Source organism: Lissotriton vulgaris, chromosome 2_1 (assembly GCF_964263255.1).
Source record: "Lissotriton vulgaris chromosome 2_1, aLisVul1.2, whole genome shotgun sequence".
Classification (NCBI taxonomy): Eukaryota; Metazoa; Chordata; class Amphibia; order Caudata; family Salamandridae; genus Lissotriton; species Lissotriton vulgaris.
The window spans coordinates 202,102,712-202,174,800 of record NC_141687.1 but is presented as its reverse complement, the minus strand read 5'-3'; positions in this window follow the sequence as shown (position 1 = coordinate 202,174,800).

The window sequence follows — 72,089 nt, the reverse complement described above, 5'->3', positions numbered from 1 at the left end:
TCCAGAGTTCAGTTGCCAGTTGCAACTATTATGTGACCCTGCTCTGAACCTCAGAATAGTTACACATATGCCACAAAGGTCCTGAATTACAGCTAAGGGAGACAAGCAGGAGCCAGGCTGGAAGTTAAAATCCATTAATCAGCCCCTAATTCATTATTGTCAGTTGGGGCAGGGCAGGTGTTGTAACTAATTTTGCAACAATGAAAGCACTTAGCAAGTGCAAAAGATCACTAATCAGGGCGCACTAAGGAAGCAGGTGCCAGCTAAAAAAATATTCTGTGACACATTAATCAGCCCCAAATTAATTCAGGTCACTTGAGGCAGGGAAGGTGTGCTTTGCTTTGCCGAAAATAATGTACACTGGACAACCAGAGGGTGTGGTGATGAAACAGAGGGTGGCATGGGTGGGCCAGAGGGTGGCATGAGTAGTCAGAGAGTGGCAGTGGTGACAGAGAGTGGCAGTGATGAAGAAGAGTGTCCCAAACAGGCTGGACACGTAGAAACAACAAGTTCGCAAAACTTGCGACCCGACAGGTAAGTTCGCAAATTGCGAAATTGTAAAAACCCTCGCGAACTGGCAGAAACACGGGCAAACACAAAAAAAAAAAATCCGCAAATTCGCGGGAATTCGCGGATTTTGCGGATTGCGAGTTCGCAAATCCGCAAAATTCGCGAACGCGAGATCCGCAAAATTCGCCCATGGCTGATCGGTGGAGCTGTGTGGTGGACGCCTCGGTGGAGCTCTGTGGTGGGTGCATCGGTGAAGCTGTGTGGTGGGTGCATCGGTGGAGCTTAGTGGGTGCATTGGTGGAGCTGTGTGGTGGGTGCATTGGTGGAGCTTAGTTGGAGCATCGGTGGAGCTGTGTCGTGGGTGCATCGGTGGAGCTGTGTGGTGGGTGTATCAGTGGAGCTGTGTGGTGGGTGCATCGGTGGAGCTGTGTGGTGGGTGCATCAGTGGCGCTGGGTGGTGGGTGCATTGGTGGAGCTGTGTGGTGGGTGCTTTGGTGGAGCTGTGTGGTGGGTGCATCGGTGGAGCTTAGTTGGTGCATCGATGGAGCTGTGTGGTGGGTGCATCCGTAGAGCTGTGTGGTGGGTGCATCGGTTGAGCTGTGTGGTGGTTGCCTCGGTTGAGCTGTCTGGTGGGTGCCTCTGTGGAGCTGTGTGGTGGGTGCATCTGTTGAGCTGTGTGGTGGGTGCCTCGGTGGAGCTGTGTGGTGGGTGCATAGGTGGAGCTGTGTGGTGGGTGCATAGGTGGAGCTGTGTGTTGGGTGCATAGGTGGAGCTGTGTGGTGGGTGCATCGGTGGAGCTGTGTGGTGGGTGCATCGGTGGAGCTGTGTGGTAGGTGCCTCGGAGCTGTGTGGTGGGTGCCTCGGTGGAGCTGTGTGGTGGGTGCATCGGTGGAGCTGTGTGGTGGGGGCATCTGTGGAGCTCTGTGGTGGGTGCATCGGTGGAGCTCTGTGGTGGGGGCACAGGTTTAAAAAAAAATGAAAACAAAGCTTTTAAAACCCTCTTTTAATGCAAGTAGCAAAGGAGGAACAGCAATAAAGAAAAGCCTTCAGGGAAAGGAGGCAAGGGGGTACCATGCAAACGTATTCCAGTTCCACTCCCATCGCTCACCTCGATGTAAGGTCCCAGAGCAGTCAGGCCTGCTGCACACATTTATCCTGTTCAGTCTGTCATTCTCCTGGTGAAGTCCCACTGTCTTGGTTAGAAAGATATGCCCTCTACTTGACAGGCACTTACCTAGACAATATGATTTTGTGAAATAAAAGGTGGCACACCATCTAACCTCAGCAGACGGTCTTGGTGGATTAACTGGCTAACTGTCCATTATAAAACTACGAAAAACAAGTTCTAGTCTCGGCTTCCCAACCAACCAAATTGTGCAATTTTAGCCAAGTCAACTCTACCTCCTTTATTAAATCTATTTAAATATACTGTTTGGATAATAACTGTAATCTTCAAGGACATGATGTGTCACATCCATGTTCTAAGTTTGCTTAAAAATATGATTACATGAGAGCCAAATGTGCATGCTTGGGAGGGGAGATGCTTGGATACAAAGAACAGAAGTTCACATGCTTTCATGCCTTTTCCGGAGGACTGCTTTCTATACCTTTACTCTTTCACAGGTGGTGGTTAGGGCGGTCGAAATTATTTTTGCAGCTCTACCTACACTAACATTTTGATGCATAAATTACTGCACCAACAATCTCTCAAGTAAGGGGCAAACTTTGCTGCTGCTAATGGTAACCTCAGGCCCAATGGTGCCTGTGTGGTTCCACATAAATCAACTAGAAAATCCTCTGTAGCAAAAGTGCTTGTTGAAATGGCATGGAGCAGCTTTTACATGTAAGTTTACTGGCTGTACCAATGAATAAAATACAGACACTGAACATCCATAACATACAAAATCTTCCTTTGGTGTACACGTGGTGCTGTGGTCAATTGTGACCTGCACCAGTGATATATTCAAGGGTGGCCTTACTATGAAAGTGGCAGCCACCTACTATCCATTGCCACTTGAAAAAGCCCTGGTGCTAGTCATGTGGCTCAACTTTGGACTGTTATGATGAATAACATTTCAATTAAGATGCATAAAAGACTGCATTCTGGGGGAAAATAGAGTAAACATAAAGTGCCTCCCTTCCCATAGAAGTCCCTTGATAGTTGTGTGTTCAGCTGGCTAGGGAGCACAAAGAGAAAAACACAATTGGTCAATGGTGTTTTGTGATGTACAATTTCATTTTTTTGCATTTAAGTTTGTGGTATCTTTTAACAATGTGCTGGAGGGGAAAATAAAATCCTGGTAGTCGTTGCCAGGTTTTTGATAGAGTTGTGGCACAGGAGGAATGGTACACAAAAAGTGTTTGGGGATAGAGAAAGGAGTTTAATGGAAAGAGTCAGCCATGAGACAATGGCGTGGTCTCCAGATATAAATGCCAGTAGAGACGACTAGATTAAGGTAGTGTATAAGTTAGATGGACACTTATTATTGGCAGCAGGGTTGAAAGCTTCAAGAGTTTAGCGGAAACCGGATTAAGGGTTAAAATACCATTTAGATTAGGGATGCTCTTCTGAGGACTCCTTGTGGTGATTCTAACCTCTGCAGTGATGCTATAAGCCTATATTCAGCATTTCTTCCACACGCTGAGGGGCTGTATTTCAAGAAGGCACACTAGTCCCCTCCCACGTATTTCCCACTGTCATCATTTTACACAACCAAGAGCTAGATTTCGAAACAAATACTCGGAATTCAATTAGTCCACTGACTACCATTAAAGTGGTTGATTTTGTAACAAAGAGAAACAAACGGGCTGATGAAAAGTATAAAGATGTTCCCTTCCTAAGCAATTTCTCCGTTTGCATATGTGGTGGCTTGTTTGTGAATGTCAGTGCACGCCTTTTCACATCTTATGTACGATGCGTGCAGCAGCATGTTTTTTACCTTCTGATTCCAGTAGGTGGCAGTATTTCAAAGCACCCTTTTCCTCATCTTCTCTTCTCACTTGCGGAAAAAAAAGACAGCTGCTCCCAAAACTTGCCAGCCACCCAACGCAGAGCCGGAGGCCTGGCATGGTACCATCCATGTGCTTGCACAACTGGAACCCAGGCAACGTCACCGGTGCAGCCTGCGCGAGCCCTGCCTCAGCAGCACCAGCTGAGTTTGACCCGGCCGTTCCCAGGCAGGCTGGAATTACCCTTTTAGTTTGCACAGTATGTACGTGCACGCGTTTATCTGTCAACGACACGTATTTAGTACGGCCGGTGAAAAAGACAGGAGCGGTGGTGTGAACTCGGACACTTTCAGAAGCAGCTGGTTGTGTGTTAAACATGGCTCCTCCTCATCCCTGGACAAAGTACGTTTAATACAACTTACAAGGTTTGTGATGCTCACAATTACAGCAGCGAGGGGAGGTGCTGCTCTCCGACCCACACACCAGGAGCTAATCATTCACATGAAAGGATTTAAAGCTGCAGGAACTTTCTCTTCACACGACGAACACCATTCTAATCAGGTCACGAGACAGAAACTAAGCAATAGTCCATCAACTAGGAGGTTAGTAACAAACTGGGCAAGCCATGATGTACATGGGCAAAAAAGTAGGAAATTGGGCAAAAAAGTAGGAAATTGGGCACCCCCTAGGCCAAGGGGCAAAACAGATAACAGCATGCACAATAACCAGTGGCAATAAAGGCAACAGTGAGCAAACTAGGAAATGCGGCACACAAAATGCCAACAGCAGTCTCGTGCAGCGACACTGTCATTTTCTTTCAAGGGGCACGTCTACCGGATAAGCATGACTGCAGCCTCCCAGGGCGTGATAAACCCAACATTCCTCTCCTTCAAGCTCAATACATTTACTAACAGAGTGCCCTCTAAAGGTAAACGAGTCTGGGAGAAGGCAGACAAGCCCTCGGCATTGCTGTGGTGGGGGGGTGGGGGGGAGGCGGGGAGAGGCAAGAAGGGAAGAATAGGGGAGAGTAAGGGCGACGAGACGCACGGGGAGCAGCAGCCTTTGATGTGCCAGCCGGCCGTGGGCAGTGAATAATTAGGGGAGGAGAAATTCCAGAGCGCACGCTGGGGGAAACCTTGTGGGAGGGAGGCTGGTGGCTTTGTGCACGCACTTTTTTCACGGGCACAGCACCAAATCGCCCATTTAGTTAAGCTCTGGATAAGCTCCAATATGTCTCGACATCTGCAATGCTTGCGAATTGGCAGAGGTCGAGCCCTAAAAAGAGGGAGGTGATGTAGTGTTCTTATTCTCCCTTGTCACGCACCCTTGTTACCATAGATATGTATTCCCCGTTGTGTTCTCTATTAGAATGCCCTTGGTTTAAAATGTTGTTACTTGAACTAGAAATCAGTTGAACATGTTTGCTGAAGGATGAGGTCTCTTGACAAGAAGCTACATTAAAGAACTTCAAGCAAGACCACAATTTACTGTGTTTACTTCTGTGTGTTCACCACTGCAGAGTGCAATTACTCAAGAGAAAAGAAAGCATGGCCATCAAATGGTCTATTGAAAGTCTTTGTTAATACTTGGAAAGGAGAGAATTCAATCTTTATATAGATCACACAACCCTTGAATGGATGGCAAGAAATAAGTGAAACAATTCAGAGTGTTGCGATGTTTCTTATCACTAGAGCCCTTTAGATTAATTATGTACCACTGTCAACAATAAATTGTATGTAGATTTCTGATCCTAGAATCCTCATGATGAGTTTCTCATGGAAGAAAGTGAGGGAGGAGAGATGTGGAAGGAAGGGCAACGCAGAACAGGACTTACACGGATACAAGGGGCGTCCTGCGATGCCAAGGCCATGGCACAAAGGAAAACTAAAAAGAGAAAAAGGAGAAAAGTTAAACAGAGGGCAGAGACAGGAGAAAACAGGAAAAGCATAGAAGGACTTCTTGTGGCAGGAAGGGGGAGATGTGGGAGACAGAAAATCCTGCAAGAAGGAAAATGTTGGTGAGAGGGAGTTGGAAGGACACCAAGGTGGGTTGAGAGAAAATAGGAGAAAGGAAGCGGTGAGGAGCAGGCTACTGGCAACCCGGGAAATGCAACTAAGCTGAGAGAGAGGGCAATTCCTGATGGCAGCAGACAGGGAACCAATGAAGATGTGAGGGGCGAGGGAAACACGTGTGAACTGAGGAGTGGTAAATGCCCCATATTGTCCCTGGACAGCCAGCTACAACCTACGATGATGCGGCTGCCCGAGTGAATCTGCCTGTAACTGTTTATTTTGTTTTGTTTCTTTTCTCCTTTCGTTTTGAACCCTACTGGGGATGAAAAACAACAGTGCTCTTCTGATTAATATTTTGCACTTTGGTGATGGCAGAGGAATGATAAAATATTAGCCTTAGGCATGTTTACATAGATTGGTTAAAGGAAGAAAAGAAGAAAATATGAGAGTGAGTGGCAACCATTGTATTTCATCATACTCAAAGCGTAGACAGTCAAGTGAGATGAATTTTTTTTATTTTTTTTTGCTGGTTTACTAAAAATTTCCTTTCTAATGTTGCGGTTAAATAACAATGAAGGGTTCTCATTACCACACACACTGACCCAGCAGCTCCCAGGGCAAGAAAGAACCAGTCAGGAAGTGAAAAGATGACAGCTGAAAAAGACCTTAAGGGGTTAGATTGATTACGTACCTGGGTATTGTGAGTAGTTGGCCTGGCAAATGCTGTCCACTATTCTAGTGGGCACCTTGCACCAGTCCAAACGACCCCTTATTGATGGTAGGTTAAAGACAACCTTATAGAAAACTATCCTAGTGGTAGCTGTGGAGAGCAGCCTACAGGCTAAGTCTTGAAGTAATGTAAAGCATCTTGTTTTACCAGTCTATAATCTCATGTAACTACCAAATGAAAGGAGAACCACACTAGGTATATATATAAAATATATATATTTATTCTAAACACATGCCTCTAGTCTCTTTATGAGGCTAGAGGCAAAAGTACATAACATAAACTTATTTAGCACACAGTATATTAGCACAATCTATGATTAGCCCTAGGAGCATCACAAACCATATACTAAGAAAGTGGTATAAGAACCACGACTGACATAGATACAAGGCCTAGAGCCTTTAGAACTGCTGGGGCCACCATGAACCACCCAAGGTAGTGACGCAGGGGACCCACGGGGGAAGCTTGCAGTGTCTAAACACAGCCGCAAATCACCATTAGCTTCTACTGGGAAAGTCGCAGTTGGAAAATTACAGATTAGGAACACTTAGGAGTGGACTAGGAACAAACCCCTTCAGTACTAGACAGTTCGAGAGTCAAGACCCACTGGAGCACTGGAGTACTCATGTTACCTCCCCCAGGGAAGCCGGGTGCACAAGTATCTTTTCGTGTCAGGTTTTGTAGTCGCTTCCTATGGCGAGCTGCGAAGAAGTGCTGCAGGCGACCAAGTGGAAAGTGGGTGGATCGAAGATCTGAAGAACCTGAAAGCAGAGGGGACAGAGTCTAGGTCACTAGCCAGTGACTAGGAAGGCGAAGAAAAGATGCCATTCAATTTTGGGTGATTTCAGGTGAAGAAGATGAATCTTGACTCTTCGGCCACGAGGAGCAGGAGGCGTTGATGACAACCAGGAGCAGGATTCGAGCTGTCCCACAAAGGATGTCGAGTGCTGTGGTATCCGGATTAGACTCAACAAGCCTTGGCAACAGCAACCCACACAGAAAGCAAAGATTGGCTTCGGTGCAGACCAGCGAGGTCTGAGGGACTAACCCTTTGGAGTGGCGTCAGGGCATGTCTGGAGCAACCAGAAAAGCTCAAGAAAAAGAAGAGTTACCTTTGTGCGGACCCACCAGTTGATGGACCAGGGAACGCAAAGAAACCTCAAGCGGGAATGCTGGAAGCGGGCCCACGGAACACTCATGGAGTATAAGCCCACAATATTTAGTGCAAAGGGTGCTCGGGCTTGTGCTACAAGTAGCTCAATGCACAACTTTGGGAAAGCTCAGGAGGTTAATGCACTAGCAAATGTGCACGGTGTCATGGGGTTCCGGTTTCACGTCTCTCGTGATGACTGCGGGTCTCAGCTTTGCTGAGATCTCCTGTCGGCCTCGGAGATGACTGGAAGTCTATGTCCTGTATCACAAATCCTTCAGGATCCAGAGGGAGCCTCGGAAATTCAGACCAGCAAGATGCTTCTTTGGTGCCTGTTTGAACATGGGAGTCACTCCTTGACCCTAAGGGAGATTCTTCCATCTTCTAGTCAAAATAGAATGTCAAAGGTCCAGGATATATGTTGCAGAGTGTCATCCAGGGTAATCTAAAGTCCTAGGGACTGGGTTCCTATACTTATACAAAGTTTAGGGGATGGACTAACTCTAAGGTCCCACCTATGGGAGGACCTGGGTTCCAGTTCCACGTCTCTTGTGATGGCTTCGGGTCTCAGCTTTGCTGTGATCTCATGTCGGCCTCGGAGATGTCTGGAAGTCTTGGTCCTCTGTCACAAATCCTTCGGATCCAGCGGGAGCCTCGGAGATGCAGACCAGCAAGATGCTTCTTTGGTGCCTTTATGAACAGGGGAGTCACTCCTTGACCCCAAGGGAGATTCTTCTGTCTTCCAGTCGTACTAGGATATATGTTGCAGAGTTTCGTCCAGGGTAATCTAAAGTCCTAGGTACTGGGTTCCTACACTTATACTAAGTTTAGGGGATGGACTAACTCTAAGGTCCCACCTATTGGAGGACCTAGGGAGGGGGTGGTTACACCCCTTCCCCGTGGCCCACTTTCACCCCAGAGCTGGGGATGAATGCTCCAGCAATTGGTTTGATTTGATGATTTGATTTTGGATTTATAGAGCGCGTAGCTACCCATGGGCATCCCAGTGCTATAGTATCAGCCTGACGTGTTCCTGGAGGGGAATTATTGGGGGAAGAGCCAGGTCTTCAGTAGCCTACGGAATGAGAGCAACTTGGTTTCTTTGCGGATGCTAAGGGGGAGGCTATTCCAGAGCTTAGGAGCATTGTAGGAAAAGCGGCGCCAACCCGTGCGCGCTCTTCTTATTCTGAGGATGCTGGCAAGGAAAGGGGAGTCTGATCTGAGCTGGTGGATTTATGAGGTTTGATGAGTGGTTTTAGTATTGGCAGGCCTTTGGCCTGTTAGATTTTATGAGATATGCATAGGGTTTTAAAGGCGATGCGCTCATGAATAGGGAGCCAGTGAAGAGCTTTAAGGGAGGGTTTAGCCGAGCATCTGGGTTTCATCCCCGTGAGGAGTCTTGCTGCGGCATTCTGAGGTTTGACCTGGGGTATGCACAGGGACACCTTGTGTGTCCCAGGCACTGTCTGAAAAGCATTCACTGAATGCACCCACCCTGCCCCTATACACTAAAGCCTGTCTGGGGAGGTGGTTACACCTCCCTGGACAGGAAACCTATTATCCAGGCCTCCCCTGCCAGAGTTTCATCCAGCAGCAGGAGGTCAGACTCGTGTCTGTGGCAGCAGCATCCATTTTGTGATGCTGGGGATCTTTTAAAGTATTACTGGTTAAGTAAAGGTGTACATGTCTTCTCCCCCTAGTAGGGTGGAATTCTACCCCTGCCACGATGACTGGCGGGGGGTAGAATTCCAAAGTGTTTGACACCAAACACAACATGTTTTGATGCAGCCATTCCAAAGTTAGCATTGACCGCAAGGTTATAATGCACTTAAGAGTATATTTTATGGCTGTATCACAGAACAGCTAGAAGGAAGTGATTCTGAAAGCTGCAGAGGGGCTCATCTCATGCTTGGGCACCCTCTCACGAAACCAAGCATTCTGCCTTTAGGATTGTTAAGGCCTGCCATAGGAGTGACTTATAGGTTTATATGGGTCTGTATTTAAAGGTAGATATAGGCAGCCTATATCTTAGTAAGGGGTGCAAGCACCACCTTACCCAGGCTGCAGTACCTGACTTGTGGTGCCATTTTGGAAGGCTTCCCAGGGGTGGCATAATACATGCTTCAGCCCCTGGTAGGACTCTGGGGTGCCTATGCCCTTGGTACCTAAGGTACCATATACTAGGGACTCACAAGGGTAACCCAGTAACCAATCTGGAGTGTACCTAATGTACATGCAATCAGTTTAAAGAGGAAGCAGCTAGGCTAGGGTCCTGATTAGCAGGGCCCCAGACAGACTAAAGTCGATAAATCAGTGAAACACCAGCAGAAAGTGGGGTAACCATATTAAGTAGATCCTACTCTCCTACAGGTATCATTCCTTGTTCCGAAGGGAGCTGGTGGGACCACCAAGGAAAACCTAAAAGGGAACAGAAGAAGACAAAAAGTGAGATGACAAATCTAACAGTACACTAAACAAACTAAAGCAAGAGACTAGAAACAGAGACATGATTTTTATTATCTTCATCATACTCAAATCAGCAACAAACAAACTCCCTGAGCCTTATTTCCTTCTATCCCTCCACAGCGTCAAAATTGTAGCGGTAACTGCCCATAAAGAAACTCAATTGTTTTGACGGCATTTTGCTTGCTACATTTCTCCCTGTTTTTAAAATTAGTTTAGTGTTTCTATTGTGTTATTTTCTTGACTGGACTTTACTAGACATTCCACAGCTAACAGTGGTTGAGCAGAGTTCCGCTGTGTTGAGACCTAACTGGAGTGTGTTTATTAAGTTGGTAAGATTCTCCAATATGCACACAAAAGGTGCTGCCTAGAATAAGTTTAACCACTTGCAATGGCTTGGAGTAGCAGTCAAATCCATCGTTCTTTTGCTCACCATGCCACCTCATCTTGGATGCACCCATATGCAAATCAGTCTTGAGCCTGCTCTGCAGAGGACCAGTACACTTCGAACTGCCAAGCCTGGTCCTCCCTGAACCGCAACACAAGCAATCCAGGATGGGTTTCGCCCTAGTTATGGGTAGCCTTTTTTAAATTGCCCAAAATACTACCTGTGGTGTGGCGGGAGTACCAGAATTTTTGACACTCTGTTAGCTGCACAACGTAGATATATGTGAGACTGGAGAAAAACTAAATCTGAGAAACAAATTATGTCACATAAACCCCATTATGGCAGGTGCGCTCACTATGGAAATTGCCATGGATCAAATAAATGGACAGAGATAAAGCAGATTAGCCATGAGGGAAACTAGGAGCTTCTGGGATGAGGTGAGGAGGACCCCAAAATGTAGTAGCAATTCGGAGCCTTTTATGGTGTAATTTTGGGAACTCCTGGCAGGAGGTGATGTGTGTGTGTGCAGGGAGGGCCAGGCCAGGCCATGGTGAAAGCAACATGAGGGCGGGGAAAAAACACGGCAACACAGGCTCCACTCTGTCACTGATCATGCAAAGAGGAGACTTACCGGGAAGTAAACTGAAAACATTTAAGTTTACACCAACTGCTTATAACTAAAGTGCTTAAACTTTGAGACATGGAAAAGACAACCTTTGGGGGATCAAAACTTTCTGAACCCTCAGTGTGAAATGTTACAGCTGGTAGAAATGCAGGGGACTTGTCCAGCACTGATTTAGTACAACGAGCAGGAGAGAAAGAAAATACCTGAGCATCTCTCCTGAGAGCTGTTCTCCCAGCAACCCATTTAATATTTGCCACTCAGCAGTCTCTTTCTCCTGGAAGCCTTTTGGAACTCCTCCAATACAGGATCCCATCTGGACTGGGCCCCCAGTGCATGATGACATTCTGACTGGGAGGCTGACTAGTAAAGGGGTATTGTAGTGAGTGTACACGCCAACCTTCGTCTGAAGCAGGATCAGATGGGGGATTAAACCTCTAAATGCGGAGCTCTTTCACCGGTTTCCCCAAAAAGTTCTTTAAAATCTTATTGGTATTTTTATCTAAGATCTAGTGAGGTCAAAATTGGCAAGAATCCATTATATATAATCAGAGGATTTCAATAATGTGTCTTTTGAGGGCGCGGTTACACTGAGATAAGAATGAGCTCGGTGAGTCTGTAATTCTGCAGTTGAATGGGGTAGGGTAAACCAGTCACACAGTTGGGGGCGGACTGTTTTCGCTTTTTAGAAGTTACTAGCACATGTCCGTTGTGCACACTCAGTGAGTTCCAGGAAGGCTGTTACCTGTGTCTTGGGTGGAACTGTCTATTAGTTGGATAACATTAAGGCAGGACGGCTCCACGCTCCCAGTGGGTGAAATGTAAGGCACTTTTACACTGCCGAATGTGCGTTGTTTTTATTCTGTTTGAACTGTGCCCCCCCTCTGTCGCAACCAACTTGGCTCGTGAGGAGATTACGCTCCTGAGCAGCACAAGTTCACGTCAACAGTACCCGCAGGCGGCTGGCAGGAAGACAGTACCCCAGCGAGGTAACTTAAAAACAATGCAGATTGGCAAGGCGCTTAGGTTTTTTTAAAAATAGTTCCGAGCAATGCCACATACAACCCGGCGGTCCCGCTCTTGAAAGATAATACCCACAAAGCAAAGTAAGGTCCTACGAGCCGGCTCTCACTGCCAATGTCCGAGAGACGACTCACCCAGACTCTTGCCCCCTAGCCAAGTTGAATTGGGGAGTGGGTCGTGTTGCTTGGCAATGCCTTGCTCTTCCTGGAATTCACAGCAGCTCCTCTCCGGGACGAGCCCTTTGTTGCAGGCACCACTCCCAGCGCGGCTCTTCCCTGATGTCAGGGATGCAGCGCACAGGGTTCCTGAGGCTCCTAAGCTGGTTTAAATGTTTAAAAGTTTAAATGGCGTGAAAACAAGACCACAGTGGTGATAACACGCAGTGCCCTCACAGTTCTCACACAAGCAGAGGCGATCCCCCGAGCCCATGGCGGTGATTGCACAATGAGATGTGTGGGGTGGTAGAGAAGGCTCGGGCAGCGGAAGGGGTGGCACAGGAATCCCCCGGGCCCGTGGGGGTGATCTCACGATGAGATGTGTGGGGGGAGAGAGAAGGCTCGGACAGTGGGAAGGGTGGCACGGGTACAAAGTAGTACTCAGCCAACACACAGTAAAGGGGCCAATAGCCGTGGAAGGAGACATGGCAGTCGTTAGGCAGGACTAGCAGCCTCAACACTAATCAGCAGGCAGCATTTAGAAAAAAACAAATCCACAAGCCAATTACAAAGATATCTGGGAAGTGGACGGGGCTTCCCCCACTATACTGTATACAGCATCCGTCGAGGAGACAGCGCATTCGCTGCCTAGGCAAAGGCCTAAAAATACATCAATTTCTTCAGATAATATAGAGGAGGTGAATTTTATACACACAAAGCCACTAATCTTGATGTTATCTAACCTTTCTTGGGTACCTGCACTCTGTTACAACACATATATATTCTTAGTTCAGTAACAGTTTTAAAACAAAATACATTTGCTGAGAACAAAGGAAAGACAGAATTGGGTGCTGAAATTACACATTTACAATTTTCCCTTCATGCCCTCTTTACCTTTTCAAAAAAAATAAAAAGTCTGATTTAGAAATCCAACAGAAATATAATTCAGTGACCTGCTAGGCATTAACAAAATATACACACAGGAAATGAAACTCATCACAGGTTTTAGTCACTCTTAAACAAAGAATGCCATGCTTTTAAATTATCTCCAAAGTAAAGGATATGCTAGTTGGACAAAGAAGAAAAGAAAGCTTTCAAAGCTATGTTTCCATTTCACATTGCCAGCTCCTGAATAACTCTGTTGAAAGTCTTCAAACTCAACCTTTGTGAACTCCTCACTGTCAAGCAGCAGAAAACTCATAAATTCATGGTGACCTTTATGAACTCACTTTTAGTTATGCAAATGAAATCTTGTAATCCAAAGGAAAAAACAGTCTCTGTACAAAATGGTTTACTTGACCCTTGCCAACTCTTCAAGTCAAGCAGCCGAAATGAATCATCGTTATTGTCTTCACACTTAAAGTCAGCAGAGCAGCATGCACCAAAAACAAACTCATCTGAAGAAATCGAGTTTGGTAAGTGATGTGTTCAATATGGAGCTTGAACCTTCAAAGTAGGTCAGTGCTGCAATTCCTTTTACTTATCTCCAACAGCCATCCCTGAACCGGTATTTAAGAATTTTCTGTTCGCTAAAACGTTTTACATATATATTTTTTTGTATTTTTTAACATATCACAAAAATATAAAACTACAGTACGGCATAGCAGCTTCAAGTACATCTACATTATTAAGATGTGGTGAACACAGAGGGGGAGAAGTGCAGGGGACATCAAGGAGGCATGTATGGCCGAGATACCCGCCACCCCCTCTCAACACAATCCCCAAGAATTGGGAAACCGGAAACAGTTCTTGAATTTTTGGAAGGCGGGAAGGGAGTAAACCCTTCCCGGCCGTATTTATTTAAAATATGAAACAAAATTAAAACATTAAAATAACAGTTTCATATTATGTACAATTTCATTTCCACATTACGATGTTTGGCTAACCTTAACAGATCTCTAATACAGAGGTTCTCCTAGCCGAACTAACATCCTACAAAACATATGACTTGAAATTGTACATCCTAACGTTAAGGGCCAACGGCAAGGTCGTAACCGGTGTCAGATCCCTAACCCAGACATACCCCCCTCACTTGTGAGAGGAGCGACCGCACCGAGGCGTACCTCAAGTGCATCTACCAATTTCCCTTTGTACTTGACGGGGGCCCCAATAGACTCGACGCCATTTAACGGTCGTTCGAGGAATCGTGTGAGGTGTCTAAAAGGTAGCGTAAACCCCCTCCCGCACCCCACTCAACTTACCCATCTGCCGTCGCAGATGTCCTGGCCCCGGGAAATTCTCCAGGAGGGTCCGTAGCCCCTCCTATCCAGGAAGGGGCCTTGACCACCTTTCCTTTCCTTCCGGCGGCCTCTCCTTAGACAGGACCGCCTCCCCGTTGAGGGGCCAATTGGCCACCTCCCCCACGCGCTCCCATCCGTAATGGGTGACGCCCCCTCATAGGGATCTTCCAATTACTGCTCACCGATCATGACCTTACCGCCCGACCAAAATAAATACGACAATTCTATCTAGTTTACTAAACAATAAAACGAACATGACTTATTACAAGCATGAATACTGATCGACATTAGTGCAACATTACTTTATTTGCCAAACACTGAAAATAACCAATCTTTATTGCATATTCAAAATTTCACGACGATCATTACAACCTGCAAGAAACAGAGTTACCAGATCAAATCTTTACTCAACACAACTAGCTGTCCTCAGGGGCTGGTGGGTGGGTCAAAATTGGCTCTTCGTTCCGTCTCGAGCTCACGTGCAGCGGGGAGGTGCAGCTTCAGAGCACAGGAACAAGAGGATGCTTTCTTGGCTTCTGCTCCTTTTATCCGTCTTCAGGGTGGGCGTAAACCCGCCCCCGCCTGCCTCCGAGGGCGTGGCCGGCCGCGTTGGTGTCTAGGCCAGCCCACTCTAGGGCGGGAAAAAGGCGCGCCCCGGCTACGCCGCTTCGGGCATACCAGCCGAGACACGCCTCCCGCCCAAGATGGCTTCCCGGGGGGATCGTGGTACTCCACCATACGTTCGGGGGGACCGAATGGTCGCCCCTTTCCATATGGCCGAGATACCCGCCACCCCCTCTCAACACAATCCCCAAGAATTGGGAAACCGGAAACAGTTCTTGAATTTTTGGAAGGCGGGAAGGGAGTAACCCCTTCCCGGCCGTATTTATTTAAAATATGAAACAAAATTAAAACATTAAAATAACAGTTTCATATTATGTACAATTTCATTTCCACATTACGATGTTTGGCTAACCTTAACAGATCTCTAATACAGAGGTTCTCCTAGCCGAACTAACATCCTACAAAACATTTGACTTGAAATTGTACATCCTAACGTTAAGGGCCAACGGCAAGGTCGTAACCGGTGTCAGATCCCTAACCCAGACATACCCCCCTCACTTGTGAGAGGAGCGACCGCACCGAGGCGTACCTCAAGTGCATCTACCAATTTCCCTTTGTACTTGACGGGGGCCCCAATAGACTCGACGCCATTTAACGGTCGTTCGAGGACTCGTGTGAGGTGTCTAAAAGGTAGCGTAAACCCCCTCCCGCACCCCACACAACTTACCCATCTGCCGTCGCAGATGTCCTGGCCCCGGGAAATTCTCCAGGAGGGTCCGTAGCCCCTCCTATCCAGGAAGGGGCCTTGACCACCTTTCCTTTCCTTCCGGCGGCCTCTCCTTAGACAGGAGCGCCTCCCCGTTGAGGGGCCAATTGGCAACCTCCCCCACGCGCTCCCATCCGTAATGGGTGACGCCCCCTCATAGGGATCTTCCAATTACTGCTCACCGATCATGACCTTACCGCCACAGTTGACCGGCTATCCGGACCCCCCACAAAACACTCCTACCTAAAGGTCATGCTGCAAACCCTTCAACCAGGCTAAGAAGTCTCCTATGAGTAACTTGTTCCCCACCCGGGACAAATGAACACCGTCCCCCAAATACATACTGTCCCCTTTAATACAACCATGCGAAACAGAATGCAGTGTACTTGAACGAAACAATCTACTCATTTTATTATTAATTTTCCTTACTGAATGATTCAACGCAGAAACAGAAATAGCCCCCCGCCACACTTTCCGTGGGATCATATGGGACCATGCAATTGTGCACCCTGGAACTCTTCTTGCCAACCAACTTACCGTGGAAAGCATCGCCTCAAGAAGAAGTCGTCTACCAGTTGTCACCAAATCATTGCCCCCAAGATGTACTATGATTACAGACGGCGGTGACCTTGTCCGCCCTAACAAACCCTCGAAAAATGCTTGAAACTGGTCAATACAGAGACCGCCCTTTCTGTAGAAGGACATACTGTACCCGTATTCCCCAGCCACGTGAATCATGTCACCTGCTTTGAATACGTCCGCGGCACGCCTCACGTATGAGTGGCCCACGACCCACACCTCCTTTTTCACAGCCGGTAATGTCTGACCGCTGGCCCCCCGGTGTTGGGTCGACTGAACAGTCCGCCCCGCCTCGTAGGCTTGCGCAACTGAAAACCAAACAAAAACAAGAAGCGTGAGTACACGTTATAGCATCACAACATGTGCAACCGTACATACCTCTTATAACAACTCGAGGACCAACGCCCCACACGTTTTATTTGATCAACATTCAGACCCCTGGCTGTAGCTTCCGTAGCAGCCCCTATCCGAAAGGAATGGGTCCCAAAATCGCCAGGGTTCAAGCCCGCGGCAGAAATCGACATCGCAAGCACCCGCTGAAACTGAAACCTCGTCAGTGGGGTGGCGTCAGCGTGTCTTAACAATGTCCCCCCCCATGCTGCCACCCTCTGCGCTAAATATGCTTCTACGCACCCAACAGGGCACATGGCAGACCCGGGGATTCTCTGGATGATTACACAGTCCCCGATTGCATCCTGATCGGATTTGGACTTTACAAAAGAGACCGTCATTGTCTCCCCTCTGACCTGAATGTGTTCCCGGCACAGTCCCCCCATCGTATCCTGCTTGTTCCTTGCCACTAATTCGCTTACCCGCATAGCCCCATGGAATGCTAATGCAAATGCAGCTCGGAACAACACTGCTTCGTACTGGGATGAACATGTTACCGGTAGCACGGAAAATAACAGGGCCAACCTATCCAAACCTATCGGGTGCCTATCGTCTACTTTGCGACCCTCAAGGCGTTGCCACCCACGTAGCGCTTTCTGCACAACGAAAGACGCTGTCGGGTCCTGGATCCCATGAGCCCTTGCCATGAAGGAAATGGCGGCCCGATGCCTCTGGGCCGTAGCCACTGACTTGCCTGCGTGACGTAAAGAGAGCAGGAATCTTACTACAGACTCTTCCAGACCCCAAAGCCCCCTCCCGGCAGTACCCAAAAAGGCCCAATAGGAACGGAACGCCCCTTCATATGCCTTCCTCGTCCTGGGTGCTAAACTCTCTCCCACGAGGTCTTGTAGTTCGGGGCACCGAGAGACCAGAGAGCTTCGGGAAAGGGTGCCGCCACCGGGTCCGCTGTGGGCAGAAAACCCCAGAAGGCCTGCATACGGAAACGAGAGAGCGCATCAGCCGCTTGGTTCATCACCCCCGCCACGTGCCGCGCCCTAAACAGTACATTTAGTTGCATGCACAATAACACAATTTCCTTGAGTAGTCTCAGAATCAATTTGCAACGTGCTGCCTGACTATTGATACATTCAACCACGGTCATGTTATCAGACCAGAAAACCACAGAGTGACCCCTAAACCCTTCTGGCCATGTTTTCAAGGCCACCAGAATAGGGAACAGTTCGAGAAAAGCAATGTTACTCGTCAACCCGCACTCATGCCACCATGACGGCCATTTTTGCGCCGACCATTGTGTACCCAATATGGCGCCAAAACCCACACTCCCCGCCGAGTCTGTCCATAGTCCCAACTCCTCGGAAGACACTGCTGGTTTATTCCAGACAATTCGACCATTGAAATCCGCCAGGAATGCAATCCAAATGCGCATGTCCTGACGAACCTCTGCCGAGAGTCTTGTACGATGATGTCCTTCCTTCAAGCCGACCATGGACTGTGCAATCGAGCGGGAAAAGGGGCGCGCCATCGGCATTACTCTTAGGGCAAAATTCAACTGACCCACCACCTGTTGCAATTGATGCAAGTTCACTTTCGTTGCACGAATACATGTCTCAAGGGATAACCTGAATTTTAACACCTTTTCTTTAGGTAAACGAAAACAACCCTCCACTGAGTCGAGCTCGATCCCCAGAAACTCGATCAAGGTCGAGGGACCGACAGTCTTACCTGGCGCTAATGGCACACCAAATTGATTCATTAGGACACAAAATTCATGTAAGGCCTGTCCACACTCAGAATCCCCGGCTGCCCCCAGAAACAGAAAGTCATCGAGATAGTGCATAACATGCTGAAAACCTGTCTTCCTCGTGAATACCCACTGCAGAAAACAACTGAATTTCTCGAAATAGGCACATGAAATCGAGCATCCCATTGGCATACATTTATCCATGTAATAGCGACCCTGAAACTGGAAACCAAGGAGACGCTGATCGTCTGGGTGTACCGGGAGCAACCGGAACGCTGACTCGATGTCCGATTTGGCCATCAGCGTCCCGGGCCCCAGGCGATTCAACATGGCGACGGCCTCATCGAAAGATGCGTACCGCACCGAACATACTTCCGGATCTATCGCATCATTTACGGAAAGACCATGTGGGGCTGACAAATTGTGTATCAGCCGAAACTCCCCCGGGTCCTTCTTGGGAACCACCCCTAGAGGAGAACACACAAAATTAGCAACTGGAGGAAAATCGAATGGACCGGCGACACGACCTCGAGTCACCTCTTTCCTAATCTTTACCTGAACCACCGCCGTGTGCTGTAAGACCAACATTTGATTCTTACAGTCCGGTACCCCCTGAAAATCCCCCACTGGGATGCGGAAACCATATGAAAACCCGTTCCGCAACACCCCAGCGGAAGCATAATCTGGGTATTCGCTGAGCCAAGGAATCATTGCCATGGTATCAATCGGGGTCGGTAAAGGCGCCCCTCGGACTATATTAGACCTGTTTGGCGCCTCCCTTACCACCGTTATCACCCATTTTGGCTCTGCACATGGACTCAGGATGGGATGGCTGCCCGCATCCCCCACACTCATGTCTGAATTTGCATGACCCCTGGGGCCTGGTACATTTGCCCCTGTTAAAATTCCAACATATCCCCTTTTTCCTGTGTTGCCACTCGGCTTCGTGTGGGACTCGTTACCTGAACTTGTCCGAAAGGGCGTCCCAGAGTTTTGGCGGGAGGATTCCCCCCCGTTACTCCCTACTAATGGCACCTTCAACATCCCCGTACTCTCCATTTTTTGCCAAGACACAGAGTCGTAACAGTCCCAGGACAACAACGGGTTATGTTCCTTAGCTTTTCTAAACAGATTATCATAGCAGAACCACTGATTGCCCCCATATGCCACAGAATACTCCATAATACGTGACTGATAGATGGGTAACTCGGTCAACAACTCAGGTCTGCGTTCCCCCATGATGGAAGTAAAAATTCCCCACGCTCTGCCCCAAGTACCGATGGTCTCATCAACCTTAAAGGCGGCCATTTTAGCGCGCCAAACACTCGGATGCATGAGCTCCTTTTGACTCTTTACATGCTCGATCTCGTAATGGTCGGTAAGCAATGAAAACATGTTTACATATTTGTCCGCCCAAATCAACTCCTTGACTTCTAGTGGGACGTGCTGGGCAATCTTCTCCTTTCGAGAAGGTGCGGAGTCCCCCCCTGCAATCGGCAATGGCCGCTTACCTGAAGTAGACCCCACGCTTGTCGCCGAACTTGGGCCAGCTGTACTTCCAACCGCTGGGACCTGCGGGAGAACAGGAGATGGAGCTTTCGCAGCCTCCCTCGGTTCCCGCAGTTGTCTCATCACTGCCCGGGCGTCGTCAGCCGTGGCGCCCTCGCTATCGTTCCCCAACCACGCTGCCAATTGCGCCGCCAACTCGGGGGGCATATCCTCCCTGTTCGCAGGGGTGACCACTACAGGGATTGGGTTCCCCTCCTTTGGCGCCAGGGTTGGCTCCTCTCGTGGCGCTTCGGGAACCGGGGTCTCCCCCCCAAGAGCTCCCCTTCTAGGCCTCTTGCTCTTTCCACCGGGAATTGTTCCCGGTAAAGGCCGTTTCGGCCCTCCCTCCCCGTCCTTGGCCTCAACCTTTCTCTTCAGATCGGCTATCTCCTTCATGAGCATACGGAGCATCTCATCGGTACCGACCCGCTTTCCGACCTTCTTGCGCATTTTTAGACGGGATATCTGTAAGACAAAAAGAGGGATTACAACGTTCAAAATTGGCTCTTCGTTCCGTCTCGAGCTCACGTGCAGCGGGGAGGTGCAGCTTCAGAGCACAGGAACAAGAGGATGCTTTCTTGGCTTCTGCTCCTTTTATCCGTCTTCAGGGTGGGCGTAAACCCGCCCCCGCCTGCCTCCGAGGGCGTGGCCGGCCGCGTTGGTGTCTAGGCCAGCCCACTCTAGGGCGGGAAAAAGGCGCGCCCCGGCTACGCCGCTTCGGGCATACCAGCCGAGACACGCCTCCCGCCCAAGATGGCTTCCCGGGGGGATCGTGGTACTCCACCATACGTTCGGGGGGACCGAATGGTCGCCCCTTTCCAGAGAGCCAGTACAAATGATCTATTAACAATCAAACGTCTATACACTGATGTGTGGTGCAAGATTGGCTTTGTATATGACCAAGGTAGCTTCTACCCCATCATGGACCCACTGGAAACAAGACAGGCCGGTGAGTGTGTGCGCACAGATGGCAGTTGTCCAGGCAATACAACCCCAGAGTCCATCCGCCCAGGAGCTGCAACTGCGATCTCTTTCTCTGCGGCTGAATCTGTTCCATCTCCTACATCCGTCCCATGGCCACCCAACAAATCTAGCATGCCACTCCAAACATAAGATCTCGGTACACCTCTTTGTCAGTTCATACCTTATGGAAGCGGCACTCCTTTGCAGCCGTCCACTCCAGGAAGTCAGTCCTTCTTGTAGTTAAGGTTGGGGAGACAGGACTGACACAGTGAACAGCCACACAATGACATGCCAGCACCAAGCCTAGTTGGGCAAACTTGAACTGCATCTTTCTCCCCATCTTGGGCAGAGAAAAAAACCCCAGTAGGCCAATCACGTCGCTTTGCATATCACATTATGTATACTACTCAAATATGTACACAGCTGCATACAATCCCACGCAACATGACTAAAGCCTGCAGGAGTCCTCCACCAGCGAGTGCAGCCTGCAGATCATGACGCACACGCCTTGTGCAGGCAACTAGGAGTCAGGTATGCTTAATAGAGAAAATAAATTTGAATCAGGCGTTACTAGCATTTGCGCTTAAGCTATAAACCATTCCCCATCCGTGAGCGGAGCCGCTCATTTTAGCATTATCTGTGTTCACCTGTCTGACTTAGGGATACAATCCACTGTGAGATAATACCTTTAACATAATTTCTTAAAACAACCATTACAGAATCTTTATTTAGGACTCCTTCCCACTGGTTACTGCTCTCTTCTCCAAGATCTTCCATGCTCTGACTGTGGAAATAGGACATCAAACCCCTCTGAACCATACTACATACCTATGCTGCAATGGCCTGGTAAACATATCGTTTCTATAGAACATCATTGATTCAATACAGTGCAGCTACTTTCTTTCTCTTTCTTGAAAATGACCTTATCCAGCATTAAGGTTTTCTCATCCATATAAAAAAGAAGCCACCACTTTCTGCTCCCCAATCTGTACTGCATTCCTGACATACCAGCGCATACCTGCAACCAGTGAGAAGGAACAAACTACTGTTTGTTACTTAATGGACATTGATTGTAACCCACTTCGTTTCTAAGTAATTATTTCTTAAAGGACACACTTCCTACTTCTGACCTTAATGAAGTAGTAGACCTCTACAAAGATAAAATACCTTAGATACTAAAAAATATGCCAAAATTAAACACAGAAGCCCTAAAAAACAGGACATTGATTTAGTAAGAAAGTACTGTGTGTGCACAAATGAAGGCGGGAATCATCTTCATGCCCTAGCCTACAAACAATTCCTAATTCATGCAAAATCTTTTTTAGATCTAAAGTTCAGAATGAAATAAACTGATCCAGACAGAATTTTAAAAGTATGCAGGAGCAATCCAAATGCATAGAGATATGTCTCCTCACAAACTGCATTTGTAGTATGCCTAGTAGTAATACCATAGTACTTCTACAATACTACAAAATGTTATTCATGAGGTCTCCACCTTTCCTATCTTTTATGCGCAGATATGTCCACATACATAGACATATGTTTTTGTAATAAATATGGGAGGGACAAGGGTAATGGTTGGAAAATATGGAATAGTTACAACTGTAGGGCACTGATTTAGGGAAGAATAAGGAGGGGTTAAGGGAGGATTAGGGAGGGGCTTTGAAAGAGAGATGCACCCACCCACAAAATAGTACACTCCTTCGTTTTCACAAACTGCACTTCTAAAGTCACTACAGCCAAAAGGACCCAAAACAGTGGGAAATGCACTTCAGCTCAGAGCTGGAGTAAATCTAGCACCACCCACGGGCACTCACAGGTCTGCAACACCACGTAGAAAATAATCTAGGTAGGGACTTAAAATAGAACCCCATAGGAAATGAGATTAAAATAAATTAACATATTGTTTCCATTATATATAACATTATGTTACCCTTTAAACATTAAATATAATTTACAAGTAATAATATTTTACTTTAAAATTATGTAATTACCTGTTTTCAATATACAATAAATGTAAGTATCTTTATAAGAAATAAAACAAAATTGAATTAAATAATTTTATACATACATTTTAATACATTTTAGTTACTCTGAATACATTCTAAACAAGTATAAACATTGTACTTTAAATTAGAATAAGTTTTGAAAAACCTTTAAAAAATAATTGTCATTAAATTTAATATACTTAAATTTACTATAAGTTTACTTTAAATGTAGTTAATAGTGCAGTAACATTTTTAAAACACAATTCTACATTTAAAAACATATATGAAATAATGTCACATGAATTTTTTTTAATTTTGTTTTTCAAACTTGAAATTTGTATTCACTTTTGAATATGACCGTATATTAACGTTGGATTTGATGTTTCTACTGACTCTACCCCTATATTAGGGGGTGAATGTCATAAAAGTGTACACTTTTCAGTAACTTTAATGTTTGTAAATAGTGACAAGCTAATTGTAGCAAAGCTCTTTATACATATGGATTTACTCATATGGAAAGTTACATTTGTGAATACACCCTATAGTTCCAAAGTTTGATAAACTAGCCAAACACTTGGCTCAATAAGTTGCATAGAGCTGTGCCACTCTCATAGGATTTAGCAACACTATAGCAAAAACTACTGAATACAATTTCTACTAGTGGCCAATAGAGAAAGCCATCAACATCACAAAACAACCCAACACTGTGACTCTGCCTTTGTCTACAACTTTTCTTTTGCCACCTACAATGGACTTAATTGCAGAATCAGTGCCATGCACTCCCAAAATCTAGCCTGTCTCAGGCTCAAAATGTGGTTTGAATTTATGAATCTTTGCTATCGATTATTCACTAAGTGGCACATGCATCAAGCAAAATACCAGTTGCAAATGGGCTGAATCGCAGAATCGGCCCATTTGCGACCAGCATAGAGTTATTTGGGATGCATCAAGCCAAAGCAAAATACAAAATAGGGAATCGCAATGTATGCGATTACCTATTTTGCTAATGCATTTAGGGAATCACATTTTGCATGAAAAAATGTGTGACCCTGCTTTAAGGTTTCACAAATTACCACCAACTTGAAGTTGGTGGTAATTTGCAAATCCTTAGAAAAATGCACGTTTTTTGCATTTTTTTAAGTACTGTGTGGCGCACACACTAATGTGCGCCACATGTGCACACTTACCTGTTTGGGATACAGCAGGGTGGCTTTTTGGCCCCCTATCACCCTTGCAAATTGAATGGCAAGCGTCAGTAGTAAGAGTGCAAACAGGTTTTCTAAACTCAGAAATCCTACTCACTGGTGACTTTAACATGTGGTTAATGTCAGTCCTTCAAAAAAATGAGGTCACCAAATCACATGATAGCATCTGGGTGATACCGCCGCAAGCCAAGCCTGGTTGGCACAAGGACGATCCACATGGAAGTTCTCTACAAGGTAACCTTGAAAATCTGTGCCTAAGAGCCTTAAATGGGCATTGTCCTGCTGACAAGCCACCTCCATTCTCCTATCTATCGAAAAAAGGCACTTCATTAATTGACAATACCTTCGTCAGCATTTCATTGCTCCATCAAGTAGCAGGATACTGTCTTGGAAATAGAACAGAAAGTGATCACTGCCCGCAAGAAATTATTCTGAGGACTTGCCTTACACAACACAAAAAGGTAAGGGACTTGCCATCTGAGAGCCTTACAATCAACCTCAAATGCATCAAATGCTCCTTTAAGAATCTTCAACTCATATCAGCAGAGGCTAAACAAATAATTGAGCGCCAAACGTGCCCGGACAACATATGTGCCAACTGGTCAACATTTGCTATCGAACTTACTGACAGATTCGCGAAACCAACAAAACACACAAGTCAAACTGATCAAAAGTATACGCCGCGCTCGAATTCTGAGATACTATCTGCAACAAGATCGATGAATCACTTATGGCGGGCTTTAAAAACTGATCCAATGGATCCCATTAAAATAATAAAATAGAGAGAGGCCCGCAATCACCTCAAGAAAGCAAAATGTGAACTTCGCACAAGCCAATGGAACCTGTTTTGGGTCAAACTGCAGCATGACATTAAAACAAACAACTCTGCCAGGTTTTGGCGCACAATCAATAGTGCATCTGGGCGCACATCCAAAGTTGCTTCTTCGAGCATTCTTGAAATAGAGTGGGTTGAATTTCTCTTTTCCCACTTTAATGACAAGGAACTGCTCATTAACCATCCAAATCCCCCTCCCATGGACACATTAACACAAACAGAGATTGTCCGGGAACCTCTCCTGAACACTTCAAACTCCCTAAAGAAGGTAGGTCACAAAATGACACCAACAAAAGAACGTCACTCGACCCAAAGCTGCGTCAATTTTGCGACAGTCCAGAAGGTCGAAATTGAAAAAATAATAAAAAAGGGACGCAAGGATGGCGCGCCTGGTCCAGGTGGAATTCTTCAAGCTCTGTTCAAGGAAATGCAACTTTCTGGGCTGCAAAACTAAGCCCCCTTTTTAACACATGTCTGCAAAACAGCACCATACCGCCGTCCTGGCGTGGATCCATCCTTGCACCAATCTTCAAAGGTGGGGACAAAAAATCCCCAGGGAATTACCGTCTCATCGCACTCATTGTCAACGAAGCAAAGTATTTTGCGGGAGTGCTGCTCAACTCACTTAGGGCATGGGCTGATGAAAACTCTATAATTCCTCCGAATCAAACAAGTTTCACAATAAACACCGGTACCTCAGTCCATCTCATGACCCTTTCATGCTTGATTGACCAAGCGAAATTCTGCTCTTGTTCACTTCATATGGGGTTTATTGACTACCAAGCGGCTTTTGACAATGTCAACAGAAGTAAACTCTGGCAGAAGTTGTCCAGACTTAACATTCCAGAGGCCCTCCTAAGAGCCATACAACTCCTACACCAGGACACATGGGATAGAATTAAGATCCGGGACGGCTCAAGACTGTCTCGCCCGATTCCGACGGAAAAAGGCCTCAAACAGGGTTGTGTCTTGGCCCGACACTTTTTAACCTATTCTTAGCTGACCTCCCTGTAGCTCTTAATAAGGTCAACTCCCACGCTCCCAAACTATCTGGCTTGTCGCTGACAAATCTATTATATGCTGATGACGTGGTACTGTTAAGTAAAACAAAGATCGGAATGCAAAGACTTCTGGATGCTACTTCCGACTATTCAAACGACAATGAGCTTCGCATCAACAACAGGAAGATGAAAATTTTAGCGGTGTACTCAAGGAAAGTTAAGAAACTGTCTTGGGCTTTGAACAATGAAAGCATTGTCGAATCAAATTGCCAAAGGTACCTTGGAGTCACTTTCAACAACAATGGAAAATACAAATCCCATCTAGAAGAGCAAAAAAGGAAGGGTACGGCACTCGCTTTTGCAATCGGACTAATTCAAAAGAAACTACAAGGCCCTACTCTTGCACCCACACTACAGGTGGCTCAGGCAAAAATCATTCCTACCTTTACTTACGGCAGCGAAGCATTGAAAGGATTGGACAGTGACCATCTGGATAAAATAATTACTAAGATCTACAGGTCTGTGTTCAAATTACCAAACCATACATCACCGGCACAAATTAGGTTGGAACATGGCATCTGCAAACAACGATTGGCCAGAGCCATGTCTTTCCTCGTGTGCTGTCACAAATTGAGGTTATCAAAGGAGGGAAGTTTAGGATACCATTTGTGGGCCAGCATTGATACCAACTCATGGTGAGCAGGACATGAATACTGGTCAAAAGGCTTAAAAACCCTGTGCCTAAATGACCTCTGGAACTTGCACGCTAGTCAGATGGAATTTAAAAGGCTAGCGAAAATCAGCACTAAACAATTATCAATAGTGGAAGACAAAGCCAGCCTTGCAAAAAGAAGTCATGGGTGGATGACCCTTCAATCCTATGCCTTGCTAATTCCACAGCCGTACCTTACTTTATCGTTTAGTGCTCGGATGAAACTACGTTTTTTAAAACTGAGACTGGGAGTTATTAACCTGTTGAATCATTGGCCAAAATGGAAAAGAGAACATGGAAAAGTTCAATGCCGACTTTGTGGGACCCACAAAGAAGATATCATACACATCATATACCTGTGGCCTCTACTATTGACAGAGAGACGGGCCCTACTCAAGCATCATTGGAATAGAAACATGATTAGAAGCTGTAGAGCAGCAGTTTTGGCCTGTTTCGACCTCAGGAACACTAAATTATATTGTGCCCTAGTAAGATTCATGGAGCGCGCTGCAAAAAAACTTACTGAGCTGCCCAGAGTTTGCAACCCCCCATTGGAATAATGCTGCCAAATTTTACTTGCTGTTGCTGGCTTTTTATGAATATGACTTTTTAAATGGAAGTTTCATTTGCTATCATCTATACATACTGACTTTTAATGAATTTAACATTCTAAAGGCAATATTGAAACTTTTAAAGGTTTTGTACTTGCAATGGTTTATTTTTAAATCACGCAATAAAGATTATTATTATTTGGAATTTGCGAGTACCTATTTGGTACTCGCAAATTGCGAATGCAATCCGATTAATTCCTACGGGCCTCTCGGCCTATAAGGATGAATGGGAATCCATTCCTTAATGGCGAATCACAATTTGCGATTCATAATAAACGAATGTGTAAGAGTTGCTAACATTTTAGAGAAACCTACATGCATAGGCAATTGTGATTCCTTAAAAGCGATTCCTTAATAATCGCTATTAAGGAATCTCAATTGCATAGCTTGATGCATGTGCCCCTAAATGATCCATCGGTTCGTGAGGCTGTGGTAAATTGGGGATGGATCTAAAATTGCACAAATCTGTTGGGACAGTCTGGGGGGTTTTAAATGCTAGGTGCATTATGCTTTGTCTTTTTAGATGAAAACCAGGACTGGTTGCAATGATCTAGCTGTCTAATAGCCCGCATGACATGGGGTCATTAGACAGCTAGATCATTGCAACTTGGTTTATCATTGCTTAGAGTGAAAGGAAATATGAAATGCGTCTGTGCTGCTGAGCAGTTCTAATAAGAGAATAAATCTCATCATGACTCATTATGACTCTTGGGTCTCCCCAAACTCCCAGAACATATTTTTTTTCTAGGTGTTTTTGAAGGCAGCGGTGGTTTTATTAAGTAAATACCACATAACAATGCAGTCAGTAGGGCAGCTAAATTGTATATCCCCTTTTTGTGTTTGTCCGTACCACAAGAACATAGACAAACAATCTGGAAATGTTCCCAATAGGAAATGTTCATAAAAGATATTGATTTGTCACACATTGTGACACGGGGAGATATTTGCTTATCATTTTATTAAAGGACACTACAAGTATGTTACTTGTAAAGCTGACTGTGGCCATGCACATTTAGAAGAATATTTATCCATTGCTAAATTGGACTTTCTGTGTACTATTTGGCATAGAAGAGATGATTTTGCAGGATGACAGCTCACCAATCTAACCAACCCTTCTTATGCTGACATGGCTTATTCTGAAAGGGGTTTAGGGTTTCCCTATCTCCCCTCCTTACAGGTGCCTTCGTTCCTTACCATGTACCTGGCCTTCTTGCCTCTCAGAGCTGTCTCAAATTATTTTTCAAACCTAGGTTATGAGTATTGTTGCACCCTCCCACCCCCCCATTATTTGCCTACTATGTTGATGACCTCCCATGTAAATAACATGGTCAATGGGTTCAGAAGCCAACAGGATAGCTGAGATTGTTAATGCTTTCTGCTGACATCAAGTGTGTTACATAGATCACAAGTGTGAATCCTGACAAGTCCAACTTTGTCTTCCATTTGTCGAGTTTTCGAATTCCACTCACAGCGATGCAGCCATGCATCAAACCGAACACTAGGTAAGTCACTGTGTGGCTGTGCGCAGTTACTTCTTAATTTGCTACGATAAGGACAGCACACACACAAGCTCTACGTGTAGCCTAGCTTATTCGATGAGTAAGGTAAGGAGAGCACCCGTGCTGCATCCGACATTCCCATAGTTCATTCTATTTTGAATGCCATTCCTAACTCTCATGCATGTAACCTTCCCAGTGCGGAACAGGTAACACACCCGACATTGTGAGGCACGCAGACGGAAGGCCAGCAGAATGAAACACTACATCTCCACACAACTTATTCCAATAGTCCATGCCAGTCCATTACCAATGTGAGCCATACAAGAAGATCAATACTCCTTCTTGTCCTTTAAAGGTGATTAGAAGATGAATGTGATGAAATAGAAAGAGGAGGGTTGAGGGAAACATTTAAATTAGTTGACATCATAGGTTGATGGAAGAAAGAAGTGACAACAACAGGGGAAGAAGAATTTCACCTAGGATATCAGTATCCATTTTACTTGTTTTGTTAGAATCAGCAACTAAGAGAGTCCATCTCAGGCAGAATTTCAGAAGGATCATCATACTGTGTTCCGAAAAATGAAGGTTTGTAGGTAAATGTAAGTCCAACTTACCAGGCTGTCAAATCGACCCTGAAATTTCAGTGACTATATATGAATTGGAATCAAAACTGTGGCTGTCCTTACGAAGGCCCTGTGAAATAACAACCAATAGGCTTCCTCATATGGATGCACATGTCTGGCTTGTTTCTGGTGGTCTTTGCATTTCTTCATCTTCTCATTTGCTTTGGCATCTCAACGTTGTATCTCCAGAGTAAACCCATTGTCAAAAGTGTTCCATTATGTACTATACACTGTGAATTGTTCTTGCCCAAACAACTGCAAAACTCTTCTTTTCTGCTTGCAAGTAGGCCAACTCTGGCTTGGTAAAACTCCAACTGGTGTATTCTGCCATCCTTTCTGGTGCTATGGGGTCACCATCTCTTTGTGCCGGAATCACTCCCAGACTCATGGGTCTGGAATCAAAATTAGCTTAGTGTCGAAAGTTAAGTCAAAGTAGGCCAGGTTTTCAGCATTTGTGATCCTTGTATGAATGCTTTGGAAGGCCATTTGGCATTTTTTTTGTCCATTTAATAATAGATCTGTTCTTGGCTAAGGGGCACATGCATCAATGGAGGCTTTTGCAATTCCTTAATTGCTATTATTATAAGGAATCTCATAAGGAATTGCAAAAACCTATGCATGTAGGATTCGCTATAAAATTAGCGATTCCCAAACATTCCTTAATTGGGCAGTCAAGGAATGCCACTCCCATTCATTCCTATGGGCGTACAGACCCATAGCAATGAATGGGAAATTGCATGTGCAATGTGCAAGTACCCAATAGGTTCTCGCAAATTGCGCAGACAATTTCAAGGGTGCAAGAGTGTCAAAAGGACACCCTGTTGAACCCCTGAAATTGATCTGTTCACACATGTTTTCCCAAAGATCATGTGTGTGTGTAACCTACAACTTTGAAAAATGCACTTTAGTTCATTTTTTTGCAAATTACCATCAAGTTCAAATTGATGGTAATTTGCGGCCCCGACTAGCGAAATCGCTATTTGCGATTTCATCATGCATTGCATTTAAGGAATCACAATTTGCGATTCCTTAAATGCAATTGCAATTTAGGACATCACAATAAATTGCGTTATCCTAAATTGCGAGAGCCTTACAGTGTGATGCATCGCAGAAGCCCTTTTTCGCGGGCGCAAAGGGATGATTTTTGCGAATTGCACCATTTGCGCTTGCATAAAAGGTTGATGCATGTGCCTGTAAGTCTTTCGAAGGTGCACTAATTGATATTGGGATAACAGTCCTCACCCATTCCACAAGGAGTCACCATGTATCGAAAAGCTAGAGATTTTCATGGACACTTTAAAACCAAACGCAAGTGTAATTCTATGTGGGGACATGAACTGCAACTTCGAACCGATCATGGGTATAGCACTATTGTACGAAGATGAGGATGCTGCCAATGGGATACCTGCCCTGATTGAAAATGGAACGGTTGCTGGTACTACATCAGCTTTTCAGATCACAAGGCTGCTTACAGCCCACGGTCTGAGGGCATGCAACGGGCGTATGCCATCTGACAGCCCGAAAGCACCCACTTTTAAGAGGCGAGATTACGAAAGCAAACTAGATTATGTCATTGTTTCCTTTGATCTTTGGCCATTCACAATCGATTTAAAGGTTAAAGAGAGATTTGACAGTGACCATAATCCATTAGAAACTAGCTTTCTTCAACGTTTATTAATGGGGCCGGGAGACACTGAGGGAGGTCACAGCCTAGTACCCCGACCTACAACAGATAATATTGTCCTCAGCAACAACCGAAGGGCTGTTAAATGGGCATACATACTGGGAAGAGAGGACCTACTGGCTAATATTTACTGTACCTTTGTAAATACATTTGAATCATATTGTCCACATAGATGTGATTCTAAAGAATTTATTAAACTACATAAATCCCTTTTCAGTAAATTACTAGAAATTTTGACAAAAAAAACAAAAAAAGGGACTGGTACGGTAAATGCAAAAACGGCAGGCAAACCCTGGTACAACAAGGGATGTCGCCTTGCCAAAACTGCTCTGATCGACGCAATCAAAAGGAAAGGTCCTACAGAAATTAGAGACAAAAGGAAGTCATATAATAAAACAATAATAAAAGCAAAATCTTCTTGGGATGAGGAATTATGGACCAGCATGTTATTGGCGGCTAAAACCAAGGACCAGAGACAATTCTGGGAGCTCGTGGCCAAGGGGAATAAACGTGAAAAAGGTTCTAGAGAGGTTTTCCTGGATGAGGACACGTGGGTTAAACATTTCACAACGCTGTATGCAGCTAAAACTCCCACGGAAGTTTCTATAGAAGAATCTGCCTTCTCTCCGCTAGAGAAACCTCACCCCTTGATAGTTTTTGACATAGAGGAAACGGAGACAGCAATTGCCACAGTAAAGCAAGGGAAGGCGCGATAAAATTCCAGGTGATCTTTATTTGTATAATGTTGATGTTTGGGCACCCTACTTAAACCACTTATTTAATATTATTGCGGCTGGTGACCAAATTCCGGACACATGGAATGGCGCAGAAATTATCACTATTTTTAAAAAGGGGGATCGTGGGGATCCAGCCAATTATCGCCCCATTAGTCTTTTAGACATAACACAAAAGATATATGCCAGGCATATTTTAAATCGAATAAACACGTGGTTGGAGGAAGAATCAGTTTTATCTAAATATCAAGCGGGGTTTAGGGAAAAAACTGGGACCATTGACCAGGTATTAAGGCTATGCTGCTTGTACTGGAAATATGTCATCATTTGCAAAGGTCACTTGTATGTGACCTTTGTAGACCTGCGAGCAGCATTTGACCTAATTCCTCGAGACCTACTCTGGAAAACTCTGGAAAGGCAGGGGCTCCCTGGAGAATTGTTAAAACTTGTGATGGGCTTGCATCAGGAGAACTATGCCAAGGTTAGGTGGGGTCCAAATGGGGAACTTATAGATCCAATCCCCATAAAAAGGGGAGTACGCCAGGGATGCGTACTGGCTCCCACCCTCTTCTCCCTTTACGTTAACGATATTGCAGCCTATATGGAGAATTGTGATAATGACTCGCCCCGATTGGGGGGGGAACGAGTAGCGTCCCTCCTCTTCGCGGACGACACAATCCTCATTTCACAAACACCACGGGGCCTCCAGACCTTATTAGACAGGTTCCAGCAATATTGCATTTCAAAAGGGCTAGAAATTAATATAAAAAAACAAAGTATATGGCACTAAACCCGCACAAAAGTTTTAAAAGAAATCTAACGTTAAACGGCCAAAAACTAGATTACGAACATAGTTTTACTTACTTGGGGGTTCTACTAGATTCGTCAATGGGATGGAGTCCCTCAGCTGGAAAAACCGAAACTGGTGTTTAAACAAAATTGTCTACCAATATTACAAAGACACAATAAAAGTGTTAACAAGGCAGTTACCCCAGCAATAGAGATTTTCAGGTACAAGGTACAATCAGCCGCCTTGTATGGGGCAGAACTATGGGGTCCAGTATGTAGGAAGACCTTCGAAATACAGGAGAATAAGTTTATCAGGGGACTATTAAAAGTACCTAACAACACTCCACTGATACCTTTATTCCTTGATTTAAATATTAAACATACTGACCATCATGTAATGCTGAGACCACTGCTACTATGGGTCAGACTATGGACAACCCCTGAGCTGACTGATTATAAAAATGGCCTGAAAGAAGTCCTGGACCTAGACAGTGGCAGTAAAATCTTTTGGTTTAAACACGTAAAAGCTTGGTTAACCAAGCTAGGATTAACCCATTTTTGGAATGAGCCGGAGTCATTAACTACGGCATCTAAAAAAATTGTCAAACTGTCCTTTTGGTCCTATGTGAGCCATGAGTCTGTGTACACAAGAACTCATGGCCCTCTAACCGAAACATTTTTAATGGCCAAAAATGAGGCTTCTTTTGAACCATTTCTCGATGAGATCCAGCCACCTTTGGCCAAAACACTGTACTTAAAATACAGATACGGAAAGCCACCGAGAAAAGCTGGGGGAAGATAAACAGTGATTACTGCACCTTGTGTACAAATAACCAAAGGGAGGACGTTTTACATATACTGTTTTTTGTCCCAGTACGGTAATGCATGGAAAAAATGGATAGTCCCTCTGTGTCGCAACATTGGTTCTATCTCCCACAAGGAAGTTGGCAGAATCTTAAGTACGGATACCAGCCAAGTAATTGTGTTCGGAATTAGTAAATTTTTATTGGCTGTAAATTTTATTAGACAGAAAGTGTCTCTTTCTTTTTAACAATGTTCATCCTATGAACTTGCTTAAACCACGAATCATGCCCAGTTAAGTTGTGCAAATTTAAATTTTTTCTTGCCTTGGCTGTTATAAACTCAATTTAATGAATTTTTAATCTGATTTTTAAACTTTTATATACATTTATTTAAATTCTGTGATAAATTCCAAACCATAATATTGTGTGTCCTGATATGATGAAACGTAGAATTGATAATAGGGTGTCCTATTATGACAAAATGTATTGATTATTGATTCCTGATGTGATATTTTGTATTTTATTGTATATCTTTTATGTTGCAAAGCAACGAAAAAAAGATTGACTGACTGACTGATATTGGGAGCTGTAACTGTCTTCTGACCAAGAAATAAGCGAAGAACTGGTAAATTTCCAAGAGGAGGTGCCAAGGTTAAGGCCGATACTTTGTAAAGGTCAGGGAGCATGCCATTTTCTGATTAGATAGGACCACAAAATTCTAAGGATGACAAAATTGACACTTCCCTTTGTTCAGAATGAGGTGGGAATCTTGTTCTGCTTGGCAGACACTTAGTAATGCAAAAAAAACAAGCAGGGAGAGGAATATACGAGGAATCACTCTTTGTCCCCCTAATCAATGTCATAAACAACAAAAGAGTGAGGCCAAACGAAGGAAAAAGGGTAGAGAGCCAGGACGAGGAATCACTCTTGGTTAAAAGAACACTCACTCACCAACCTAGTTGGTGACATGCTTCATCATTTGGTCCCCACCAGGGAGGCTGAATACCTCCCTGGTGTGCTACGACACCTGGTTACAGCGGAGCAGGTTTTAGTGTGGTGTAAGAGCAGTAGTGAAAGTGTGCAGTTTAAAAGATACCTTGGTTCATTCCCAAAACAATTTTTAATGGTGTAAAACCAGGTACCAGCAAAAACAAGTGGTTCAGATGTTTCCTATCTGGCTAGATTGACCAGACACATCCTGTTAAACTAAGTGAAAAGATTGGTCAACATGTTTCTGCTTCAAAAATGCAAATTGGCGAAGCATTGGTCAGGACCGTCCCTCCGCTGCAGTATGTACGTGCTAAGGCGCACCCCAACCTCTGGGGGATGCAACAAACAAACTCACGGTTTATCCATTCAGGTCTTCAGGATTTCCGAAAGCTGGTAAAATCTGTAAGAATAAACAAATATGAAAACAAACACAACAATTTGCTGAGCTCAAAGATACCTTTGCTCTGGTGTTTGTACAAGATCCTGAGTGTTTTACATCATGATGTTGAAATCTAATTTCCGCTCTGTGGTGTATTCAGGTGAAAACCTCTTTTAAGGTGCCCGTGTTAGTGACAATGATTTTAACACTGTTAGAATTGGGGGTCTCTAGTTGGCACAAGTAGGTACTTGTGACAAATAGGGACCTTCTTCTCTAGTCAGGTTGAGGGGATTATACTCCTAAAATAACCCCTACTCACCCCCTGGGTAGCTTGGCATGAGCCTAGCAAATCCAGCAGACCACGTCGGTACAGGCCCACTCAAATGTCAACGGACTCAGTCACAGTACCTTTCATTTGAGGCGGCCGGCACAAATGTGCAAGCCGGTTCCAGTGTTTGTTGTGGTGCAGAAAGGAAGCGGTGCACTACGCGTTGTCCCTCGATGCGGTGCAGGCAGCACCCCGTTGACAGAGTCGGTGGATCCAAGGCTTGCGTTGCAGGGCGAGACGGTGCTTTGATGCGGTGCTTGCAGCTTGCGGTGCGGCAACAGAGCCAGAGTTTGGGAGCTGGCGTCGATCAGTCCGGACAGCGGTGCGAGTCGGATGGTGCGTTGCGAAGCGTGCGAGGCGTGCGAGGCGGTACCCAACTCCGGTGCACCGCTTCAGCAGCAGGGACCTCTTCGGTCAGACCAGTACGAGTCAGTACAGCGAGGCGTTGCCCGTCGCGGTGTCCACCAGTCGCGGTGCAGGCTACGGCTCGGTGATGGCGTCAGGACAGAGTCGGTGAGCGCGAGCTTGCGTTGTTCGAGGCGGACGTTGCTTGATGCGGTGCCTACAGGACATCGGCCGGTCCTGAGAGTCGGTCACAGTTCCCTGCCTCTGTAGCCATTGAAACAGCATTTCCAGCAGCAATTCACAAAGGCTGGTAAAGTCCACTGGTCCTGGGACTTCAGTCAGGGGGCAAGCTCTCTTCCAAGCCCTTGGAGAACTTTTCACAAGTTGAAAGAAAAGTCCACAAAGTTCTTTCTCCTCTCTTTGGCAGTCAGGCAACAACTGCAGGCCAATCCCCCAAGCAGCATTTCAGCTTGGGAATAGTCTCTCCTCAGTTTTGTCAGAATTCTTCTCCTCAGCAGAGGTTTCGTCTTGAAAGTCCAGAAGTGATCTAATTTCTTGGGATCAAGGTCCCAATATTTATACCCCCGAATCCTTTGTTCTCTGAGGGGAGAGGGGCCTGTGCCCAGTCCAAACCAGTTCTGAAGCACTTTACCTGACTTCTCCTTTCCTTTCGCAGGGCAGGAACATCAGACGCCCCACAGGAGGTGGAGCCTGCATTGTGGAAGGCAAGTACAGCCCTGGAGCACTCTGTTGACAGTCTTCCTTCTCTTCTTTCAGTGTGCAAGTCAGAGACACCAGACGCACCTCAGGGGTTGGAGCCAGCACTGTGGGGGGCGGGCACAGTCCTATTCATGTCCCAGGTGCAACTTCTCCCTCCCATCTAGATGCAGATCTCTCTATTCACCACTGGGCTGACTCATTCTGTCTCCTGGAATCCCCCAGCCCTGTCACTCAAACTCCAGACAAGGAATACATAACCTAGCAAAGGCAGGCTTAAATGGTTAGGAAAGAAAATACCTACTTTCTAAAAGTGGTATTTGCAAACATAGAATAATAAAATCAACTTCACTAAAAGATGTATTTTATTATTCTGAGTCCAGACATACTAAACTCGAATTTCTACCATGCTCTCTGAGTCTGCTAGGATTATAAACATACAATAATCTAGCAGCTCATTCTGGACTATGGAGAACAGGTAGCCTTGCAATAGTGAGAAACGAAAATGGCTGTAATTCACTATTAGGATGTGCCACACACATCAGGGCTAGTCCTACCTTATAATTACAATGCACCCTGCTCTTGGGCATACCATAGGGGTGTCTGATATGAAGACAAGGGAAGGTTCAGGGCAGCGACGGCCCGTGGAGGGAGTTATGGTGGGGCAGGAGGGCGGGGAGGGGGAGGGGCAGGGTGGAGGTTGCTAAAAACCGGCATATGGATAATTGCAGGTAAGTAAACAATTTAATTAATAAAACGAATTTCGTAGTGCGCCTTGCATCGCAAAATGCAATGCAGTGGGAGCTACGAAATTCGTTTTATTAATTAAATTGTTTACTTACCTGCAATTATCCATATGCCGGTTTTTAGCAACCTCCACCCTGCCCCTCCCCCTCCCCGCCCTCCTGCCCCATCGTAACTCCCTCCACGGGCCGTCGCTGGTTCAGGGATTGACAAGTGGGTGCACTTGCCCAGTCAGGCTCTGCAATGGCAGACCTTAGACACATTTTACCAGGCCGCTTCTGTGGGTGGCACAACCAGTGCTGCAAGCCCACCAGCATCATTTGGATGTACACGCCCTGGGCACACTCAGTGTACTATACTAGGGTCTGACAAGTAAACCAAATTGTCAATCATGGAATCACCAATTAATACATACATTAATTTACAATAGGGAGAGCATATGCACTTTAGCACTGATCAGCAGTGGTAAAGTGCCCAGAGTCATAAAATAGCCAACAACAGGTCAGAAAAAATATAGGAGGGAGGCAAAAAGCTCAGGGATGACCCTGCAAAAAGGGCCAAGTCCAACAAACACTAACACTCTGTGTTACAGAAGCGCATGTGGAGGGTGTTTGCTTAATCGTATAGCAATAGTTAACAGTGATGCACTACTAATTGTGCGCACTATCAGTGACGTGCTACTATTTGTGCGCACTATATATATGCATTCACAATAATGCGATCAACTTTAGTGAAACATGACTAGTATGTTAAAGCGAGAGTACCCGTGGGACTCACGCTTATCATAGGATTGGCAGTGAAATTAAAAGTCCAAGACAGAACTTTAAAAACATGGAAAACGGGAGGGTTTACGTGAAGTCATGGATGACTTCAGGTCATGGGTCCCGGTGAGGACTTTTGACACGAATCAAACACTACTGATGTCACAGGTGTTAATCCAGTTAAAGAATTCCAGTAGGGTATTCTCAGGTCCTTGCCAGATGACAAACACATCATCTACCTCTTCCAGAAAGATACATAGGCCGCGTATGGATTACCCACAGATAGTCTGTGATTACATTCAAAATCGTTGACATACAGCCCGGCTATGCTACGGTCCAAAGTGCTGCCCATCGAAGTTCCTGTAGACTGTAGGTACAGGTCCCCCCTGTACTCAAATAAATTTCTATTCAGAGCTAGCGTAGCACATTCGATATATGGAAATCCAAAGGAGCTGCATTCAACGCCTCACTGAGGACCCGGATGGTTTCGCCATGCAGGATGCAGGTGTAGAGACATTCGATTTCCAGGGAGACCAAAAAAGTGGATTTGTTGTCAATGCTGAGATCCTGAAGCAGAGCCAATTGGCTCTTGGTATCTTTCAGATATGTAGTAGTTTTCTGAATCAGAGGTTTAAGGAAAAATTCACAATATCGTGACAAGGGTTCAAGGAGGGAACCAATGCCTGAGACGATCGGACGGCCCGGTGGGGGAATCCTGTTCTTATGAGTCTTAGGCAGGGTGTAGAAGTATGGAATAATGCCATTACCTGCTTTTAAGAAATTAGCTTTGTGTTTGGTGATGTAATCACTTGCTTCTGCGTCATCAACAAGATTCTTGATTGTGGCTTTTAACTGTGGGGTGGGATCTGTATGCAGAGGGGTGTAGTTTCCTTGGTCACCAAGTAAACGTCTGCATTCATTGTCATAATCCACTGCATCCTGGATAACAACTCCACCCCCTTCGTCAGCTGATTTTATGACAATGGTGGTGTTGGACTGCAGTGATTGTAGTTTCTGAAATTCACATGCGCCCATGTTTTTGAAGACTCCTGTCTCTTGAAAGGATTCAACATCATTGAACATTGCCTGTTCGAAAGCTGTGATTTCTGGGGGAACAGTATGCGGATGAGGGGTAAATGTAGATTTAAGTCAGAATCCAGTGTCACTAGGAGAACTGGGTGAGTCATTGATTGTTTGTTTCTCGAATAACTATTTAAGTTTCAATTTCCGGGAAAATTCTGCTAATTCGCAATGTAGTCTAAAGCGGTCCAGGCGAGCAGTGGACGCAAAACTCAGTCCCTTTTCTAGGACCGATTTCTCAGTGTCAGAGAGGGCGATTGAAGAGAGGTTGATGACTAAACTCTCTGGTTTCTGGGTCCAGCTTTCTAAATACACCACCGAGCGGAAATTAGATGTAAAACACCAGAGCAAAGGTATCTTAGAGCTCAGCAAATTGTTGTGTTGTTTTCATGTTTCTTTATTCTTACAGATTTTACCAGCTTTCAGAAATCTTGAAGGCCTGAACGGAATAACCGTGAGTTTTTTCGTTGCATCCCCCGCACGTTTGGGTGCGCCTTAGCTCACGCATACTGCCTTGGAGGGACAGTCCTGACGAATGTTTTGCCAATTTTCATTTTTGAAGCAGAAACATGTTGAGCAATCTTTTCACTCAGTTTAACAGGATGTGTCTGGTCAATCTAGCCAGATAGGAAACATACGAATCACTTGTTTTTACTGGTATTCCACAATTAAAAATTATTTTGGGAATAAACCATGGTATCTTTTAAACGGTACTTTTTCACTATTGCACTTACACCACTCTGAAACCTGCTCCCCTGTAACCAGGCGTCGCAGCACACCAGGGAGGCATTCAACCTCTCTGGTGGGGACCCAATGATGAAGCATGTCACCAACTATGTTGGTGAGTGAGGATTCTTTTAAACAAGTGTGATTCCTTGTGCTGGCTCTCTACCCTTTTTCCTTTGTTTAGACTCCAAGTAATATCATCATCAAAACAAAATTGGTTCAACGCAGCAACTATTCAATGTGAGTCACTTTTTTGATCATAATAGTTCAGCACAGTTATAATGCAAATCAAACACATATAATTTTCAAAACGTCATCAAAGTATTTTAAGGAAAGTTTTTTTCATATTCTTCTTCTTCTATCTCTTATTATTCTCCTTAAAACAGTATCCGTGTTTCGTCCTGATTATGATTATTATGATAAAAAAGTGAGGCACATTGAATAAGTGTGTGCTGAACCAATTTTTTTTAATTTTTGTTCAAGTATATTTTTCTCTATTTGAAGATGAAAAGGGCTGATCTTCAGGTTCTGTGGACCATTTAAGCTGAGCTAATCATTTTTCCCACTATAGTTGTAGGCGAATTAGGTCATTGCCCCAGCCCTTTTCTGTAGGAAATTGTAATGTGTCATTATGTTCTTCCTGTGATTTCCCAAGGACTACAAAGTTTGCACTGTAACTGAGGCAGTTGGTGTACCTTGAATGACTTTTCTTATTTCTTCCTGAAATAATTCAGCGGCAGAGGAGGTTTTATATGGCGCGGACTTGACCCAGAGGTATTGGGTATCAGAACGCTTTACATGAGCACCAGCTGCGTTACACAAGGACACATTCAGTTTTGTTATGAACGGGGAGATTAAGTGATTTACTCAGAATCGCAGGTGATTGAGCATCATTGCCGAGACTCTAACCTGTTCTCCAGATTTGAGATTCTCTGCCCTAGCCGTTAGGCCACATCCTCTCCCCAAAGCCTTGTGACAAAAAGCCAGTTGTCTCACCTAATTTCTGTGTCGTTGTTTGAAATAGGTAGCGCTCATAATCAACATCTGGTTTTTGCAGAAAGTATATCGTTAGACTTTCCGGTGATAATTTTGTATCCTCTTCTGCTCGACTGATGAGGTCCCCGGTGTCTGGCCTACATATCGTATCAAGTGAATCAATGTCTAGGGCTCCAGGGTATGTATTGAAGTCTTTGATCCAGCCACATTACATTGAACCAAGATTATTGGAATATGCTAAATTGAAAGGCTGTGGTACTCTCAAAAATAGGGATTCAGGTGTGTTTGTGACATTGTATATCAATGATAACAATAGCGCACTTTCAGAATGGCTGTACCAGAATTAACAACTTTTTATCGTCCGATGATGTTTTGACCATGCAGCAGAGTGTCACATCCGTTCACCGTTGTCATACAAATGTGATTCTGAGAATAAAAAATGCTACAGCACGATTAGCTTAATTTTTAACTATAACTTTACGTTATTTAAACATATTAACCTAAATTAAAATTATTTTTCAGATTTATATTGAAAAATAAATTCACACCTAAAGTAACAAAATTCTATTGTTTCATTATGCATTAATTGCTATTAAAAGTGATACATTGAATGTATTGAAAGTAATTTAATTATATTTTAGTAAAAATGCATGTTGGGTGGGTGCATGTTCCTCGCTAAACCCTTCCATAGCCCTCCGCAAACCCTTCCTTACTCTTCCCTAAACCCCTTCCATTTGCAGTAAGTATACCTCTTTTTACAGCCCCTGGTCCCTCACACATTTTCTACTAGGTAGAAAACCTACATGCTTGAGAATCTCCACATAGAAAAGATGAGAGCGGTGGAGGTAGAAATGTACACCTAGTAGGTTTGTGAATCACATTTTTGTAGTAATCTAGTAGTACTAATGTAATACGAATAAATTACTACCAAATGCAGTTAGCGAACAGGCCCCCATATTGCATATCCAATCATGCCTTCCCTGAGTCCTGTTATATTCTATAATATGTAAGGATTTAATATTTCACCAGCAAATGTTTAGAGTATCCTGAGCAAAAGAGAATTATAGCTCAGCATAGTTTAAACCAAGGGTTTCGAACAGATTTATCACGAACCAGTAGCCTAGGTCTGAGTAGCTCACATATGGTAATTAACAGTCAGTTGGTTTGATAATCTACAGCTGCCCAGATGCTAAAGTAGCACATGAAAACACTCTGCACCACTTTGTGTGTGGCCTGGGCAGTTGAGAATCCAAGAGCAGTAGCCCATACTCTTCTGAAAAAGTTTTTTTCTTTTCTTTTTTTTCTTCTTCTTTGTTTCCTTCTTTTGCTGCATTGTTTCAATGTCCTAGAAACTGTCCATCAGGTGCCTGCCCATAGGTATAGTATTTCCCTTGCCCTATTCTCCCACAGATCAACACCGACACTCTCTCAAATTTCCTTATGCAGCCCTGAACTTCATACACTAACTTCTTCTGCATACAACAAACATCCATCTCCCTGGCCCAGTCCTATAATTGCAGCAAATCACACTCCCCATTTCCCTCTTTGCCAACAGAAACCCCAAGTTCACCAAACTTTTCTGGTAAGAGGTTAGATCAGAGGCCCCCCAAACCCCCAACAATATCAAGGCAGCCTGGCTCACTAAAGGCACCCAAATGGCTGACTCCAGCCACGCAGTCACCCCCTCCCAAAATGTGCAACATCTGGGGTACTCCCACAATGTGTGTAAGAAGGAACCCCTCTGACCACAAGTTTGCAGGCATATTTCGTCTGCTCCTCTTCCAGTTTTATGTAAGAGAGTTCTTGTATAATATATCCGGTGAAGGATCTTAAACTAGATTAGACAGAATCTTACCTGAAAGGCCACTTCCCCAGGGAAATGTAGTGCCTCCTGCTGCTCATTATCCTCCAGCACCCCCACTTCTGTCTGCCAGTGTTCCCTGAGGCTCGCCAAATGTCCCTGTGTGTTGTTCATGACTGTTTTATGTGTATTAGAGATTGCTTTTCTTGGCATGTAACCCTCCAAAAGTCTCCGTCGTTTCCTCCTCCAGATAGTTTCTCTCCCACAGGGCATGTTGCAATTGATAGTATTTAAAATATTGTGTGTGTTTGCTGTATCATACGCCTCTTTAAGATGGGCCTTTGATGTCCCAGCTGTAAACAAAGGCAGTCCTCACAAAGCCACTCAGGTCCTCCCTGGTCAGTCGTGCCCGACTCCCATAGAAGTTTCTCAAGTAGGTCGACACTGTCTCAGCATTAGACTCTGAGCCCGCCACTAGACCCCAATCTGGGCCCAGGTTCCCTTGTAAATGATGTCTACCTTGTCTACCTTGTTCCCTCCTACTGAGCCATGCCAACAGCTTCCCTGCCTTATATCCTACTTCGTAGAGGTGCTTTGCCTTTGTTATGTACTCCAATTTAACCACATTCATTACCAAGGAGCGGTCCTCCTTCAACTTGCTAAGAAGGCGTACCTTCATGGCAGCCAATGGGTGCCATCTATTCTTTTCCTCCAACCTCAGTAGGTCCTGTTCCACTTCTACACATCCCTTCCCCTCTTACGCCTGTCTTTCACTTCTCCAGAAATTATCACCTCTCGTAATTGTCGTCTTATACGCCATCCATAATGTGGCTACGTCTCCCACAGACTCTGTGTTTTCCTTGAAGTGGTGAGACATGGTCATCTGCACAACATCCACCTCTTGATCATTTGTGATTCACCATGCCGCCATGCTCGACTTGCCCTGACCCCAACTATGAGGTGAGTCCAATATCAAGCTAAGTGGGGAGTGATCTGAGATCACTCTTATTTTATAGTGTCTGACTGAAACCCTGGTGGAACATAAATGTTAACCAGGGCAAGTTGCTCTCCCTCCCTGTCCCTCACGATTGCCGTACAGTACCCTAGGGAATTCACCCATGCTGTACGCACATGAAAGGCCACTGACTTTTTGATGAATACCACCACCCCCCTCGCACTTGAAGAATAAGCTGCATGGCTAAGTATTCTGTATTTCCCCTGTGCCAGCACCCCCATTGGTCACCCTCCTAGGTGTCTCCTGTAAAAACACCACATCTGAGGCACACCTAGCCAGGGCCTTAGCCACCAGTCCCCTCTTGATGTTATTCCCCAGGCCATTCACATTCCAGCTCAACAGTCTAAGAACATGATGTGGCATTCTGCTGCAACAATACCCATTCTCTGAGTCGTTGCCACATGCCATATCCAGAAAGTCCATTCCACGAGTCAGTAAACTCTGCATTACTACAAACCAATAACCAACAAACCCCCTTTCCTACCTTACCGCGCTGCAGCCACCCCAGTTTACGGTATGTTCGTGGGCCAGATACATAAGCTGGATAGAGACCCTGAAATAACAGCCTCCATGTCTCGGGCCGGGCGTGACCAGTAATGGCCTTGCAGTCTCCCAGGCAGCCCTCTGTTGGGCATTACATTTCCCCCACCCATCACGGCTGAGCCAAGGGCCGGTGTCTTAGATGATCTTATTCCATGTCATTCGTGTGATCCTTGGCGGCGACAAACCCTCTGTTGTACCTCCACGAGACCCATCCTCGTATGGAGTATCAAGCACTAACTCCGCCAACGAGACTCATCTTTTCTCTGACTCCTGCCAGGGGTTCTGCCGCAAGCCCCTCTTAATTCTGCCTAAACTCTTGATGGGATCACTGACAGAATATCGAGGAGCAAAATATCGACCTGCCAAAATATCGTGGAGAAAATGTAGAATGCCAAAATATCAAATTCCTATCTTCAAACAGGTAAGTACAAAAATATCGACTCCAAAATATCATTGTAAAAAATATAGACAGTCAAAATATCGAATTTTTTAAATGTCTTAAAAGTAATTTAAAATTAATATAATAATAAATATAATTAATTTAAACACACTTAAAATACCTAAACTTAAATATAAAAAATAATTATTGTAACTTAAAAAAATAGTAATATTTTTAATACACACATATATATATATATATAAAAATATATATATATATATATTCACTGAAAAAACCATAGGTTATAGACCATATATAGTTAGGAATTCGCATTTACAAAACCTTATTTTACTCACACAAAACCATTGAAATTCCATATATAGTTAGTTGCACTAACTATATATCGCGCACCCGCAATCTACTGCTGATGATGTCACATATTACATCATTCATGACATGGTCAGTGACATCACTGATGACATCACTGATGACATCTCAAATGACATCACTGATGACATCTCAAATGACATCACTGATGACATCACTGATGACATCTCATTTGACATTACTGATCACATCACTGATGATATCATTCATGTGATAATACGATGAACCTCTTCAGACTCTAATATAACCTTAGATACAATCAGTGTAAACAGACACTCACAGACTGTCACTCATCCATGGAGTTACTCACACACCTAGTCAGTCATGCAAAGAATCAATCACACCTCCATTTCCTCAACTATACAGTTATACAAACTTTACTTATTCAAACATATACTAACACATATTTACTCTCTTATACAATCCCTGATACAAGTTCACAATGATCCATACAGCCACTCACACATTCACTGGCTCTTATGCACAGTTATTTATATATGTCAACTCTCACATGTACTGTGTTTTACATATGTACTTACTTTGACATGTAGCACTGAGATATCCATTCACTCACCAATACACTCATGCACACAGTCAACCGCCCATACAGCTGTTTCCACATGCACTTTTGAAACCATACATCTAGTGAATCAACTGCTCACACATCTATGCACAGAGTCATACACCTCCCAGCCACCCACACACACACTCAGTCTCCCATACAAATACTTGGGCAACCAATCAATAACCCATATAGTTACTCATATAGCTACTTATCAACACATGCAACAGTTTACAGAACAACAGACATAATGATGCACAAATTAAGACAGTTTAGTCACTAACCCATGCACTCAGTGAGACACATTTAATCACTCACTCATACAGTCAGTCATGCACCTACTAAATCCTTCATCCAGACACGTATACATCCACTCATTCTTCAATATGTAAGACATATTTTAACTTTACAGAAACATACAGTCACTGGATGTTGTCATCAGTGATGTCATCAGTGATGTCATTTGAGATGTCATCAGTGATGTCATCAGTGATGTCACTGACCATGTCATGAATGATGTAATATGTGACATCATCAGCAGTGGATTGCGGATGCGCGATATATAGTTAGTGCAACTAACTATATATGGAATTTCAATGGTTTTGTGTGAGTAAAATAAGGTTTTGTAAATGCGAATTCCTAACTATATATGGTCTATAACCTATGGTTTTTTCAGTGAATTTTCAAGGTTTTGTAAATGCTAATTCCTAACTATATATGGTCTATAACCTATGGTTTTTTCAGTGAATTTTCAAGGTTTTGTAAATGCTAATTCCTAACTATATATGGTCTATAGCCTATGGTTTTTTCAGTGAATATATATATATACATACATATATAAACATATATCATCTGTATATCTATATAAATACAAACATAAATGCATGCATACATATACTTATATGCATACAGATGCATGTTATTTACATGAAAGTTGAAAAAACACTAATAAAAGCAAAGCTAAAAAGCCACCTTGCCTTGCAATTCAACAAAGGTTCGCGACAATGCGCATGTGTCAACGTCCTACGCTAGCTATGCTGTCAAGCAACAGTAACTAAGACAACGCTACCAGTAAATACACCAGTAAATACCCGTTCGTTGATAGGAACAATGCACTTTGGCCGATACTATCGGGCACATGTATTGGTAAATGTGGCTGTGAGAATGGAAGTATCACTCTGGTTAGTGTATTTACTGGTAGCGTTGTCTTAGTTACTGTTGCTAGACAGCATAGCTAGCGTAGGACGTTGACACATGCGCACTGTCGCGAACCTTTGTTGAATTGCAAGGCGGTTCATAGTTTTCCGTAGTCCTTTGCTAATGTTACATGGGCCTCAACCCCAGTCTAGTGTATTATACCTTTATTTTCACACTTTGTTTGGATATTCTTTTCCTTGGAATATGTATTGTATAATTCATAGTGGTCAGCTATAATACGCTTCAATATGGCCAATCTGGTATGACAATCTCAATGTGTCTTATAGTTTCTGTGGAACCTTTATGACTGTGATCATTGTCTATTCTTGATTTACATGTTTTGACTACTCTAAGATGGCGCCCGCGATTAAAGCATTATCTCGGGAGTCCATCTTCTATGTTATGTAAATAGATGTATTTAAAATGGCATTCTTCACGAATACAATTGTGTGATCAAGCACTCATGGAGTGCGAAAGGCATAACGTAGGGCTTATGACGTGAATAAACCCTACCTTTTTTGGCAAACCGGATTGTGTGGTGTGGTTCATTGCGCCTGAGAGCACGCTTGGAACTCCGTTTTAACAGTGATATTGAGTGCCGGCTGCTTCACCGGTGGCGTGCCACCCCCTCAAGACGAAGGAAACACCGTAGAAGCTACTTTTGTTTGGATATATATATATATATATATATATATATATATATATATATATATATATATATATATATATATATATATATATTCACCAAAGGACTCCATTTTGCCGGGGGCCACCAATCCTGCAGGGCGGTCTCAAACCAGGAATGGAGATCCTGGAAACATGCGTTTACAGCCACAGGAAAAATGAGACCAACACCGTCTTCTAGAGAAGCTGACTTTATTCGTCTGCATCGTGGGTCAGCAAGAACACTCATACATCCTTACGCGTTTCGGCGTGGAATACGCCTTGGTCACAGGTGAGTGTGTTTATCATTTCCAAGTGGTCACGTGCAGTTGGTTAGACACTGCAAATCCCAGAATGCACTGAGGTTATTTCTGTAACGTGCGTAGATCAATCGTTCGTTTTTCACAGCATCAATGGCTTTGAATGTTATCTACTGGCACGTAATTTGTTTTTCCAAAGGTGCATTCCATATTTGTACAGCTGAATAGTGCTGAAGAACATCCAGACAGCATAGTGCATAGTAGTGTCCCGCAATGCTGGTTTCGGTGCTTTTCACGCGGTGCTGCATGAGAGAGGAATAACCTCTCTCATCTCCCTTTCTGCAACTAATGCCGCCGCATTGCTACGGTAGTCCCTTTGTGCCGGCAAGCATTAGAGAGCGGATCATGCCCCCTCGTTCAATATTCACCAAAGGACTCCATTTTGCCGGGGGCCACCAATCCTGCAGGGCGGTCTCAAAGCAGGAATGGAGATCCTGGAAACATGCGTTTACAGCCACAGGAAAAATGAGACCAACACCGTCTTCTAGAGAAGCTGACTTTATTCGTCTGCATCGTGGGTCAGCAAGAACACTCATACATCCTTACGCTTTTCGGCGTGGAATACGCCTTGATCACAGGTGAGTGTGTTTATCATTTCCAAGTGGTCACGTGCAGTTGGTTAGACACTGCAAATCCCAGAATGCACTGAGGTTATTTCTGTAACGTGCGTAGATCAATCGTTCGTTTTTCACAGCATCAATGGCTTTGAATGTTATCTACTGGCACGTAATTTGTTTTTCCAAAGGTGCATTCCATATTTGTACAGCTGAATAGTGCTGAAGAACATCCAGACAGCATAGTGCATAGTAGTGTCCTGCAATGCTGGTTTCGGTGCTTTTCACGCGGTGCTGCATGAGAGAGGAATAACCTCTCTCATCTCCCTTTCTGCAACTAATGCCGCCGCATTGCTACGGTAGTCCCTTTGTGCCGGCAAGCATTAGAGAGCGGATCATGCCCCCTCGTTCAATATTCACCAAAGGACTCCATTTTGCCGGGGGCCACCAATCCTGCAGGGCGGTCTCAAACCAGGAATGGAGATCCTGGAAACATGCGTTTACAGCCACAGGAAAAATGAGACCAACACCGTCTTCTAGAGAAGCTGACTTTATTCGTCTGCATCGTGGGTCAGCAAGAACACTCATACATCCTTACGCGTTTCGGCGTGGAATACGCCTTGATCACAGGTGAGTGTGTTTATCATTTCCAAGTGGTCACGTGCAGTTGGTTAGACACTGCAAATCCCAGAATGCACTGAGGTTATTTCTGTAACGTGCGTAGATCAATATATATATATATATATATATATGTATATATATATATATATATATATATTATTAAACAAAACATATACAATATTTTCAACGTAGGATAGCGAGAGGTTTAAATTTACTATTACCACTCCAGTGAGTGCAACAGTAGAGAAAACATTGGATAGCGTAGGGGTAAAAATTACTATTCCCACTCCAGAGAGTGCAACAGTAGGGAAAGCATTGGATAGCATAGAGGTAAAAATTACTATTCCCACTCCAGAGAGTGCAACAGTAGGGAAAGCATTGGATAGTGTAGGGGTAAAAACTACTATTCCCACTCCAGTAAGTGCAACAGTAGGGAAAGCGTTGGATAGCGGGAGATTAAAACTTACTATTCCGGCTCCAGTGAGTGCAACAGTAGGGAAAAGATTGGACAGCGTAGGGGTAAAAATTACTATTCCCACCCCAGAGAGTGCAACAGTAGGGAAAGCGTTGGTTAGCGTAGGCATAACATTTACTATTCCCACTCCAGTGAGTGCAACAGTAGGGAAAGCGTTGGATAGCGGAGATTAAAACTTACTATTCCGACTCCAGTGAGTGCAACAGTAGGGAAAGCATTGGATAGCGTAGGGGTAAAAATTACTATTCCCACTCCAGAGAGTGCAACAGTAGGGAAAGCGTTGGTTAGCGTAGGCATAACATTTACTATTCCCACTCCAGTGAGTGCAACAGTAGGGAAAGCGTTGGATAGCGGAGATTAAAACTTACTATTCCGACTCCAGTGAGTGCAACAGTAGGGAAAGCATTGGATAGCGTAGGGGTAAAAATTACTATTCCCACTCCAGTGAGTGCAACAGTAGGGAAAGCGTTGGATAGCGGGAGATTAAAACTTACTATTCCGGCTCCAGTGAGTGCAACAGTAGGGAAAAGATTGGACAGCGTAGGGGTAAAAATTACTATTCCCACCCCAGAGAGTGCAACAGTAGGGAAAGCGTTGGTTAGCGTAGGCATAACATTTACTATTCCCACTCCAGTGAGTGCAACAGTAGGGAAAGCGTTGGATAGCGGAGATTAAAACTTACTATTCCGACTCCAGTGAGTGCAACAGTAGGGAAAACGTTGGATAGCGTAGGGGTAAAAAATACTATTCCCACTCCAGTGAGTGCAACAGTAGAGAAAGCGTTGGATAGCGTAGAGGTAAAAATTACAATTCCAACTCCAGAGAGTGCAACAGTAGGGAAAGCGTTGGATAGCGTTGGGGTGAAAATTACTACTCCCACTCCAGAGAGTGCAGCAGTAGGGAAAGCGTGGGATAGCGTAGGGGTAAAAATTACTATTCCCACTCCAGTGAGTGCAACAGTAGGGAAAGCGTTGGCTAGCAGGAGGGTAAAAATTACAATTTCCACTCCAATGAGCGCAACAGTAGGGAAAGCATTGGATAGCGGGCGGGTAAAAATTACAGCGGGAGAGTAAAAATTACTATTCCCACTCCAGAGAGTGCAACAGTAGGGAAAGCGTTGGATAGCGTAGGGGTAAAAATTACTATTCCCACTCCAGAGAGTGCAACAGTAGGGAAAGCGCTGGATAGAGTAGGGGTAAAAATTACTATTTCCACTCCAGTGAGTGCAACAGTAGGGAAAGCGTGGGATAGCGGGAGGGTAAACATTACTATTCCCACTCCTGAGAGTGCAACAGTAGGGAAAGCGTTGGATAGCGTAGGAGTAAAAATTACTATTCCCATTCCAGTGAGTGCAATAGTATGGAACGTAAATACTTCATATATGAATTAAATTAAATTAAATATTAATACCAATTACAAATAATATAAAATAATTACAATTGTATATAATATATTTATATTAATCAATTAAAAATACAAATGAAATGTAATTATTAAAAAAATTACCTACTAATACACATTATTTACCAATTAACACTAAATTATTTAACAATTAATACAAAATTAAATAATACAACAAAAATAAGCAATAAATAAATTTTAAAATTTGATTATTTATAATTCAATTACTTCTAACACTATTCCCCTATAAACGCACAACCCACTACTGAAAAGAAATTAATAAAATTAACATAATTATCAATTAATCAATTAATTAAAACTATTGATCAATTATATTTTAATTAATTACCAATTAATAAATAATTAACAATTATTTCAAAATAAATACCAATAAATAAATTAACATATTTAATTAATTATATTTAAATTACTTCCCACCCTATTCCCCTATCAACCCACAACCCGCTGCAGAAAATACATTAATTTAATTAGCATAATTATCAATTAATCAACTAATTAAAATTAATTACTAATTATATTTTAATTAATTACCAATTAATAATTAATTACCAATTAATTCAACATAAATACCAATAAATAAATTAACATATTTAATTATATTTGAATTACTTCCCACCCTATTCCCCTATAAACCCACAACCCGCTGCAGAAAATACATTAATTTCATTAACATAATTATCAATTAATCAATTAATTAAAATTAGGTACCAATTATATTTTAATTAATTACCAATTAATAATTGATTACCAATTAATTCAACATAAATACCAATAAATAAATTAACATATTTAATTATTTATATTTAAATTACTTCCCACACTATTACCCTATAAACTCACAACCCGCTACAGAATTATACTACGCAAAAATTAAATACAATTAAATTAAATAATTTAAATGAATTATAAAATAAATATACACTTTTCACACATATAGTAACATAAAAAACACTTTAAAAAATTCATATTAACTTACTTACCTCAAATTCGATATTTTTGTTGTCTATATTCTGTCCATTCCATATTTTGTCCATTCTATATTTTGGATTGGATATTAATGCTATTCTATTCAATATTTTGCTATTCTATTCGATATTTTTGTAGTCTATTCTGACCACTTGATATTGTGTCCAGTCTATTTTTTTAACTCGATATTTAGCCAATCGATATTTTTTATTCGATATTATGACCGCATACCCTCTTGATGACTCTGCCTGAGGCTGACCTCTCTAACGTCTACTTTTCCGCTGCTCCTGTCATGTGTTTGAGTGTTGTCGTCCCAATCTGTCAGTAGCTGGAATACCAGCTGTTCAAGCCAGTTGTAGACCTCCACTGCAGAACTGAAAAAATGTGTGTGATCTTTGTCAATGATCCTCAGTTTCCCTTAAATAGAAGGGCATATTGGATCTCCAAGGTTCTCAGATTTTGTTTGACTTTATGGGGGTCTCTTGTTGTCTTTGGACCAGCATTGTGTAATCTGGATAAATGTTCATAATTTTTGCCTGCACAGTCCAGGGGCCGTGTGTGCAGGCCACCTGTAGGATTGGAGTTGAGCAACTATGGTTCTGGGCTGGCTCCCAGTCGCCCGCGGCCAACCTGACACCATATGGGCTTGTTCCACACTGACCACTTGGAGGTTTTACCAGTGCCAGTACCACCATCTCCAGTCAATCCTCAAGGAAGACGTCCATACTGGGTCCCTCCATCTGTTCTGGTGCCTCAACATGTCGAATACTGTTGCATCTGGTTCGGCTTTGCTGCCCTCAAGTCACTTTCACAGTCGGGCTTCCTCCTACTCCTTCCACTCAGACTGCGTTGTCCCAGTCAGCCATGTCAATCAATCAATCAATCACAGCATTTGTATAGCGCGCTACTCACCCGGAAGGGTCTCAAGGCGCTTGGGGGAAGGGGTCCACTACTGCTTGAACAGCCAGGTCTTGAGTTGTCTCCTGAAGGCGAGGTGGTCCTGGGTCAGCCGGAGGTGGATGGGGAGGGAGTTTCATGTCTTGGCCGCCAGGTAGGAGAAGGATCTGCCTCCGGCGGTGGCTCTTCGGATGCGTGGTACGGTTGCGAGGGCGAGGCTGGTAGACCGTAGCTGGCGGGTGGGTGTGTAGAAGGTCAGGTGGTCGTTGAGGTACTTGGGGCCCAGGTCGTGGAGAAACTTGTGTGTGTGGATGAGGAGCCTGAACGTGATCCTCTTGTCAACGGGGAGCCAGTGCAGGTCCCTCAGGTGGCCGGAGATGTGGCTGCGTCGGGGGATGTCCAGAATGAGTCGGGCAGAGGCGTTCTGGATGCGTTGGACTCTTTTCTGTAGCTTGGCTGTGGTTCCAGCGTAGAGGGTGTTTCCGTAGTCCAGGCGGCTGGTGACGAGGGCCTGGGTGACTGTCTTCCTGGTTTTGGTCGGGATCCATCGGAAGATCTTGCGAAGCATGCGAAGGGTGTGAAAGCATGATGAGGATACGGCGTTGACTTGTCTCGTCATCGAGAGGGAGGAGTCCAGGATGAAGCCCAGGTTGCGTGCGTGGTGTGTTGGCTTGGGGGCGGTGCCCAGGGCAAGGGGCCACCAGGAGTCATTCCAGGCGGAGGGTGATGGTCCCAGGATGAGGACTTCCGTCTTGTCTGAGTTCAGTTTCAGGCGACTGTTCTTCATCCACTCGGCGACGTCTTTCATCCCTTCGTGTAGTTTGGTTCTGGCGGTGTCGGGGTCTCTGGTGAGGGAGAGGATCAGCTGGGTGTCGTCGGTGTAGGAGATGATGTTGAGGTTGTGTTGGCATGCGATGGCGGCTAGATGTCTCATGTAGATGTTGAAGGGGGTGGGGCTGAGTGATGATCCTTGCGGGACTCCACAGATGACTTTGGTGGCCTCGGATCGAAACGGGGGGAGGCGGACTCTCTGTGTTCTTCCGGCGAGGAATGAGATGATCCACTTCAGTGCCTTCTCTTGGATGCCGGTGTTGTCGAGGCGTTGGACTAGGGTGCGGTGGCAGACAGTGTTGAATGCAGCGGAGAGGTCCAGGAGGATGAGTGCCGCTGTTTCCCCGTTGTCGAGCAGGGCTCGGATGTTGTCGGTGGCTGCGATGAGGGCGGTCTCTGTGCTGTGGTTGGCTCTGAAACCAGACTGCGAGGGGTCAAGGGATCCGTTCGTCTCGAGGAAGGCGGCAAGCTGTTTGTTGACGATCTTCTCGATGACTTTGGCGGGAAAAGGGAAGAGCGAGATGGGACGGAAGCTTTTGAGGTCGGTGGGGTCCGCTGTTGGTTTCTTCAGTAGGGCGCTGAGCTCTGCATGCTTCCAGCTCTCCGGGAAGGTTGCGGTGTTGAAGGAGGTGTTGATGATGTCCCGGAGTTGGGGTGCGATGGTGGAGTCAGCCTTGTTGAAAACGTGGTGGGGGCAGGGGTCGGCTGGAGAGCCGGAGTGGATGGTTTTCATCGTGCAGGCTGTGTCTTCGGTGGTCACCGTGGTCCAGGTGCGGAGGGTGGCAGTGGGGTTTGTTGGTTCGGTGGTTGGGTGCGTGGATGGTGTCCCGAAACTGTTGTGGATGTCGGCAATCTTGCGGTGGAAGAACGAAGCGAGGAAGTCGCAGAGATCTTGTGAAGGGGTGATGTCGTTGTTGCCGGTGCTGGGGTTGGAGAACTCCTTGACGATGCTGAAGAGTTCCTTGCTGTCGTGGGCGTTGTTGTCAGTGATTTCTTCTTGGTGGTGCGGATGAGCTGGTGGTGCTTGCGGGTGGCGTGTTTGAGGGCGGTCAAGTTGTCAGTGGTCCGGTCGTGGAGCCAGGCTTTCTCGAGGGTGCGGCAGGTCTTCTTGGAGTATTTGAGTTTGTCGGTGAACCAGGGGGCTTTCTTGCTTCTGGGTCTGCTGGGAGGGTTCTTCAATGGTGCGAGGTCATCGGCGCAGGCGGTCAGCCACTGCGTGAAGTTACGGGCTGCTTCGTTGACGTCTGATGTGCTGGCGGGTGGGTTCTGGCTGAGGGAGGGGGTGAGCTGGTCGGCGGTGATCTTGCTCCAGCTTCTGTGAGGAACCTGTTGCGGGTGGTGGTGGGTTGTGGGTTTCTGAATCTGAAGTGGACGCAGCTGTGGTCGGTCCAGTGGAGTTCGGTGCAGTGGCTGAAGCTGATGTGCTTGCTGTATGAGAAGACGGGATCAAGCGTGTGGCCGGCGTAGTGGGTGGAGGTATTGACCAGTTGCTTGAGTCCGAGGTTGGCGAGGTTGTCCAGCAGGGTGGCGGTGTTGCGGTCCTTGTTGTTCTCCAGGTGGAAGTTGAGGTCCCCTAGGAGGATGTAGTCCGTGGAGGGGAGGGCGTGTGAGCTGATGAAGTCCGTGATGTCTTCGCTGAATTGCGTGCGTGGTCCCCGGGGTCGGTAGATGAGGGTGCCTCTGAGGGTCGTCTTTGGGTCGGTGTGAATCTGGAAGTGGAGGTGTTCGGCGGTGGCGAGGGTGTCGTCGGCGTCAGTTATGATGCGGATGGTGTTCTTGTGGATGATGGCGATGCCTCCGCCGGTCTGGTTGATGAGGTCCCTCCTGATGATCTTGTATCCATCCAAGATGGCGATGGCGATGTCGGGGGCTGAGGAGGCGTTCATCCATGTTTCAGTGAGGAAGGCGATGTCTGGGGATGTTGTGTCGAGGAGGTTCCAGAGTTCTACGGCGTGTCTGTGGACGGAGCGGGTGTTGAGCAGGATGCACTTGAGGTCGCTGCAGGAGTTTGGCTTGGCGGGCATGGTGCAGGTTCGGACGCAGGAGAACTTGCAGGTTGCGCAAGTGAAGGGTCCGTGAGTGCGTCTTGGGGCGGCACGGCAGCAGGTGGGGTTTCGGCCGGCATTGAGTGCGTTGAGGGCCGCGGCGTCGTAGGTCTGTCGGGACGTCTTGAAACGCTGAGGACCAGGGGTCCTGGCACTGGGCGCGGTGCAGGCGCAGACGGGCGCAGACGGGCTTGCCTTTGGCGCACAATCGGCGCGCCCGCTGCGCGTGACCACTGCGTGTGACCGCTGCGCGTACGCGCGGTCGCCATTTATGACAAAGTGGGAGGGAGGGAGGAGCAGCTGGGAGGCGGGAGTGGGGGGGCACAGAACGAAAAGGGGGCGTGCCCACTTGGACGGCAGCGGGGAGCGGGGCGGGCACAGGGGACCAACAACAAAGCCTACCCAACAGCGTGCAGGGGACAGCAGAGACGAGATACAAAAAGGAAATAAACAGTTAGAAAAGGAAAACAAATATAGGTTAAATATACAGTACAACACAGCAGAACACACACACGCAAAATGCGGCGGAGGGGCAGGGAACAGATAGGCAGACACAGCGAGGCTGCGGGCAGCAGCGAGGCGAGGGGCACACACACAGCTGGTGGCCGTGCGGCGCGGGGGGAGAAGTAAGAGCTAGTGTATGTTCTGTCTCTTCAGCAGTGTCTACCAGCTTCCTGTGGTCTGCCCGGAGAAGGTTCAGTCACCATTTCTATTTGTTGTTCCAGGGCTGTCTTTGTGTCCTTGATCGCTGCAGATATGGTGGCTGTATGGGACTCCAAGTCTGGGTACCGGAGAGCTCATCCTGGCAGCCCCCTCATCCCCCATGTGGCTCTGGGGATCCGGCTGACGGGCCCTGACCCCTTTAGGTTTCACATCGATGCTCTTCCAGTCAAGCAACGTCCTTCCATACGTCTCACTACTGCCTCAGCATCCCAGTCTCTATCCCAGTCCCGGGTTGCCCCCGCCAGTTCTGCCTCTTGAACTGGCGGGGGCAACCCCTTGTTGTAAATATTTTTGTCCACCCTAAGCGTGGAAGGGTATTCTCAGATGTGAGCCCCTTGCTCATTGCACCATCAGGATTCAAGCAAACCGGGCCGAAGACGGCTGTAATGCCAGAAACCGGTCCCCGGGAGCTTGTTTCCTTCCCAGTGTAAGAATTGGCTTTTGTAGTTTGGTTTGCCCTGTTCCCATCATGCACTGGGACAGGAACAGACTAATTTGCATACAGCCAGGTTCTGAAACTGGGATGGTGCAGTGAGCTAAAAAACGGTGTTGGATCTAGCCCTGATCTCCTGACTGGGTGAGAGCTTTCTGCTTAATTCAGAGACTCTGTCCCTCACCACCCCTTGTTGTAAATATTTTTGTCCACCCTAAGCGTGGAAGGGTATTCTCAGATGTGAGACCCTTGCTCATTGCACCATCAGGATTCAAGCAAACCGGGCCGAAGACGGCTGTAATGCCAGAAACCGGTCCCCGGGAGCTTGTTTCCTTCCCAGTGTAAGAATTGGCTTTTGTAGTTTGGTTTGCCCTGTTCCCATCATGCACTGGGACAGGAACAGACTAATTTGCATACAGCCAGGTTCTGAAACTGGGATGGTGCAGTGAGCTAAAAAACGGTGTTGGATCTAGCCCTGATCTCCTGACTGGGTGAGAGCTTTCTGCTTAATTCAGAGACTCTGTCCCTCACCACCCCTTGTTGTAAATATTTTTGTCCACCCTAAGCGTGGAAGGGTATTCTCAGATGTGAGACCCTTGCTCATTGCACCATCAGGATTCAAGCAAACCGGGCCGAAGATGGCTGTAATGCCAGAAACCGGTCCCCGGGAGCTTGTTTCCTTCCCAGTGTAAGAATTGGCTTTTGTAGTTTGGTTTGCCCTGTTCCCATCATGCACTGGGACAGGAACAGACTAATTTGCATACAGCCAGGTTCTGAAACTGGGATGGTGCAGTGAGCTAAAAAACGGTGTTGGATCTAGCCCTGATCTCCTGACTGGGTGAGAGCTTTCTGCTTAATTCAGAGACTCTGTCCCTCACCACCCCTTGTTGTAAATATTTTTGTCCACCCTAAGCGTGGAAGGGTATTCTCAGATGTGAGACCCTTGCTCATTGCACCATCAGTATTCAAGCAAACCGGGCCGAAGACGGCTGTAATGCCAGAAACCGGTCCCCGGGAGCTTGTTTCCTTCCCAGTGTAAGAATTGGCTTTTGTAGTTTGGTTTGCCCTGTTCCCATCATGCACTGGGACAGGAACAGACTAATTTGCATACAGCCAGGTTCTGAAACTGGGATGGTGCAGTGAGCTAAAAAACGGTGTTGGATCTAGCCCTGATCTCCTGACTGGGTGAGAGCTTTCTGCTTAATTCAGAGACTCTGTCCCTCACCACCCCTTGTTGTAAATATTTTTGTCCACCCTAAGCGTGGAAGGGTATTCTCAGATGTGAGACCCTTGCTCATTGCACCATCAGGATTCAAGCAAACCGGGCCGAAGACGGCTGTAATGTCAGAAACCGGTCCCCGGGAGCTTGTTTCCTTCCCAGTGTAAGAATTGGCTTTTGTAGTTTGGTTTGCCCTGTTCCCATCATGCACTGGGACAGGAACAGACTAATTTGCATACAGCCAGGTTCTGAAACTGGGATGGTGCAGTGAGCTAAAAAACGGTGTTGGATCTAGCCCTGATCTCCTGACTGGGTGAGAGCTTTCTGCTTAATTCAGAGACTCTGTCCCTCACCACCCCTTGTTGTAAATATTTTTGTCCACCCTAAGCGTGGAAGGGTATTCTCAGATGTGAGACCCTTGCTCATTGCACCATCAGGATTCAAGCAAACCGGGCCGAAGACGGCTGTAATGCCAGAAACCGGTCCCCGGGAGCTTGTTTCCTTCCCAGTGTAAGAATTGGCTTTTGTAGTTTGGTTTGCCCTGTTCCCATCATGCACTGGGACAGGAACAGACTAATTTGCATACAGCCAGGTTCTGAAACTGGGATGGTGCAGTGAGCTAAAAAACGGTGTTGGATCTAGCCCTGATCTCCTGACTGGGTGAGAGCTTTCTGCTTAATTCAGAGACTCTGTCCCTCACCACCCCTTGTTGTAAATATTTTTGTCCACCCTAAGCGTGGAAGGGTATTCTCAGATGTGAGACCCTTGCTCATTGCACCATCAGGATTCAAGCAAACCGGGCCGAAGACGGCTGTAATGCCAGAAACCGGTTCCCGGGAGCTTGTTTCCTTCCCAGTGTAAGAATTGGCTTTTGTAGTTTGGTTTGCCCTGTTCCAATCATGCACTGGGACAGGAACAGACTAATTTGCATACAGCCAGGTTCTGAAACTGGGATGGTGCAGTGAGCTAAAAAACGGTGTTGGATCTAGCCCTGATCTCCTGACTGGGTGAGAGCTTTCTGCTTAATTCAGAGACTCTGTCCCTCACCACCCCTTGTTGTAAATATTTTTGTCCACCCTAAGCGTGGAAGGGTATTCTCAGATGTGAGACCCTTGCTCATTGCACCATCAGGATTCAAGCAAACCGGGCCGAAGATGGCTGTAATGCCAGAAACCGGTCCCCGGGAGCTTGTTTCCTTCCCAGTGTAAGAATTGGCTTTTGTAGTTTGGTTTGCCCTGTTCCCATCATGCACTGGGACAGGAACAGACTAATTTGCATACAGCCAGGTTCTGAAACTGGGATGGTGCAGTGAGCTAAAAAACGGTGTTGGATCTAGCCCTGATCTCCTGACTGGGTGAGAGCTTTCTGCTTAATTCAGAGACTCTGTCCCTCACCACCCCTTGTTGTAAATATTTTTGTCCACCCTAAGCGTGGAAGGGTATTCTCAGATGTGAGACCCTTGCTCATTGCACCATCAGGATTCAAGCAAACCGGGCCGAAGACGGCTGTAATGCCAGAAACCGGTCCCCGGGAGCTTGTTTCCTTCCCAGTGTAAGAATTGGCTTTTGTAGTTTGGTTTGCCCTGTTCCCATCATGCACTGGGACAGGAACAGACTAATTTGCATACAGCCAGGTTCTGAAACTGGGATGGTGCAGTGAGCTAAAAAACGGTGTTGGATCTAGCCCTGATCTCCTGACTGGGTGAGAGCTTTCTGCTTAATTCAGAGACTCTGTCCCTCACCACCCCTTGTTGTAAATATTTTTGTCCACCCTAAGCGTGGAAGGGTATTCTCAGATGTGAGACCCTTGCTCATTGCACCATCAGGATTCAAGCAAACCGGGCCGAAGACGGCTGTAATGCCAGAAACCGGTCCCCGGGAGCTTGTTTCCTTCCCAGTGTAAGAATTGGCTTTTGTAGTTTGGTTTGCCCTGTTCCCATCATGCACTGGGACAGGAACAGACTAATTTGCATACAGCCAGGTTCTGAAACTGGGATGGTGCAGTGAGCTAAAAAACGGTGTTGGATCTAGCCCTGATCTCCTGACTGGGTGAGAGCTTTCTGCTTAATTCAGAGACTCTGTCCCTCACCACCCCTTGTTGTAAATATTTTTGTCCACCCTAAGCGTGGAAGGGTATTCTCAGATGTGAGACCCTTGCTCATTGCACCATCAGGATTCAAGCAAACCGGGCCGAAGACGGCTGTAATGCCAGAAACCGGTCCCTGGGAGCTTGTTTCCTTCCCAGTGTAAGAATTGGCTTTTGTATTTTGGTTTGCCCTGTTCCCATCATGCACTGGGACAGGAACAGACTAATTTGCATACAGCCAGGTTCTGAAACTGGGATGGTGCAGTGAGCTAAAAAACGGTGTTGGATCTAGCCCTGATCTCCTGACTGGGTGAGAGCTTTCTGCTTAATTCAGAGACTCTGTCCCTCACCACCCCTTGTTGTAAATATTTTTGTCCACCCTAAGCGTGGAAGGGTATTCTCAGATGTGAGACCCTTGCTCATTGCACCATCAGGATTCAAGCAAACCGGGCCGAAGACGGCTGTAATGTCAGAAACCGGTCCCCGGGAGCTTGTTTCCTTCCCAGTGTAAGAATTGGCTTTTGTAGTTTGGTTTGCCCTGTTCCCATCATGCACTGGGACAGGAACAGACTAATTTGCATACAGCCAGGTTCTGAAACTGGGATGGTGCAGTGAGCTAAAAAACGGTGTTGGATCTAGCCCTGATCTCCTGACTGGGTGAGAGCTTTCTGCTTAATTCAGAGACTCTGTCCCTCACCACCCCTTGTTGTAAATATTTTTGTCCACCCTAAGCGTGGAAGGGTATTCTCAGATGTGAGACCCTTGCTCATTGCACCATCAGGATTCAAGCAAACCGGGCCGAAGACGGCTGTAATGCCAGAAACCGGTCCCCGGGAGCTTGTTTCCTTCCCAGTGTAAGAATTGGCTTTTGTAGTTTGGTTTGCCCTGTTCCCATCATGCACTGGGACAGGAACAGACTAATTTGCATACAGCCAGGTTCTGAAACTGGGATGGTGCAGTGAGCTAAAAAACGGTGTTGGATATAGCCCTGATCGCCTGACTGGGTGAGAGCTTTCTGCTTAATTCAGAGACTCTGTCCCTCACCACCCCTTGTTGTAAATATTTTTGTCCACCCTAAGCGTGGAAGGGTATTCTCAGATGTGAGACCCTTGCTCATTGCACCATCAGGATTCAAGCAAACCGGGCCGAAGACGGCTGTAATGCCAGAAACCGGTCCCCGGGAGCTTGTTTCCTTCCCAGTGTAAGAATTGGCTTTTGTAGTTTGGTTTGCCCTGTTCCCATCATGCACTGGGACAGGAACAGACTAATTTGCATACAGCCAGGTTCTGAAACTGGGATGGTGCAGTGAGCTAAAAAACGGTGTTGGATCTAGCCCTGATCTCCTGACTGGGTGAGAGCTTTCTGCTTAATTCAGAGACTCTGTCCCTCACCACCCCTTGTTGTAAATATTTTTGTCCACCCTAAGCGTGGAAGGGTATTCTCAGATGTGAGACCCTTGCTCATTGCACCATCAGGATTCAAGCAAACCGGGCCGAAGACGGCTGTAATGCCAGAAACCGGTCCCCGGGAGCTTGTTTCCTTCCCAGTGTAAGAAATGGCTTTTGTAGTTTGGTTTGCCCTGTTCCCATCATGCACTGGGACAGGAACAGACTAATTTGCATACAGCCAGGTTCTGAAACTGGGATGGTGCAGTGAGCTAAAAAACGGTGTTGGATATAGCCCTGATCTCCTGACTGGGTGAGAGCTTTCTGCTTAATTCAGAGACTCTGTCCCTCACCACCCCTTGTTGTAAATATCTTGATTGGCCTGGGCAGAGCTCGCGAAGATTCAATCCGCGGAATTCTGCGGTTTTAAATTAACGGAAAAACTCTGCCAAATTCTTCTCGGCCACCCCTATTTCCGTAAAAAGTGTTTTGGGGAGGGGTTACCAGAACTCTAGATTGCGCTGGCTCTGACGTCTCTCCTCCATCTTTGCCGCTGGCCGCGCGACACGAAGGGGAGATAACGCGAGACAGCGTCCTAGTGACACATGCCGCGCGAGTAGAACGTCAGCAGCGCGCCGGCCAGGGTGCCGCCCCCTTTAGGAAGCGGCCAATGAAGGGTGAGAGCGTAGGGCGGGAGGCGGACCCAGGGCCTTTATCAGGGACAGCGTGGCTTTGCCCGGCCTCTTCTCGCCGCGTTTCTTCCGGACTGCCAGGACATTCACGGTCATGATTATTGCAGCACGGGACAGGTCTTTCTCAACCCCTACTTTGCTGGGACAAATATCGGACGAAACAACTGAATGCCAAGGAATCTCTTTAAGAGGTGTGGTCTGGTAACTAAGAGTGTGGCCTAAGAACCGTATCTAAGCAATCCCCACCAGAGGTGCGGCTTATGCAACTGGGGGCGTGTCCTAAGAACCGTCCAAGATCTCCATAGCAGTGGGGGTGAAGGGTACTATGATAGAGGTGTACCCAAAGGCTTAGTAAGGAGGGGAGACTAAATCATTCACCCTAATGCAATGGTCACTATCGGGCTTTAGCATCTGCTAAGGGGTAAATTCACAGTGAAGGGTGCCTCTGGAATAGATCCTGAATGTGATGTGCGGGTATAAGTAACGCCAATTGGTGAACAAATACATGAGGTAGCTACAGTGCATTCAGAAGGGAAAGTGACAAGGGGCAGGCTACAAGAGTAACAAAGTACTATTGGAGGCGAAATACCGTGGCAACGGTTCCACAGGGTATTAAGAGAGGCTTTCCCGATGGCGTCCTGGTTACACGGCCCCACCATCTGCGGGCTAGACAATTGTTGCTTTGTAAGAATGCTCTTAGGTTGTGTACACTTGTCGGGACTGGAGTGAACATATCCCTCCCGGAAGTACAAGTGGAGCGAAAGAGAGCGAGAGGAAGTAGCTAAGTGGGTGGGGTGCTCTGTCTTCGACGGGGGCCTCATCCAGAGCTGTGGCGGAGTACAGGGCGATCTGGAAGCAGATGGACAGTAAGGGTACCTCTGCGGCAGAAGGAGACAGCAATACCTCTGCCTGGCACAGTAGGGGTGCCTGAGCCAAGAACCTGGAGCCGAGGGGGTTCCAGGAAACAGCGTCGGCGCCCCGTTAGTCCTTCGGGCGGTCGGGGGGCCTGAACCGACCGGGGGTGTGCCTCATCGCTCCGCCCTGACAGGGGGGGCGGGAGTAAACGAGATAAAATATCAACGTATTGCACCGTCAAGAGCATCGACTTACCGTGCAAGATGGCTAATTAGGCATGCGGGTCAGCGAGGGGCTGCCGCATTGGATCGCCTGTAAGATGACCCACCTTATCTGCTACTTGTTATGCAAAATAAACCTGCACCAACGTTTCCCACAATTATGTCTCACGAGTCTCCTTGGTATGTAAGTGTATGGGGCGCAAGGTGGAGCGAGCGCTGGCGGTGTGGCCACTATGCCGCTGGCCGCGCGACACGAAGGGGAGATAACGCGAGACAGCGTCCTAGTGACACATGCCGCGCGAGTAGAACGTCAGCAGCGCGCCGGCCAGGGTGCCTCCCCCTTTAGGAAGCGGCCAATGAAGGGTGAGAGCGTAGGGCGGGAGGCGGACCCAGGGCCTTTATCAGGGACAGCGTGGCTTTGCCCGGCCTCTTCTCGCCGCGTTTCTTCCGGACTGCTCTGCGCTGTTCCCACCCTGGCCCTGACCCAGCAGCAGAGCAGCAGGCTGGTGTGAGCAATTAATGGTCTGTTTTGTGTTGCAGGCGGAGTCACAGGGCGATCTGGAAGCAGATGGACAGTAAGGGTACCTCTGCGGCAGAAGGAGACAGCAATACCTCTGCCTGGCACAGTAGGGGTGCCTGAGCCAAGAACCTGGAGCCGAGGGGGTTCCAGGAAACAGCGTCGGCGCCCCGTTAGTCCTTCGGGCGGTCGGGGGGCCTGAACCGACCGGGGGTGTGCCTCATCGCTCCGCCCTGACAGGGGGGGCGGGAGTAAACGAGATAAAATATCAACGTATTGCACCGTCAAGAGCATCGACTTACCGTGCAAGATGGCTAATTAGGCATGCGGGTCAGCGAGGGGCTGCCGCATTGGATCGCCTGTAAGATGACCCACCTTATCTGCTACTTGTTATGCAAAATAAACCTGCACCAACGTTTCCCACAATTATGTCTCACGAGTCTCCTTGGTATGTAAGTGTATGGGGCGCAAGGTGGAGCGAGCGCTGGCGGTGTGGCCACTATGATTGTTGTGAAGAGACTACTTTATTTTCCTCACAACTTCGAATGGATTCAGCCACGTCAAATTACTTTGGCCTCGGAAATTGCCTCCAGCGTAAACGACCACAGATCTGAGAAATCCCGTTCTTGCTAGCTACACACAAAATAGTTCCTGCCGTGATCAAGGCACAAGCTACAAATGGCGTTATATACCGACTTGACCCAGCAGGCAACCCGACCCAGAAGGCTCATTGCATCACTGTAATTTAAATGTTACGGACGCGCACTTCTCGTTAGGGTAAATCCATTTGTTTAATGCAGTCACGACGATCACAAAACAGCTTTATTCTAGACCGTGCGAATAGTCTCACACCAACGTGAATCCAAAGCCCGCGCAGCTGCTTATAAAGTATGAATGATGCACGCAGTAACCAGGCATATTCCTTCGGAACTTCGAATAACTAGTGACAGCACTACAAGATGTCACTTGTGGGATTGTTTTTAAAACGATAACTGCCATGGGAATTAGCTCGTTTTCACTCTACACCGGCTGGAAACATTCTTCGTCTTCCAACCACAAAAGCCTAAATAGACCGTTACTTTAAAAATGAATACAATTGAATATATAATGAGAAATGTACTGAAGAATGCAACATTGTTTCCCTAACGTTCTTGGTGGGAGAATGCACCCCCCCAAAGCTCCCTTGTAGTACTCACACGCTGTGCTCGTTCGCTATGCATCACATGGGGGCTGGTCTGATCCATTTTATCAGGGCTGCTTTGGGTTCTCAGTCCGGCATGAGAACACGTCTAGATTAGACTCTCACCTCACAGTGTGATTATTAAAGTGGATAAATCCTGCAAGTTAACATCTGCTATATAGCTTGTGTGGCAATAATGCTGCGTCCTCACTGGAACACGACTGGGATACTATAGGGTCAGTGTTTAAGGTGATTGGATTTATGTACTCTTAATTAACACCCATGCATGAGGAGGTAGCTCAGGATGCTTTCAAGTGACTAGAAGTACCTCTCACTACAGAAAAGGTTCGAAAATCCTGGTTAAAAATCGTGCCCAAACCTTGTGAGTTCAAAGAACAGCTGTCCACAATATATTGTTCAGGAGGAAATCAATCTATGTATGCAAACTGAACATTAGGGTATAACTTATTTATATAGTCGATACAGTCTAAGATTTAAATTGCAACCCTCATGCTTCCCTACGTTTACATTTCTAGTCCTATGCAGCCTGTGAGGCTGTGTCGTGTAAACGTCTAACCATTCTACTTGACTGATATTTAAATTATCAAGACCCAAGGCAACACCATGTGATAATTTCAGAAGATTTTATATGCTGGTTGTCCACTACTATTCAGAACGTCCTCTCCTGCTAACTCTGTAGGCATGACGTAGTCATATCAAACTTTGGTAATTGGATTTGTTTTAATAATGATTTCCCCATATTCAGTGACTTTCTTACTGATAGCATTCTACCAACTGTGATCAACATACAGTGTGAACACCTTAGGTCACTACCTGTCAGGTAATACTCTGATAGACCCAAGGCAATAACTCGTTTTGTTTTGTGTAATAAACTGAACTTATAGGACTTATTTAGAGTTTGAAAGAAGAGGACATCCGCCAGAAAGTGGTCAATGTCCCGTCCACCCTTCTTGAAGTGTTTCTGTCACCAGTGCACTTGTAATAGGGTAGGAAATCGGTGTTTCTAGACAGGTTCCAACAAGGCTTCCTTTGGTCTTTCACACAGAGAGTTCTACTACTTTTAGCATCCAAATCTCATTAAAAAAAAGTTGCCATTCCGATGGGAATGTGACTCCTGTTACCGAGCCAAATGGAATGTATGGGCCATTTGAAATCCAGTATAACATTTTCTCTGGATATGTTATGCTATATACAGAAACAATCTTTCTTTTAGGCTTTTATAACTACTTTAGAAACATTTTAGTTTCCAGCAAAATACACACACTTGCCTCCTCAACCACTTACTTGTACGTGGGTGACTAAAACTAACAGACCATCAGAACATTTAAACATATGTCAAAACATGACTTGGTCAGACATGTAAATTCATTAGAATCGCCGAGGTTCCTTTACTCCACTTGAGTTGCTTCTTTTATTTTCAGTTTCTGTGGTAACCCTGCTATCCAGAGCAATAGATCCGTTCATACGCTATCGCTACAGTAAGCAATCACTGTGCCATTTTTGCTTTCCGAAGGACTCCTGAGTGTTTACTTTGAAATCATTGATTACTCAGTCATTTTGTACTGCTAACTTTCTCCTTCTGGAGAAAAATGCATTCCTACTTACATTATTCTGAGAGAATAACCTTCCTAGTTCTATGTCTGCCACAGTCACTCTAACAGATTCTATATTATCAGAAATACTGTTCTACCTACTAACTTCTCGTACTTAAAAAATGCGAAAAACTGTAACCTTATATATAAGATATCATTGCAGGGACAGAGTTAGACACATAGACCCAAATTTACTAATGGCTTCCTTTGCCCTCGTGTCGCACAAGGTGATGCAACACAAGCCCTTAAATCATATTTACTAAGCCACGCAAATCCTGGGTCTGCACGGCTTAGAAAATCTAGAGTAACACAAGGCAGCAGAAGTTGCAGCCTTGCGGTACTCTGCATTGGGAAGGCGTTACATGGGTGGAGATGGGTGTGTCCAGCATGTTTTTTGGTGCATTCCCAGATTTATTAAGGATAGAAAACCTACAAAATGATAAGCCCTTCCAACAGAGGCATAACAAGGAGAAATATCAACCAATCAATCAACACGGATTTGTAGAGCATGGCTAATCACCCGCGAGGGTATACCAGCGCTGGGTGCTTGCTGTGATCAGTCAATAAGCCACGTCTTGAGTCTCTTTGGGAATTCCAGGAAAGAGGATGGTGTTTGGAGGTTAAGGAGTAGGTCGTTCCAGAACTCAGCGGCGAGGTAGGAGAATGAGCGTCCTCCACTGTAGCTTTAGTGGATGCGGGGAGTGTGAGCAAAGGTTAGGGAGACACAGCACAGGTGTCTGAAGGGTTGGTGGAAGTTCAGGCATTGGTTGATGTACGGAGGTTCTTGGTCATGGAGGGCCTTGTAGGCATGTCAGCATCTTGAATTGACATCTTTTATGGATGGGGAGCCAGTGGAGGATGATGAGGTAGGGGGTGAGGTGGTCCTGTTTGGGGAGGTCAAGGATGAGTCTGGCAGCTTATTTCTGTATCGTCAGGAGTCACTTCAGTAGTTAAGTGGTGATTACAGCATAGAGAAAGTTACTGTAGTCGAGCCGGCTAGTGATTAGGACTTGAGTGACCATTTTCCTGGTTTTGGTGGGCAGTCATCTGAATATCTGTTAGAGTATGCGAAGTGTGTAGAAGCAGGTGGAGGTGGTAGCGCTGATCTGGCGTTTCATGGTGAGTTTGCAGTCCAGGATAATGCCAATGTTGTGGGTGTGGTCTATCAGTGTGGGTCCAAATTCCGAAGGCTCCCAGGTGTCGTTCCAGAGGGAGGTGTTGTTCCCAAAGAACAGCACTTTCGTCTTGTCCATGTTGCGCTTCAGGCAGTTGGTCATCATCCATTTGGCGATGCTCGTCATGCAGTTGTGGTAGTTGGTACCAGTATTGGAGGGGGTCTTCTGAGAGTTAGAAGATGAGCTTGGTGTCTTCTGCGTAAGATATGTTGTTTAGGTCATTGGTTCTGACGATGGTGGCCAGGGGCGTCATGTTAGGGTTGAACAGGGTGGAGCTGAAGGATGAACCTTGGGAGACACCACAGATGGAGTTCTTGGGTCCCGAGGTGAAGGGTGGGAAGTGGATTCTCTGGATTTGTCCAGTGAGGAAAATGAGATACACTTGAGGGTGTCTCCCTGTATACAGATGTGGTGGAGTCTTTGATGAGTGATGCTGCTGAGAGGTCGAGGAAAATCAGGGTCACTGTTTCGCCTGGTTCAGGAGGGCTATGATGTCGTTGGTGGTAGCGATCAGGGTGGTCTCAGTGCTGTGGTACGTGCAGAAACCAGAGTGGGAGGTGTCCAGCCGGTTGCTTCTCTCCAGGTGAGTTGGCAGTTGAAAGCCTGCTAAAGGACTCTGGCAGGGGAGGGGAGCAGAGAGATGGGGCAGTAGTTCTTGAGTTCACTGGGGTTGGTAGAGGGTTTCTTGAGGTAGGGTCTGACCTCTGCACGCTTCTATCAATTGAGGAAGGTGGCATTGGTGATGGATGCAAGTGAGATCGCTGCTGATTTCCTCGCTTCTGAGGTTGTGGAAATGGTGGGAGAAGGGGTTTGTGGGCGCTCCAGAGTGGATGAAGTTCCTGGTAGCTGTGGTGCTCTGAGCTGTGAGCTGGTGGTTGTAGGTGGCTTCAGTAGGTGTGATGAGTTTGGAGAGGTCAGTGGGTATGAGTTCTAAGTTAATGTAGATAGTGGATATCTTGTTGTGGAAGTAGTCAACCAGAGTATTGCAGAGTTACTTGGAAGGGGAGATTGAGTTCTCGGTGGCTGGCCGGCGTGAGAACTCTCCGACAGTACTGAAGAATTCCTTCCTGAGGTTGGATGCTTCAATGCGATCTGCTGGGGTGCCTCTTTTCGTGTCTTTTAGGTGCCAGTGCTAATTGTTGAGTGCTCACTTGAAGGACAGTCAGTCTGTGGGGTCTCTGCTGGTGCACCATCTTCTTTCTAGCTGTTTGCAGTTGTGTTTCATGGTCCTGAGGGTTCCTGTATACCAAAAGGCTTGTTGGTGGATCTGGTGGTCTTGGCTTGCATGATAGGGGTGGCTCTGTCACTACAGTTGATGATCTAGGTGGAGAAATTCTGGATGGTTTGTTTAATGTTGATTGAGGAGTCAGGCTTGTTGATGTTGAAGGCACACGTCCATTGGGTCTCTGTCACTTTGGTCCAGCTGCGGTGGGAGCAGCTGGGGGCCTGGTGATGGTGCACGTTGGTCCTGCAATCGTGATGTGGATGATGGCTTGGTCAGTCCATGTGAGTTTGGTGACATAACCATACTTGACTCTGTCTCTGGCAGTAAAGAATGTGTCCTGTGCTCTGTGTGGGGTTTGTGACCAGTTGGGTGAGGCTGATGTTACTCATGCTTTCCAGGAGGATAGCAGAGTTTGCATCTTTGGAGTCATCAAGGTGGAAGTTGAAAAAACCGAGGAATATGTAGTGCTTGGAGTCAATGGTGAGTGGGGCGATGAATTCAGGGATCGCATTGCAGAAGCCGAGATGTGGCCCTGGGGGTCTGTAGGCGATTGCCATTAGTTTGGAGTTGGAAGTTGATGAGTTCCATGATTGGTGTGGTGTTGTCTTCAGTGGTGGTGCAATAGATGGTTCTCTGCATGATGGTGATGCCTCCTCCGTGTTTTTTGGTCCCATCCCGGTGTATCCTCATGTAGCCGTTGGACACTGCAGTGCTGATGTGGGGGGTGGAGGAGGGTTTGAGCCAGGTCACCTCTCTGTGGTGAAGATAACATCGAGGAACGGGGGTGTCCCAGATTTCAGTGGCCTGTTTGCAGAATGATCTGGTGTTGAGCATGAGGCAGGGGAGTAGTTCCTGGGTGGTCGTGGTGTCAGGTAAAATGCCCTACTGTGAATGCGGAGATGCGATGCAGCAGTTGTGTGTTGCGGCATCTGTGGTTGGCGACTTGGAGTTCTGCGGCAGAGTACCTGTAGGTGGCTGGAGGGCCAGAGTTCCCAGCGTTAGGTGTGTTACAGGCGCGAGCAGGACCTGACAGGCTTTCCTTTGCGCCGCTGGGCATGTTACACTGCGACTTCCATTAAATCGGGCCTAAAAGGTGAGAGGGGTGCTGGGAGAGCATGGTTGGGGCTGTCCAGGGGGTGAAAAAATGGTGGGAGCGAGCAAAGGGAAATGACAAGTAGATAAACAGAAAGTTAGGCAAAGTAAACACAGAAAAAGCAAAATATAACACAACAGAGCACAATATGGGCAGCAGCCAATAACAAAAACCAGGGGGACAGACATGAAGACCTGCTCTCCTGTATCCTACAAATATGTTATTTTCTCTTCATATGTGTGCGGCATTCTGTAGCACATGTAGAAAGAGGAAAATACCTCTGAGGAATGTTGTTGTGCACAAAAACAATCCTTCCTGTAATGCATACACACTTGCACCATGGCGAGAGGTTGCATGCGCAAAGTGCACCAGAGTAGGAAGAAAGCAGTAATGCATCAGATCTTAATAGATATGGTGAATTTGTGCTTTCTCCCTGTCACGCAGCGCAGCAAGTTGGCTTGTTGCGTTGTGTTGCATGACTTTTTAGTACTTCTAGACCATGTACTGGTTGCTGACAAGAGATACAGAAGGGCATAGTACCGATTGCTGAATTGAGGAAGGCATAACTTTTGCAGGGAAATTATACTTATGTTGGCACAGTAAAAGCTTAGTGAATTAATACAGCCATTTAGTTTGGATGGCAGAAACTAATATAGACACACTGGGTAGAGAATAGAATGAGTTAGGAATGTCTTATAAAATATGATTGAGGCCTTATTAACCTTTGAGATAAGAGATTTTGTGACAGTACTGTCTGCCTCCTAAGAGAAGAGTAGAGAGATACCTGTCAGTTCTCCTTTTCTCTGAAAAGGATACATTTCCTTTTGGTATAAAGGAGATCTAGTGCATAATACCCAGATATTATGATCACAGCACTTAACACTTGGGGTGATCACAGCACTTAACACATTGCAACTTAACAATGTGATCCTGTTAGTTTATAGTTTATCATGTGAGCAAAACTTCTTACTTCACTCTAATGGGAACTCTCCAGTATTGCTATTTTCACATGGATTCCCGTGCTTGAATCATCTTAGATGTTAAACTGGGAGTCCCACTGTAGCATTAAAATAGCACTTCTAAAGTAAACAAAGCCCCAAAGCTAATTTTAGTAGCCTAGTCACATCATTTCAAACTAACCAGACTTTATCCAGTCAGGGACAATCAACTTAAAGAACATGCTCTCAACAACCGCCATCTTTCAGATTTCATGTAGCACTTGTGCTCAGGACTAACAGAAGCCAGTGAGCCTTTAACGGGGAAGATGTTTGGGTCTCGTGAATCTATGAAGGATACCAATATTGGAGAACCACCATTACAGGTAAGTAATAACTGTTTTCTTTTCCAGTATTGAATCTTTCATACGTTCACATGCTTGAATCAGAATAAAAAGCATTACATATTAAGAGAGCAACATTCATGGAGGGAAAATGTTAGTGGCTAACCTTATCAAAACAGATTACGTAACACGGGGCGTGGCTTGCGCGCCGCTGCATCATGGCGTGTTGCGCTTGAGCGTGTTGCGCTTGAGCTCCGAGGCGATTGAGGTCCGTTGGAGGTTTTAACCTGATTTCTAGTGCCCCTGCTCTGCGCAACAGCTCTCCCGGTTTGGAGTATATGCCGAGAGCAGATTGTGAGTGTTTTCGCTGGATTCTGTCAGACTGAAGTGACGCTCGTTATCTTGACGGGCGACCGCCATCTTAGCTGCTTGTGACGGAGTGTCGCACTTCTCCTCAGAAACGACGAAATTGATACATTCTCGCCGGACCAGCGAGATATCAGGTGCTATTCACTACATTTGGATACTTTTTGACTTTATATTATTCTTTTTTTTCTTCGCGCTGCTTGGCTGGTTATTTTGTGGCTATTTAGGCTCACATTCGCCTGTGTTTACCTTGGTGCAAGAGTTTCACGTCAGAGCTACGTTTCATCTACCATATGTATTTTTGGTTTGGTCTGCTGGTCTCTCGAGAGGTACTTTATTAATTCCTGAAACTGCATGTCATATAAGTCCGCCTTTTTTGTTTATCTTGCTGGTTGGCTTTCAGTGCGCTCTATTCCTTTATTCTCTGTTGGGAATACACTCTTCTTGACCTTTTTTTGCCGGCCTCTATTATACCTCACGTGGTTTATATTTTTTTCTGTGCCTGGTGTTTCATGGCTGCAACTATGGGCCGTTCATCAACTGCTAAAGATTCGAAAGAGCCCTGTGCCTCTCTTAAAAGACTCAAACTACTGTCTCCTACACCTGAGTCTTCTCAAGCTGACACTAATACTACTCTTGACGCAATTTTAACGCGTCTCAATGAGGTTCATGATATTGCGCAGAAACAAAAACGAACACAGACTTACTGCAAAGGGAGGTGTCCGCTATCAGAAATGACTTCAAAGCTCTCTCTATTCGTGTTTCGGCCAAGGAGACACGTAACAGTGGTGCTGAGGATAATATGCAGAAGCAATCTAGGTCTCTTAACCAATTGGAGCGCTCAATGGCGGCATTGCGAAGGGATCTAACTGAGCAGGAGGATCGTAATCGCAGATCTAATCTGCGCATTTTTGGTCTGCCGGTGGATGCAGAGAAATCAGCCTCCTCTATGATTCATTTTTTATGCCACTGGATTCCTTCTACCCTTCAGATCTCCTTTCAGAGAGACTTTGAATTAGGAAGGGCTCATCGTGTTCCCACCTTTCGTT